At 41.5% G+C, this 72,089-nt stretch overlaps 2 protein-coding genes and 4 pseudogenes across 3 annotated transcripts; 4 read left to right on the forward strand and 2 right to left on the reverse strand.

Annotated features, from left to right (window-relative positions):
- Positions 1-7,445: 7,445 nt before the first annotated feature.
- LOC148717902 (uncharacterized) lies at positions 7,446-16,012 on the forward strand. The gene is made up of 3 exons (XM_088742147.1): positions 7,446-8,855; positions 8,976-14,628; positions 14,900-16,012. Exons 1-2 carry the CDS (start codon positions 7,446-7,448, stop codon positions 14,610-14,612), a joined length of 7,047 nt encoding a protein of 2,348 aa, XP_088598273.1. The 3' UTR covers positions 14,613-14,628; positions 14,900-16,012.
- Positions 16,013-25,243: 9,231 nt separating this feature from the next.
- On the forward strand, positions 25,244-26,416 carry LOC148717903 (uncharacterized; annotated as a pseudogene).
- Positions 26,417-26,925: 509 nt separating this feature from the next.
- Positions 26,926-27,879, reverse strand: LOC148717904 (uncharacterized; annotated as a pseudogene).
- Positions 27,880-39,808: 11,929 nt separating this feature from the next.
- On the forward strand, positions 39,809-41,059 carry LOC148717905 (tetratricopeptide repeat protein 28-like). The gene has a single exon (XM_088742162.1). The coding sequence runs from the start codon at positions 39,824-39,826 to the stop codon at positions 41,057-41,059; it is 1,236 nt and encodes a 411-aa protein (XP_088598288.1). The 5' UTR covers positions 39,809-39,823.
- A 21,693-nt stretch (positions 41,060-62,752) lies between these two features.
- Positions 62,753-67,004, forward strand: LOC148717906 (uncharacterized; annotated as a pseudogene).
- Positions 67,005-67,762: 758 nt separating this feature from the next.
- LOC148717907 (uncharacterized) lies at positions 67,763-69,910 on the reverse strand (annotated as a pseudogene). Its single transcript, XR_015994378.1, has 2 exons — positions 69,344-69,910; positions 67,763-68,597 (listed from the first exon to the last, which is right to left on the reverse strand). The product of XR_015994378.1 is annotated as an uncharacterized LOC148717907 (transcript).
- Positions 69,911-72,089: the final 2,179 nt, after the last annotated feature.

Raw genomic sequence — 72,089 nt, forward strand, 5'->3', positions numbered from 1 at the left:
CGGACCTCGCTGCGCTCGGTCTGTGCTTCATGACTGGAAGGCAAAAATTTTCGCGTCCGACCCGACCAAACTCAGTGAATAAGCATTATGTGATCTTACCATTAACATTCCAAAACTCAAAATCTAGGACGCAATAGATAGGTACACGAGCGCAAAAAAATTGTTTTGCATTAAATCTTTTCCTTTATATTTTCGATTTTGAGCACAGAGAGGGGGGAGGGGAGGGGAGGAGGGAATAACAATACAGCGTGACAGCGGAAGTTTCGGAAGGCTGGGAAAAGTCCTGACTGCAAATCAGTACTTTCGGTTGTTTCATTCAAGCATCAGCCAGATAGTCAACATCTTGGTAAGTGCGATTGATAATCTTTTATAGTCACTCGGTTTTAGTCAGCTGTAGTTATTGAGTAACTCTAAAGAGGTACGACTCTGGTGGGAAAGCCCAGTAAGTGTTTTTCGATCTTTGTGTGTGCACTTTGTAGTTATGTCGCGGTGTGAAAGAATCGTCACTACATGAGTGAAATACAATCGCCTTACAGCGACTTTTTTAAACCTCTGTGGCTTTATACCCCATGATTTATCCTCATTAGCTAAGATTATTGAGTATCGCTCACTTTGAGAGGCTGATGATCAAAAAACTAAAATCAGACCTGTTTATGATGTGGACTGTCCCTCGCTGATATCATAGGAAATTCGTGGTGCTTTATTTATCCAGTGGCTATAATCTGCATCGGTAATTAACTTGACCTTGTTTTGGAGGGTTCAACGAACGAATCAAAGATCTCAGTAAATACGAATTGAGTTTCCGTTTTGTACTCAAGCATTTCATAGCCGAGATACCCTTCGCTGAAATCTTTGGATTTTTGCAGTTCTACGGTACAGACTTTTCCTAAGGGCGTTATCTGTTTCTATGTTTGTTAAAGCGCCTGAATCTCGAAGAAGATAAGTCAGGCTATGGCACTGCACTGACGCTCACGAAGAGAGATGTTTTAAATTCATTTTTTCTTGGAGAAACTGAAACTTGTTGAATTCTGGCTATACAACATCATTGATTTCCCAAGATTATGAATCACTGATGAATTGCTAACGCTTCAAACGTCAGCTCTAAGGTGGATAAAACGTGAAGACATTGGTAGCTCATGTGAATTTGGGTTTTGAACTTTATGAAGTCACGTGAAAACTGGGCAGATCACATTGGTTCACGCCACGCACATGAAAAATCACTTATTAGGTAGAAAATTCGAACTTCCTTACAGTTATCTAGATCGTATTCGATAGTTGATTAGTTCCTATATTAGTGATTTTGTTAAATACTTTGAAGAATCACAAATTGCCAGCAGCAGTGTTTGTTTCCTTCCCGATTTTTAACTTTTTTTTTGAGGGTAGTGGGCGGCTGTACACAGGCTAGTATTTTTGTCTTCGATTATGCAAATTGCACCCGCTAAAAAATGAGAAGCTCACGACTGACAATGAGTTGATTATCATGCACAGATAGCTAACCGTTTCAAGAAAGAAACTTTAGTTGAGCTGTGATCGATCTTGTGATGAAAATCAAACCATTCAAAGGGCTGAACACTGAAGCCTGACGTTCCCAGTTGAAAAAGAATAACATTGATTATTTTGGTGCGTTGAAATCCATCATAAAAGTAATAAAAGTGTGACCTACAAAACCGAAATAAATTCACACTCTTGTGTAAACTACTCATTAGCTCTCCATATCTTCCTCCTCCTTCTTTCTCCCGTGGTATTCAATTTCTGTTTTGATTTTTCAAAAATGTGGAGTTTTACCCTCGCCATCTTCTGTGGAATTAGAGATATATTTTTGAGTTATAATTTTAAAAATTTTTTGAAATGCGAATCATTACTTCAAGTCTCGTACATATTGAATCACTTGGGGGGAAAAATAATCTTTTGATATTTTTCGCGATTGCATTTGATTTTTGATCAGTTCCTAGTTTCAGTGATCTTGTGAAATACTCTTGATCACAGTTTTTATTTTTCCTTCAAATAATCACAAATTGGCAGTAACAGTGTTTGATACCTGTGGGGGGGGGAGGGGGGGCATCCAACGAAGTCTTTGGAGAGATTTTACCCCCTATCTCACAATATCTAATTGTAAGGCATTCTGTATCCTCTTAAAGTCAAGCTTGACACAGTTCTGAACCTCCCACCCCTCCCGTGTGAAAAATATCCCAACACTTCAGATACTTAATGATTAGTCCGTGAGTGTGAGCTGGATACGGGATGGCTTTAAACAATCTCGTATCCAGCAAAAGTGAATGCAATAATTGTTTTATTACATTTCATTGAATCTTAAACGTTTGGATTTTTTCAGAAAAGGTTTTCAGTTTCCAACACGCATTTCAATGCATTTCCATACAAGATAAATCGAAAATGAGTATTAATGCACTTGAATAAACCAATTCGAACACTAGAAACGCAATATTCAGAACTGGTAAAGATGAAAAGAAAAGCTGTGGGGTATAAATGGTGTTACCTCCACATGATTGCAAACGATTACAACGAGAATATATATACTGCGGTGTGGGTCTTTTACTACTGATTACAGACTATTACAATGAACCCATCATTCCCAAATGCGGTTTATTTGGCTCTGGCCATGTAGTCTTGGAAGTCAAATTTCCCCGAATTCCGAGAAAAATCAGGTAATTGACATCAAATACAAAAAAAAAGAAAAAAAAAAAAAAGAAAAAAAAACAGTCGTGTTCATAGAAATCTTTCCATCTTACGTGAGGGAAACAGAAATACTAAATTAAACGGGAAGCAAGCTTTTTACCGTGTACTTCTCATGATGCTCGTTGTACTTGCCATGGCGCCAAACTAAGCTCGCACAGAGTTTTGGTCGAAGGCGCGAAGCGTTAGAAATATAAACAAACATCTAACAAGAAGACTTTTTATGGCGATTTTAAGTGAAAATCAGCGGAAAGTGGAAGGAATTATTGAGGGTAGTTATAGTGTTTTTGTATCTGGAAAAGCCGGCAGTGGAAAATCATTCTTTCTGCGATATATTATAGAGAAAATTCGACGGAAAGGACTACATTGTTTTGTAACAGCACCAACTGGCATCGCTGCACAGAACATCGGTGGTATAACCATCCATTCATTCGTATATATTGTCAACGGTAACAGTGTGATCCGACTTTTCATAAAAGTTTTCCAATATTCTGTTGAATACAAAAAAAATTAAAGTTACTATAGCTTGAAAAATTTTGGACCTCGACTTCGTCTCTTTACATAAAAATGTAAAACAAGAACTCGGCCAATATCCAGCCATCTTGACCTTACGTTCGGTTAATAACGCATATATCATATGACCACTAATTGTTGAAAATCTGAATCTTAATAGGACGCGGAAGACGGGCATACGAGCACGAAAGAAAATTCTGTAATAAAAATTTTCCTTTAATTTTTTCGATTAGCCTAGATGATGAGGGAAGGGAATAAACTAAGACACAAATGATCTGGATCCCCAAAATACTGTGGAAGGGGAAGTTTCGGAAGGTTGGAGAAAGTCCCAACTGTAATGCATTATTTTTGTTGTTTCACTTTCAAAACATCAGCCACAGTTATAGTTCTTTAGTAACTCTAGAGAGGTGAGGTGCTAATGGGAACGCCCAGTAACTGCTCTTTCGATCTTTGTGTTTGCGCTTGTTATGTCACACTGTGAAAGAATCGCCACCACACGAGTGAAATACATTCCTTCTATGGCGACATTTTAAAACCTTCGTGGCTTTATACCCTTACCACTGAAGCACACGGTGAAAACTACAACATTTAAATATTTACGCGTTACGCAACGGAATAGCTGCGAATAGTGAAAACTGTCCGTCAACGAACGAAATAAGCGGCAGAGGATAAACTAAAATTAAGCTTACGTTATAATTCCTGCTGGCTGCGTGAAGGCAAAAAAGATTTCTCCAACTCCTAAATTTCTCCGTAGAAGCGACGAACGCGTGTATCTTAAAGCTTCCTAAGGTCGTTCCCGTTACAAAGGTCGTGAAAAGATCGGGTTACAGGGTTGCGAAAGATAGCGATGATTAACTAAATTACACAATAAAATCACGTGCGTAACGCAAGTGTGTTGCGTTGTTCGTGACAGTTTGGATATTAGCGTTGTACGGCACAGATTTTTCCAAAGAGCGTAATCTGTGTTTTTTTTGTTTGTCTGTCAAAGCACCTGAATCTCGAAAAAGAAGATAAGTCAGTATATGACACTACACGCTCACGAAGAGAGATGTTTTAATTTTCCATGACAGTCTGAGACTACTTAAATACTGGCGATCCAACTTCATCGATTTCCCACTCTAAACGTCAGCTTTACGATGGCCAATTTGCATTAACAACTTAGTTGAGAAAACCAAATTATTTTGTTTTACCCCCGTCGAAGCATGTAGGACTACAGTTCGTTTACTTACCGCCTTGATTAATGTTATTTACATATCATACATATGTTTCATATGTTTGTTGTTGAGTAATTATTTTGTTTTACCCCCATCGAAGCATGTAAGACCACTGTTTGTTTACTTACCCCCTTGATTAACCCATTAATAGCCGAAGCTGTTGTGAAAAACTGTGTTTTGAAGCTAGTAGAGCATATCTGGGGTCACTGTTGTGGTTTTAAAAGCTCAAACTTACCACAAACCCATTGACAGCCTGTACACTCGACGGCCTTTCGATCCAAATGCAAAATGGCGGCATGAAAACCTCGGGCACACGCAAAAAGCAAAATTTCGAGTTTTTGGGTTGAAAAGTAATGCCCCACTTACGACTTTTACTTTTCTCTCTTTCAAAAATATCAAAAGGGTTGCATATGGCATTTAAAGAAAAGATTTTCGTAAAAAAATAACAACCAATATTGAGGCGGTACAATGTCTTTAACATTTATCAATTCTATGTTCAACTTGACCTACTTTGAGTAAATTTCAGTGTGGGAAATAGCTGTATGATAACTTTGAGGTCGAATTTCTTCTAAATGAAGGTGTCAGCACGTGGGGTTACATATGGATTGTTTTCTTAAAAAGTATAAGGGGCTCATGCAACATATGAAGGAAATGCGATGTCTGGAAATAGTATCAAATCTAGCATTTCTGGAACATATATTTTCTCTCTTCAATTCCTCCCCGTCCTAAGGGCCTTTGGGAGTTGAACGGATTTATTTTGAACTTCGCGCGTGCATATTAAAAACTCTAAGCTCCGCCTTCATGAACAATTGAGCAATTATGAACAACGGCAATGTTTTGCCTCATTTATATCTATATACGAAATCAGTAATAGCTGTGGAATGGCGGTAAATATTTGAAATTTAAAACATGATAAGCACTTTTCGATCAAGTTAAGAGCAAAAGGACAACGAAAAATATACGTAGGCACGCACGCATAAAGTACGGGTTAAACGACTATAGAAAGTTAACGGACAATGAAATTTCACGTCCGTTCACTTAGCGTATCAGAGACTGCGACAAACGGAGGCTAACATTTTGTGGTCCAGCGAGTTTCGATTTAAAAGTATTAAATTGAAAGTAATAAGCGACGTCATTACTTGCATAAATTTCGCAACTGTAGTCCGTTGAGACCAGTCAACTTAACCATCTTCATTTACAAAGCATTCAAAAGAAGTCCAACAACAGTCTCTTCGCTGCTAAGTAAATCAACATGTGTTCCGTTCAAGAATTGCAGCGAGTTGATCGGGAGCTCTTTTCAGAGCTCATAGAAACCCCGATCAACCCTGCACTCTTCCACATGTCTACTCCGTTTGTTTACGGCTACAACCCGATATTTTACCTGCAAATCAACGGAGAGGGGCTGTGGCAGTTGCGAGAGTACGTCAGCAGAAACATGGACGCCTTATGTGCAGTTCTTCAAGAGAAACTGTCTAAAACTGGATACCAGTTAACGCAGTCATCTTTTCTTCGAGTCGGAAACGTTGTGAAGAACAGAACACAATACATCGTCAACAAAACAAGGAACACGAGTAATGGCAGCGTCAGAAAAGCCATGTGATCCACATTTTGATGTAAAGTTGCAATGAACGGAAAAAGTGTATAGTGAACTCACTCTTCATGTCTGTTTTTAAAAAAATTAACATCGATCGGCTATTTGTGCTTGTCTATTCCAACATTTTCCTAAGTAACGGCTAAAAAAAAAACCTCCCATGCTCTTCTCTAAAATACTTCTAATTGAAAACTGTCAACAAAATAATTTGCTTGCCATGCACTTACAATGAATAGAGCGGACAACTCTTTAATCATTAGTGTTATTGTTCCCTTATGACACCTTGAAAATTTACTCTGCTCATCTTGAGGTTTGATTGACAGTTGCGGAATTCGGCGAAGAGACTCTAGTATTCCCTGAACTTTATCAGTTGACCAATGGTATCCTAGCAGTGCTGGATGTGCATTTCTTTATGCCGGACTTACTACGTATTTCGCACTGCAAGTAAATGTCACTGAAAACAATAGCATTCTGCGCGATGGTCACAAGGCGTAGAAAAGGTGTGGGTCCACTTGGGCGCTTACGGGCGCACTGGACGTCAATAGGTTAATGTTGTTTACAGTAATTACACGTGGTGGACATTCTCATAGAAAAAGCAATAACAAATGCTGTTTCACTTTTAAATCACGTGATAAGATGAAAGAACGACAAAGCTAGATCCAATAACAAATGGTAAACACCACAGCGTACACTATTGAGTCATAGATGCACGCGGGAGGTTGCTAAGCAGGAAGGAAGCGTAAGAGTCGCGCGAGCCGATAGCCGAGAGCGACTCTAGCTTCTTGAGTGCTTAGCATACCTCCCACGTGCATCCATAACTTAATAGTGTACACTGTGGCGTTTACCATTTGTTTTATAACATAATATTGATACATTGCAGCAAAAGAGATTTCTTTTATTAAACAATTCCTACGTGACTAAAAACAAGCGCGCGCGGAAAACTAGTCTTTGCATTTGCTCACGTCAGCAGCGTATACGTTTACCCATGGGCAAATGGTGGACGCTGAATTAACCAATCAGAGCACGCGCTTTACTTTGGTTATGCTATGAAATCACTTGGATAACAGTTTACTTTCACAGCGTAACAGCCACACAGTCCGTTTTCAAAAAATCTGTGGTGAAGGTTATTTTATAAGTTTCACCTAATTTACTCGATTGATTTCTTCAGCTTTACCAATCCAAGTTCATTTTCCATTTATTTCTTATTCTAAGTCGATATTGTGAACTCTATACTTGTTAGGTCTTTCAGCTCAATACTGAAAAAAATGGACCCTATTTTTTTTAAAGTTCAGATATAGCTTCCTTTTCGTTGTGACTCATAGTAAATCCAGACTATCTAGTCATTGGTTGACTTGTGTAACTAAAAATTAAATGTTTCCCTAATTTGAATCAAATAACAGGAAAGGATAGCAATGGGAAACCTAACGATAGAAACCATGATAACTTCCTTGAGCATAGCCATCCCTATTGCCGTGTTCCTGCTAAACTCAGATCGTGTTCAGAAGGCTATTGAAATATTCAGCGAATGCTTGATTTTGCTAAATAACTCCAAACAGAACAGCAAAGACCAATTTATTTCACCATGGTACAGCACCATCTACAAACTTCTCTTTTGCGCTTATCTTCGTATCTCCGACCACATAAATGCAGAAACATACGGTAGGAAACTTCTTGTCCTATGCAACGAGTCTGGTGCCTTAGTAGAAGAAGGAGATATAAGCATGGCCCTAGCAGGGATAGTTAAGAGTCAAAAGAAGTTTATAGAAGCCAAACAACTTTATGAAAAAACGGTAAATATAAAGAGACAAACTGGCGATAAAATTGGAGAAGGAAACGCCTGTGAAAGACTCGGATATATCTTTTATAAACTTGGCGAAAACGTAAGAGCGAAAAAGTATTTTGAGAGAGCCCTTGCCATAAGAACCAAAATTGGCGACACAAAGGGAGAAGCATCGTGTTACGGAAACCTAGGAGCATTGCTTAATTCGCTCGGGGAATACAACAAGGCTATCGAGCATCTCAAAAAAGCGCTTGTCATCAGAACTGAAATTGGCGACAGGGAAGGAGAGGCAGCCGCCTACGGAAACCTTGGTACTGTGTTTCAGTCGCTCGGGCAATACGACAAGGCTAAAGAGTATTACGAAAAAGCGCTTGTCATCAGCACTGAAATTGGCGACAGGAAAGGAGAGGCAGCCGACTACGGTAACCTTGGTACTGTGTTTCAGTCACTCGGGCAATACGACAAGGCTAAAGAGTATCTGAAAAGAGCGCTTGTCATCAAAAGTGAAATTGGCGACAAAGAAGGAGAGGCAGCAGCTTACAGAAACATAGGTACTGTGTTTTATTTGGTCGGGCAATACGACAAGGCTAAAGAGCATTACGAAAAAGCGCTTGTCATCAGAACTGAAATTGGCGACAGGAAAGGAGAGGCAGCCGCCTACGGTAACCTTGGTACTGTGTTTCATTCGCTCGGGAAATACGACATGGCTAAAGAGTATATCGAAATACCGCTTGTCATCAGAACTGAAATTGGCGACAAAGAAGGAGAGGCAGCCGACTACGGAAACCTAGGTACTGTGTTTCAGTCACTTGGGCAATACGACAAGGCTAAAGAGTATTACGAAAAAGCGCTTGTCATCAGAACTGAAATTGGCGACAGGAAAGGAGAGGCAGCCGACTACGGAAACCTAGGTACTGTGTTTAAATCACTCGGGCAATACGACAAGGCTAAAGAGTATTACGAAAAGGCGCTTGCCATCAGAACTGAAATTGGCGACAGGAAAGGAGAGGCAGCCAACTACGGAAACCTAGGTACTATGTTTCATTCGCTCGGGAAATACGACAAGGCTGAAGAGTATCTCAAAAGAGCGCTTGTCATCAACACTGAAATTGGCGACAAAGAAGGAGAGGCAGCAGCTTACGGAAACATAGGTACTGTGTTTTATTCGGTCGGGCAATACGACAAGGCTAAAGAGTATTATGAAAAAGCGCTTGTCATCACAACTGAAATTGGCGACAGGAAAGGAGAGGCAGCCGCCTACGGTAACCTTGGTGCTCTGTTTCATTCGCTGGGGAAATACGACGTGGCTAAAGAGTATATCGAAATAGCGCTTGTCATCAGAACTGAAATTGGAGACAAAGAAGGAGAGGCAGCCGACTACGGAAACCTAGGTACTGTGTTTCAGTCACTCCGGCAATACGACAAGGCTAAAGAGTATTACGAAAAAGCGCTTGTCATCAGAACTAAAATTGGCGACAGGAAAGGAGAGGCAGCCGACTACGGAAACGTAGGTACTCTGTTTTATTCGCTCGGAAAATACGACAAGGCTAAAGAGTATCTGAAAAGAGCGCTTGTCATCAAGACTGAAATTGGCGACAAAAAAGGAGAGGCAGCAGCTTACAGAAACATAGGTACTGTGTTTCGGTCGCTCGGACAATATGACATGGCTAAAGAGTATTACGAAAAAGCGCTTGTCATGAGAACTGAAATTGGCGACAGGAAAGGAGAGGCAGCCGACTACGGAAACCTAGGTACTATGTTTCATTCGCTCGGGAAATACGACAAAGCTAAAGAGTATCTCGAAAGAGCGCTTGTCATCAACACTGAAATTGGCGACAAAGAAGGAGAGGCAGCAGCTTACGGAAACATAGGTACTGTGTTTGATTCGGTCGGGCAATACGACAAGGCTAAAGAGTATTACGAAAAAGCGCTTGTCATCAGAACTGAAATTGGCGACAGGAAAGGAGAGGCAGTCGCCTACGGTAACCTTGGTACTGTGTTTTATTCGCTCGGAAATTACGACATGGCTAAAGAGTATCTCGAAATAGCGCTTGTCATCAGAACTGAAATTGGCGACAAAGAAGGAGAGGCAGCCGCCTACGGAAACCTAGGTACTGTGTTTCGGTCACTCGGGCAATACGACAAGGCTAAAGAGTATTACGAAAAGGCACTGGTCATCAGAACTAAAATTGGCGACAGGAAAGGAGAGGCAGCCGACTACGGAAACCTAGGTACTCTGTTTCGTTCGCTCGGGAAATACGACAAGGCGAAAGAGTATCTGAAAAGAGCGCTTGTCATCAAGACTGAAATTGGCGACAAAAAAGGAGAGGCAGCAGATTACGGAAACATAGGTACTGTGTTTCAGTCGCTCGGACAATACGACAAGGCTAAAGAGTATTACGAAAAAGCGCTTGCCATCAGAACTGAAATTGGCGACAGGAAAGGAGAGGCAGCCGACTACGGTAACCTAGGTACTGTGTTTGAGTTACTTGGGAAATACGACAAGGCTAAAGAGTATCTCAAAAAAGCGCTTGTCATCAGAACTGAAATCGGCGACAAAGGAGGAGAGGCAGCAGCTTACGGAAACCTAGGTTCTGTGTTTCAGTCGCTTGGACAATACAAGAAGGCTAAAGAGTATTACGAAAAAGCGCTTGTCATCAGAACTGAAGTTGGCGACAGGAAAGGAGAGGCAGCTGACTACGGAAACCTTGGTACTGTGTTTCAGTCGCTCGGACAATACGACAAGGCTAAAGAGTATTACGGAAAGGCGCTTCTCATCAGAACTGAAGCTGGCGACAGGGAAGGAGAGGCAGCTGACTACGGAAACCTTGGTACTTTGTTTCAGTCGCTCGGACAATACGACATAGCTAAAGAGTATTACGAAAAAGCGCTTGTCATCACAACTGAAATTGGCGACAGGAAAGGAGAGGCAGCCGACTACGGAAACCTAGGTACTATGTTTGATTCGCTCGGGAAATACGACATGGCTAAAGAGTATCTGAAAAGAGCGCTTGTCATCAACACTGAAATTGGCCACAAAGAAGGAGAGGGAGCAGCTTACGGAAACATAGGTACTGTGTTTAAGTCACTCGGGCAATACGACATGGCTAAAGAGTATTATGAAAAAGCGCTTGTCATCAGAACTGAAATTGGCGACAGGAAAGGAGAGGCAGCCGATTACGGAAACCTAGGTACTGTGTTTCAGTCACTTGGGCAATACGACAAGGCTAAAGAGTATTACGAAAAAGCGCTTGTCATCAGAACTGAAATTGGCGACAGGAAAGGAGAGGCAGCCGACTACGGAAACCTAGGTACTGTGTTTAAATCACTCGGGCAATTCAACAAGGCTAAAGAGTATTACGAAAAAGCGCTTGTCATCACAACTGAAATTGGCGACAGGAAAGGAGAGGCAGTCGACTACGGAAACGTAGGTATTATGTTTCATTCGCTCGGGAAATACGACAAGGCTAAAGAGTATTACGAAAAAGCGCTTGTCATCAGAACTGAAATTGGCGACAGGAAAGGAGAGGCAGCCGACTACGGAAACCTAGGTACTGTGTTTCAGTCACTCGGGCAATACGACAAGGCTAAAGAGTATTACGAAAAAGCACTTGTCATCAGAACTAAAATTGGCGACAGGAAAGGAGAGGCAGCCGACTACGGAAACCTAGGTACTATGTTTCATTCGCTCGGGAAATACGATAAGGCTAAAGAGTATCTGAAAAGGGCGCTTGTCATCAACACTGAAATTGGCCACAAAGAAGGAGAGGGAGCAGCTTACGGAAACATAGGTGCTGTGTTTCAGTCGCTCGGACAATACGAGAAGGCTAAAGAGTATTACGAAAAAGCGCTTGCCATCAGAACTGAAATTGGCGACAGGAAAGGAGAGGCAGCAGATTACGGAAACATAGGTACTGTGTTTCAGTCGCTCGGGCAATACGACAAGGCTAAAGAGTATTACGAAAAAGCGCTTGTCATTAGAACTGAAATTGGCGACAGGAAAGGAGAGGCAACCGACTATGGAAACCTAGGTACTGCGTTTAAGTCACTCGGGCAATACGACAAGGCTAAAGAGTATTACGAAAAAGCGCTTGTCATCAGAACTGAAATTGGCGACAGGAAAGGAGAGGCAGCCGACTACGGAAACGTAGGTACTGTGTTTCAGTCACTCGGGCAATACAACAAGGCTAAAGAGTATTACGAAAAAGCGCTTGTTATCAGAACTGAAATTGGCGACAGGAAAGGAGAGGCAACCGACTACGGAAACCTAGGTACTATGTTTCATTCGCTCGGGAAATACGACAAGGCTAAAGAATATCTGAAAAGAGCGCTTGTCATCAACACTGAAATTGGCGACAAAGAAGGAGAGGCAGCAGCTTACGGAAACATAGGTACTGTGTTTCATTCGCTCGGACAATACGACAAGGCTAAAGAGTATTACGAAAAAGCGCTTGCCATCAGAACTGAAATTGGCGACAGGAAAGGAGAGGCAGCAGATTACGGAAACATAGGTACTGTGTTTCAGTCGCTCGGACAATACGAGAAGGCTAAAGAGTATTACGAAAAAGCGCTTGTCATCAGAACTGAAATTGGCGACAAAGAAGGAGAGGCAGCAGCTTACGGAAACCTAGGTATTGTGTTTCAGTCGCTCGGACAATACGAGAAGGCTAAAGAGTATTGCGAAAAAGCGCTTGCCATCAGAACTGAAATTGGCGACAGGAAAGGAGAGGCAGCCGACTACGGAAACCTAGGTAGTGTGTTTCAGTCACTCGGGCAATACGACAAGGCTCATGAGTATTACGAAAAAGCGCTTGCCATCATAACTGAAATTGGTGACAGGCATGGAGAGGCAGCCGACTATGGAAACCTAGGTACTTTGTTTCAGTTACTTGGGCAATACGACAAGGCTAAAGAGTATTACGAAAAAGCGCTTGTCATCAGCACTGAAATTGGTGACAGGCAAGGAGAGGCAGCCGAGTACGGAAACCTAGGTACTGTGTTTCAGTCGCTCGGGAAATTTGACAAGGCTAAAGAGTATGTGAAAAGAGCGCTTGTCATAAAAACTGAAATTGGCGACAAAGAAGGAGAGGCAGGAGCTTACGGAAACCTAGGTAGTGTGTTTCAGTCGCTCGGGCAATACGACAAGGCTAAAGAGTATTACGAAAAGGCGCTTGTCATCAGTACTGAAATTGGTGATAAGAAAGGGGAGGCAGCAGGACTTACAATGCTTGGAACATTGTATAGAATTCTCGGAGATTATGAAGGTTCGGAAGTACGCTTGGCGAAAGCATTATCCATATCCAGAAGTACTGGAGATAGAAGAAAAGAGTTCCATATTTTGGAAGTTTACGCCGTTTTGTATTTATTAAAAAACAAAATCAAAGAGTCCCTTTCATGTCTTCATATATGTATTGAGAAGTATGAGGAGATGAGGTATTTCTTGGGCGGCTCTGATGAGTTCAAAACATCATTTCTGGAAGACTCAGGAATTTTTCCCTACAAGCTGCTAAGTACTTTGCTTTGTGTCACCGGAAATGTTCGTGATGCTCTTTATGTTGAAGAGTTAAGTCGAGCGAGATGCCTATCAGACTTAATGGCAGAGAAGTACTCGGTTGAAACGCACATCTCTGCTAACACACAATCTTGGCTTGGCATTGAAAATATTTTGAGAGGGGAAAATAATTGTACTTGTCTTTACATTTCTTATTTTCAAAATGACGTGCATTTGTGGATCTTAAAAGCAAGTGGAGCCATTCATTTTAAACGAATATCACAAGAAGAGAATCTCGTTCAGGCTGGGTTGTCCAGAGACTTGAGTGAATGTTTGGCTGATAACTTCCGGAGTCTTGGTATTTTTCCCACTGAAGACTGTGAAGATCGGTCTTTAAATATGATTGAGTCGCAACCTCTTACCGCCGAGAAAAAAAGCTTAGCAAGGGTGCGACTGGTGGAGAAGGACGAGGAAGTTATTTCAAGTCTATCGTTGTGTTACAAAATCTTTATTGCCCCAGTTTATGATTTGCTTGAGGAGCTTGAAGTTATTATTGTTCCGCACAGTACTTTGTACAAAGTTCCCTTTGCCGCCCTGAGTGAAAAAGAGGGGGCCAAATACCTCTCGGAGACGCATAGGATCCGGCTCATTCCTTCTTTGACGACACTCAAGATCACTCAAGACAGTCCAGAGGACTATCACAGCAACACTGGTGCCTTGATAATAGGCAATCCCAAGGTTGATTGGCTGCCGCCATTGCCAGGTGCTAGAAAGGAAGCGGAGATGGTCGGACGACTTGTGGGCGTTCCGCCCCTGGTAGAAGATCAAGCAACGAAGCAGGCAGTACTTGAAAGGATACGTTCAGTCAGCCTGATACATTTTGCTGCCCACGGCAACGCGGAAAGAGGAGAAATTGCTCTCGCCCCCATTCCTCCTTTCAACAGTCGAGATGTTATCCCACCAAAGGAGGCTTACATGTTAACGATGGCTGATGTCTCACGAGTGAAAGTCAGAGCTAAACTGGTGGTACTTAGCTGCTGTCACAGTGGAAGTGGACAGATAAGAGCTGAGGGAGTTATTGGAATTGCCCGTGCATTCTTAGGATCTGGTGCTCGCTCGGTGTTAGTTGCACTTTGGGCCATTCCAGACTCAGCAACAGAGCAGCTGATGAGACAATTCTATGAACATCTCGTTGAAGGAGAAAGTGCCAGTGAATCTCTTCATCAGGCCATGAAGTGGATGAGAAATAACGGCTTTACCAAAGTGTCTGAGTGGGCTTCGTTTACGCTGATTGGAGATGATGTGAGACTCGATTTTGACAAAGAGACGTAAGATTCACTCATAAAAGGTAATAGAAAGTGGCTATAGCTTACCAGTCGCTAATGATTAGAGCCAACCATCGGTGACCTTGAATATAAAGGCTAGTTTGATATTTACTTGGTTTTGGAGAGTAACAATTGACGCTCTCTGTTTGGTGTTAAATATAGGTTCTTGAAAGTGCCTCACCATCAATCAGATATACATGTAAAAGGAAACCATACGTTTTCCTACGTTTTGCTATTGTGCTTGTTATGATTGTATTTTGTTTTACAATTTGTTCTTATTTTCATTCGTTGCAGGAAAAAAGACCTTGACAGTTAAATGACGACTGATGAATGTAGGGAGACAGAGCTAAGAGACTTATGGATGTATGAATTAAATAGAATAAGTAGAGAACAGACTTTAAATAATATTTTATTGTGTAATTCAAGAAAAAGAATATTTTAAAATATTTTATTACTGCGTATTCGACATCTTGAAATATCAATCCGGAGATCAATTTTTATATTTTGTGTTTTCTTTTGCAATGTCCCTCCAAAGGATGTATTATTTAGGCACTCAGGCAATGTTTTATTCTCTACAAAAATTACAATCACAAATTATGTTGTGGTTCATTAGTCTCGGCCATTAAATTTCTCAAAACGAAAACAAGGCCGTCTCCAGCATTGTCGCCGTGATCTATTTAACAATTTTCAAATGGTGAAACAAAAATGTGTATACAGCGCCAGCAACTTAACAACTCAATTTAACAAGTGAAATCTCCCGGCATACCCGAGTAGTCTGGGAGTCACACAACGCGTGACAGAAAAGAAATTATGGTTCTATTTGCGCGGAGTATTATTGGCATGATGCCCTTTTGTAAAGTACAATCATTACAATTCAAGTATTAAGCGAGCCACTTAAGTGCTGAAGGGTTTTCCTCAGAGCCACTTCTTGGGATTAGTTAATAGAACCTTAAGTATTTGGAGAATGATTTTGATGGAGCGTCTTTACAGAAACCCTTTCTTTTGGTCACCTGCTTGAAAGATCGAGAAAAGAAAATATATGAACCTCAAAATAGGAACGGGACAAATGTCTGTTGTGTGATTTTTATGAGGTGGAAAAATTATGGCAGCAAGATTTTGAATCTTGTTCAATAAGTCACTTGCAGATTGTAATTGAGGAGATGATGCTTGTTTGCATGTTCATATTAACCATTACCTTTAATCGCTTCCAAGTTAGCTTATTAGACTTTTTTTATGGCCATCAGCAGTTTTTTCTTGTTTCCACATATTTTCGGATCATTCCACGGAAAATATATACACTGCCCTTTTTCGGATGTAGTCAGTGTAACTTTCTTAAAGGAAAGTAGTTCAGCAACTGATTCTGTAACCATTCCAAAGAGTAAAAATAAATGGTAGCGTTAGATAGATCTCAGAAAAACTCTCGAACGTTTATCTTTGGCAGATGTTCCAAGTTTCTCCATTGTTAAAGGCGGCAAGGAAGCGGGATAAGGGATACAATTGGCGGGACTCGGGACCATAAATAAAGGGTTTCCATGATGTCCACTGACGCTTTCCGCGCTGAAATAGAAAATCGCGATAAGTTTCGTCCCTACTCATGTTACTTGATACTCGTTTTCTAGCGCCAAATTTGTGATAAAAAAGCGAGTGACTCATATGAGAATGACGATACCGTACTTTGTGAGTCAAACAAAATTTTCATCTCGAAAATTATTTAAAGGATTAAGATTTTTTAAGGTTAGGAAATCATGCTGATTAATCCAAATATGATAGCTGAACTATGAGTATCGGTGCTTGATAGATCAACTACTTCATAATTATGAAGAACTGATTGACTGAAACTCTTACTCGTTTAGAGGAGCTGAAAGTCTTAATTTCCTTACGGCCTTTGGAGTGCGGAAAGGACAGGGAGAGTCACCGCTCCCACTTTTCGTGTCACGTTCTCCCGCTTCCTGTGCTTTAGCGGCCCTTTGTCCCCCGACTCCCGCCCTTCATTGTACCACTCCCATCCTCGGGTTAATAAAAAGGATCAGAAACCTTGGTTTACTGGCTACAGCAAAACGTATGATTCTTGAACTTCTCAGGCCCTATAAATTTTTTGGAAGGGAGGGAGGGTAGGTAATTTTATTTATATGAACAATATTACAGGCCAGTTTACACGAGCCTGGTTATTACAGTTTGACCCATCGCTTCTCGCATCGACAGGGAAACTCTTTATTCGCACTATTTCAAGAGGGTACTACAGATTATAAAAGTCAGAATATATAAAAAACAGTAAATGACATTAATAATCAAAAGTAAAATCTGCACAGTGACTAAAGTAGCATAGCTTTCGAGTTGGCCACTGTCACGTATAATTAACTGCTGTATCTTAACATTTGCACAAGACTTACTTTATTTTAATTCTAAATTTACACTAACCAAGGTATTTATACACAATTAGTATTATAAACAAAGAGAATAGAGAAGTAAATAAGTAAATAAATAAATAAAAATTTAATTAAGTTAAAAGAAGGAGAATTAATTTTTTTTTATATTGAATCAAAAGAACAAAGACTAAGAACAAAGAAACTAAAGTAAACTCATCTAAAGTAAAGACATCTCACTATAGAGGCCGTCTAATTCTGCTGTACAATATTACAGCTATTGCAGTTTCAAATACGTATTTACATTTATTGAAGAATCCAGAAATTACCGGCATCATGCCATTTAGCAATGAAATGAAATAGCTAAACGTAGCATTTAGAATTCGGTACCCTCTGTCTAATTTGGCTCTGCTTCTATTAATTTCAACTGATTGCATATCCATCGTCTTTGATTTTTGCTCTGATTCGGAAGTGGCTATGGTCATGTGCTATAGAAAAGCTGGCTTCAACGAATGATTCATATCACTACACAGGAATTGATGTTGAACCGTTTTTATTTGCATTTTTTGAGCGTTCAATTTAAGTGCTGGTAAAGTATTATTGCACATTCTTGTTCGGCTGGTTATCACATTTTAAAACTATTCTGATTTCTTGAGTAAGTCGAAATCTTCTTTAAACCTCTGCAGAATGGTTTAGAAGTTGTACATATGATTCAGTATGACTCAGTATGATTCATTGATTTATATGATTCATATGATTCAGTATGATTCAGCCATGTGACTGGATGATTAAAAAAAAAAAAAAACCAGACATTTTCAGAAACGAGGTCTTCTATGGACTGATTTTTCGTCGCAACATCGAAAAATACTGAGGCTGATCAAAATAACCTTGGACGACATACAATTGACCTGACTCGTTTTGTTCCCCGGAGAAGTTCGACAGCTGACACTGTGTGCATTGTTGCGTTGGCACAATAAAAACGACGCGTTTTGACATAACACTTTATTCACTTGCAAATCGCGAAAGTAGTCATAAAAGAGTGAAAACTAACAGAAAATGGATAAATAACAATTAACAATTAAACATAAGTGAAAACTAAAAGGAGAAATTAGTAGGAAAGTTTCATTAACATTCTGTGCCATACGATGTCGAAGAAGACGCTTACTACGGTGGCCCATGAGTGTCACAGCAAAAAACAAAATCTACACCAAGACAAAGCGAACTCACGGCAAGACTACCGCAATTCACGGCAAAACTCAACGAACTCACGACAAGACAACGCCAACTCACGGCAAGACAATGCAACTCACGTCAAGACACCGCCAACCACGTAATCCGCTCGTTTTCTTTTTAAACCATTCTCCTTTTTCACATTACCCAAAATACCTTGCGCTTTGGGGGATAACTTTGGAGCCCGAGTTACAAGCAAAATTGCGGCTCCAACTAAACAAACGGATTTAAAGCTAGCAAATTGTTATAAAGATTCTTCTAAACTCACAAAACCAAAGCTTAAGGAAGTTTGTAGAGCCCTCTCTGTAGATTTTGAGAATAATATCGGGAAGAAAGCTTTCAATTCGCCGTTTTGAGGTTGGTTTTTCTGTAAAAACAAACGAATCTGTTCGTACTCGAAGCCCCTGAAGAATTGATAGCGGATGAGGCCTTCTTTGTCGTCTTCTGGTAACTCCAAGTACTCGTCTTCCAGGTCAACTTCCACAGATTCCGCCATAGTTCACAAAAACAAATTATGGCCTGTAATGGAATAGTTATCAGGTTCCATCCGCCGTGACATTTCACTTCTACCATGGCTTCTCGCTTCCGCCGTGGCTTCTCACTTCCTCCGTGAAAAATTTGCGTTGTGTTGCCGTGAGTTGGCGTTGTGTTGCAGTGAGTTCGTTTGGTTTTGCCTTGAGTTAGCGTCGAGTGTTTCCGTGAGTTGCGGTTGTCTTGCCGTGAGTTCGCTTTGTCTGTAAGTTTTGTTTGTGCCGTGACGTTTATGGGCCGCCCCAGCTTACAAAAACAATTAGTCAAGCTACAAAAACACGCGCGAGAAACCCTGGCTTTTTTTGTCATGTGACTAAGTGTAGCACTGCGTAAGTGGACAGAAGGTGTGCAAAAGAAAGAAAAGCCAAACAAGAACGAAAATGGTACATCCTAGTTTTAGATTAAACATTTCCTTGGGAAAAGCCGGTCAGCTAGTCGCCCAACGTCTCTAGTTCAGTCCAAGTTTTTTTGTTCTCAAAATGATTCTCCAAAGAGCTCAGCTTTTAAATTGAACTTATGAAGACGGAGTCTTTCGTTTTGACTTTCAACCTGCGTACCATGCCATCGGGCCCAGGCTAGACCCATCCAAGATCCCATGTTCTCTCGGTGCAGCAGGACCAGAGTTAGGCAGGGTGTTATGCTATTTCCCTCGAACTTACAGGGTTGGCAGATACTCCCGCAACCATCGGTTGCATAACGGGTCAGCAAAAAATTAGACTTGGTTCCATTTCCCTTGGTAGTGGTCAGCTTTCTCGAAACACACCCGGAGGTAGACAGATAGACCATCACATTAGAAAGTGTGCAGACGGTAAGTGACTGTAGCTCGTTTGTGTCGTCTGAGTTGGCAGTCAGCGCTTGTCCGTTTAACAATAGTTCAACTTCCTTCAAAAGGGGGAAGAGAAAATGAGAAAGCCCTGCAGAGTAAAAATAAACGCTTTTTATTAAGACACCAAAAATCTTAACAGTTATCGATTTCAGCAAAATGCGTTGTCCAGTAGATAAGTTTAGATAGAAATGCGATACAGAACCTAAAATCTTACAGAGTCCGGTTGAAATTTTGGTTTCTCCGCTATCCAGTGCACGAGACTAACTTGTGAAGTCCCAAAAAACCGTAATTTCTGAAGTTATATAAATGCTTAGTACATCCCCTAAAAATTAACCGTCTCGCAAGTCACGCTCGAACGATTTATAATTCAATGTTTATCACAATTAAGGAATCTGGCAGAAAGACGTGGAGAGAAGGATTTAATAGAATATTCGATAGCCTTCCCAAGAGAAGTATCAATTATTGAAAATTATTAAAATATCAAAATATTAAAATGGGGGGTGAGTTTCTAATTAAATTGTAGTGCTGCGTCGGTGGCGGATTGTAAACGTAAAGAATTAAAAAGCTGACGTTTCAGGCGTTAGCCCTTCATCAGAGCGAATGGAGGAATTGTGAACTGTGGGAGTGTATATATACAGAAATTGGAGTTACGCTCTTGGTGGGAAAATTAAAATAGGGATCAAGCTAGATCCTCTCCCTTTTGTCATCTGCTTGTTACCATATTAAACACGAAAAAAGTTTACCAATATACGATTCCTAAAAGATAGAACTCTGAGGGAGGAGTTTAACTGAGCTGAAAATGAATGTCACCATACTGTGGTTGATTGCCTTTGAAAGTGGCAGGGTGAACCGCTTATCGTGCCTTGTGAGGTTTTGCTGGTTATTGAAGTTTTGCTCTCCCATTCTAACAAAAAGGGAAAGGCTATCAATGCCCGTGTAAAAGTAGTTTATTACGTCGAGAATGTCTCTTGGAAAATGACATTTAATGAAAAATTTGAAAGCCAAAAGATGGTCACCCATGGGTTGTGCCATGTTTGCCTCGAGACAAACACCGATTGAATTATAGATTTGGTGTGCGTTTTCGTGAACATTTTGTTATAATGCCATGTAGAAGATGTTTGTGCAGTGCATGAAAGCGAAATTTCCTTGGAAAATGTGTGCTGCACATTTTAATACATATTTTGTTGTCTTTCCTTTTGAAATTACTTTGCGACTATTAAGAAAGGTTTTTGTTTGAAATATTTTCAAATTGTGCCGGCATATTATGTTTGCACGCTCTCATTATGACAAATGAGAGCGTGCAAACTATCTCAATTCTTTTATAACAGTCAATATTTTTTACTTTGATCCTGCAAATCATACTCTCTAGAAAATGAAAAAAAAAAAAGGAACACAATGAGTTGATTATCGCGCACAGGTAATTAACTGTTAAAAAAAAATGCTTCAGTTATAGGGTGATCGATCTTGGGACAAAAATCCAACAGTTCTAAAGGGATGAACAGTGAAGCCTGACGTTCTCTTTTCAAAAAGAATATTATTTTTCATTTTTGCATACTCATTTCCATCAGAAGTTATAAAAGTGTGACGTAAAAACGTACCTAATAGATTCATTTTAAAGTAAGCTGCTGATTAGCTCTCCATATCAGTTCATGAAGAATTTATTATCGCAGACAGATAGCTCACAGTTTAGAGAAAGAAGCTTCATTTGTACTGTCATCGATTTTATGATGAGAATCCAACTTTCCAAAGCGATGAACACTGAGGCCTGACTTTCCCTTATAAAAAAGAATAACATTAATAATTTTAGCATGGTCAAATCCACCGTTAGTAGTAACAGTGTGATGTACAAACCGGAATATATTTACTTGAGTTGGAACGTTTAAATCTTCTGAGTAAAATGCTGTATAGTTCTCCGTATCTTCCTCTCAGAGACGGAATTTCATTCATTCTCCCGCGGTATTCAATCTCCGTTTTGAATTTTGGGAAGTCGTATGAAAACTGGGGAGTTTGACCCTCGCTATCTTCTGTAAGATTAGAGATAAATTTCTAATTTGTAACGAAATTTTGTGAAATGAGAATCATTAGTTCACGGCTCGTACATAGTAAAACACTTTAAAGAAACTATATAACCTTTTGATCTTTTCTTCGAATATATTTGATAATTGAATAGTTTCTAGCATTTTCAGCGATGTTTTTATTACAGTTTTAATTTTTCCCTTTCAATAATCACAAAGTGGCAGTAACAGTGTTTGACACCTATGGAGGCATCCAAAGGAGTCATGATCAATGGAGAGATTTTACCCCCCGTCTCACCGATCATGATCATAAACATTCTGGCCCGTATGCTCTTTAATTCAAGTTTGACGCAGCTATAACCCCCTACCCTACCCCTACTATTTGAAAAATGTTCCCAACGCCTCAGATGTACACGATAACAAACAAGGCCATTTCTTCTTAAAAAATGGAATTTCCCGAATTCTGAGAAATCAGATAGTGTTGACTTCAAATACAACAAAATCCAGTCATTTTGAAAGGAATTTCTTTATCTAATGTGGGGGCAACAAAAATTCTAAAAATCATGAATTGGAAATAAGCTTGTCAAGCTTGTTTGATGAAGAAGACAAGGAAAAACCTACACTATATAGAATTCTTATCATTCGTATGAATCCTCGGTTTTAGTGCTTCCTAATTGCAAGTTTCTTGCAGTTGTCTGAGGAAAAGAGGAAACAAAAAGGTAAAACCCCCGGCAACTGCCGTAGCGAGTTTTCAGGAGAGTGTCTTTCGGGTGCACGTAACCACAACGTAAATGTGGTTCAAGTTCATTTCCCCCAACTCTCTCCCCTACCCAAAATAAGCATCAATCATTGATTATTACTGAGAGTCAAGCTAGATCATCTCACTGATGTCATCTGCTTGTTACCATATATATTTTAGTCACTGGATTAAAGCCTCCAAAGGTGAGACCAGTGATGTGGTTATTAGATCAGTTAGTATTTTGTCTCCGATGATGCTAATCACACCTGGAAGAAAATGAAACACACAGATAACTTACCGTTTTAAGACAGGAGCTTCGATGATGCAAACCACACCCGCTAGAAAAGGAAAAAATTCGTGAAGACAATGAGCAGCTTATCCGATCCCGTATTGATAACTAACCGTTCAAAGAAAGAAACTTCGATCAGTTGTACTGTGATCGATCTTGTGATCGATTTTGTGGTGCAAATCCAAACGTTCCAAAGCGTAAACTTGAACATTGAAACCTTACTTTCCCTGTTAAGAAAAATAATTTTTTTCTTGGCTTGTTCAAATCCATCATTAGTTATTAAAGTGTGACATACAAAATGCTATGTACTTATTGACTGAGTGGGAGGGCCGGACGGGAAAACATTGGTAGCGAGGTCCGTGCTTCATAACAAGGAACCGACTATTTTCGCATCCATCCCAACGTATGTAGTCCAGGTTCATATCTTGCCCCCCCCCCTCTCTCCCCTCCCCAGGAGTATCAATTGTTAATTGTGACTGAGAGTCAGGCTAGATCTTCTCTCTGATGTCATCTTCTTGTTACCATATTTTAGTCGCTCCAAAGCTAAGACAACTGATGTGGTTATTATTAAAGCAAATTACCGATCCACTCCGTCCGTTTTTCTAACCTTTACATCTGTGAGTGTTTTTGTCTTCGATCATGCAAACCATACCCGCAAAATGAATGAAAAGTTCACGAAGACAATAAGTCGATCATCACGCACAGATAGCTTACCATTTGAAGAAAGAAGCTTCAGTTGTATTGTGATCGATCTTGTGGAGCAAATCCAACCGTTCCAAAGCGATAAACACTAAAATCTAACGTTCCCTGTTAAGAGAGAATAATATTTTTCACTTCGCTCGCTCAAAATCCATCATTAGTTATAAAAGTGTAACGTTACAAAAACGATTGAAATACTATGTACCAAACTCAGTAAGTATTTTATCATATGACCACTAAGTGTTGAAAATTTCAACCTAAATAAGACGCAAAAGACGGGTACACGAGTACAAAAACAAAATTTGCAATAAAACTTTTCCTTTACTTTTGGGATTAGCCTGGAGGGGGAAGGGAGTAACATAAAACACAAATGAGCTGGATCCTCAAAACCCTCAAAACATTGTGACAGTGGAAATTTCGGAAGGTTGGAAGAAGTCCCGACTGCACTGATTTCATTGTTCTTGTTGTTTCATTTTCGAAGCATCAACTACAAAGTCAACATCTTGGTAAGTGCGATCGAAAATCATTTTTATTCACTCGGTTTTTATCAGCAATAGCTATTTAGTAACTCTATAGAAGTAGACTCTCATCGGAAGGCCCAGTGACTGCGTTTTCGATCTTTGCGTTTGCGCTTGTTCTGTCACGCTGTGAAAGAATCGCCCCCACAAGCGTGAAATACATTCGTTCTACAGTGACTTATTCGAACCTTTGTCGTTTTATACCCCATATTTTATCCTCATTAGCTAAGATTATTGAGTATCGCTCACTTAAGAGACTGATGATCAAAAAAGCTTAAATCAGACCTATTTATGATGTGGACTGTCTCTCGCTTTACATATCCAATGGCTATAATCTGCATCACTTATTAACTTGACCTTGTTTTAGGAGTGTTCAACGAACGAATCAAAGATCTCGGCAGATACAAATTAAATTTTCAGTTTCTACTTGTACGCAAGCATTTCATAGCCGAGATACCCTTCGCTGAAATCTGTGGATATTAGCGGTTCTATGGTACAGACTTTTCCAAAGAGCGTAATCTGTTTCTTTATTTAAAGCGCCTGAATCTCGCACGAGAAAACAAGTCGGTCTGTGACACTGCACTGAGAAACTGAAACTTATTGAATACTAGCGATACAACACTATTTATTTCCCAAGATTATGAACCACTCTGATGAAAGGCTAACGCTCGAAAAGATCAGCTTTACGGTGGCAAATTTACATTATCAACTCATTTCACCGACAAAACCAAATTATTTTGTAATACCCCCTACCGACGCATGCAGGACCGCATGTAGGACCGCATGCAGGACCGCATGCAGGACTGCATGCAGGACGGCATGCAGGACCGCATGCAGGACCGCATGCAGGACGGCATGCAGGACCGCATGCAGGACCGCATGCAGGACCACATGCAGGACCGCATGCAGTTTTTATAGAAACTTACCCGCTCAAGTTGACCGATGTAATTTGTAGTCATGGGCGCGACCTCCGTCACGTAACCATTGGTCAACTTTCTTTCTTGCATCATGTGATAAAATGAAAGAACGAAAAAGCTAGATCAATAATCGCTTGGATAACAGTTCACTTTCAAGGCGTAACAGTGACACAGTCCGTTTTCAAAAAATCTGTGGTAAAGGTTATTTTACAAGTTTCACGGATTGTGATCAGCTGATTTCTCCAGTTTTACCAATCCAAGCCCCTTTTCCATTTATTTCTTATTTTGAGTCAGTTTTGTGAATTCTAACACTTTCAGCTCGGTACTGAAAAATAATCGACCCAACCAGTTTTTTTTTTTCAAGTTCATATATAGCTTCCTGTTTATATTGACTCCTAATGAATCCAGATTATCAAGATATTGGTTAACCTGTGTTAGTAAAAATGATTTTTCCCTAATTTGGATCAAATAACAGGAAAGGATGGCAGTGGAAAACCTAGCGGTATAAGCCATGATAACTTCCGTGAGCATAGCCCTCCCTGTTTGCCGTGTTCCTGCTAAACTCAGATCGTGTTCAAAAGGCCATTGAGATATTCAGCGAATGCACTATTTCGTTAAATAACACCAACCAGAACAGCAAAGACCAATTTACTTCGCTTTACAGCACCATCTTTAAACTTCTCTTTTGCGCTTATCTTCGTATCTCTGACTACATGAATGCAGAAAGATACTGTAGGAAACTACTTGTCCTATATAATGATTCTGGTGCCTTAGTAGAAGAAGGACATTTATGCATGAAAAAGCAGTAAATATAAAGAGACAAACTGGTGAAAAAATCGGAGAAGCAAACGCCTGTGAAAGATTTGGAAATATCTTCTATAACCTTGGCGAAAACGAAAGAGCGAAAAAGTATATTGAGATAGCCCTTGCCATAAGAACCAAAATTGGCGACAAAAAAAGAAAAGCATTTTGTTATGGTTACCTAGGAGCGTTGCTTGGGTCACTCGGGGAATGCAATAAGGCTATCGAGTATCTCGAAAAAGCGCTTTCCATCAGAGCAAAAATTGGCGACAAAAGAGAAGCCCCAAGATATGGCAACCTAGGAACTGTGTTTCAGTCGCTCTGGAAATACGACGAGGCTGAAGAGTATTACAAAACAGCGCTCACGATCACTACTGAAATTGGCGACAGAAAAGGTGAGGCATCAAGTTACGGAAACCTAGGTAATGTCTTTCAGTCGCTCGGGAAATACGAAAAGGCTAGAGAGTATTACGAAAAAGCGCTTGCCATTACAAATGAAATTGGCGACAGAAAAGGTGAGGCATCAAGTTACGGAAATCTAGGTAACATGTTTGATTTACTCGGGAAAGATGACAAGGCTAAAGAGTACCACGAAAGAGCGCTTGTCATCAGAACTGAAATTGGCGACAACAGTGGAGACAGAAGCGCTCGTTATTGGGACTAACATCAGAGATAAGGGAGGGAAAACAGCAAATCTTGCAAACCTTGGAACTGCGTCTTTAATTCATGGAAATTATGAAGCTTCTGAAGTATGCTTAGAGAGAGCATTATCCATATCCAGAGATATTGGGGATAGAGAGCGAGAGTTTGAGTAAAGATTACGCTGTTTTGTTTCTAATTCAAAACAATATCGAAGACTCCCTTTCGTGTCTTCATCTATGCATTGAAAAGTTTTAGGAGTTGAGATATTTCTTGGGCGGTAATGATCAGTTCAAAAACATCATTTCTTGAACAATCAGGAATTTTTCCCCTACAAGCTGCTAAGTAGTTTGCTTTGTGTCAGCGGAAATGTTCGTAATGCTCTTTATGTTGAGGAGTTAAGTCGAGTGAGAGGCTTATCGAGCTTGATGGCAGAGAAGTACTCAGTTGAAACGTACATCTCTGCTAATCCCCAATCTTATTGAAAGCGGTCTAGATTTTCCCATCTAGACCGGCATCTAGACCGGTCTAGAAATAAAAGGTACAAAGAATATATGAAATTAGCATATAAGACAGCCATGTAATAAACATCTTGTTAACCGAGCTAGGTCGGTCTGTATGGGAGAATCTTGACCTCGGTCGCTGGTACAGACCTCACTGCGTTCGGTCTGATCTGTACTGGCGACCTCGGTCAAGATTCTCCCATACAGACCTCCCGCTCGGTTAATAAGAACTAAGTATTTTTGTCTTCGATCATGCAAATCACACCCGCTAGAAAATGAGTTGATGATCGCGCACAACTAACTAACCGAGGAATCGAGGGATATAAGTGATAGCAACCGACGTTTCGGTGCATCTTGCGCCAATATCAAGGTTACATAATTAATAATAAAATGCAGTTTATGAAGAGGCTAAGTTGAATCGAATTTGCATAAAAGAGTACCGAGCTAAATACATGGATACTTTAGCGCGGAGAATCCGACTGTACATAAGATCTTGAATACACAGCATTTCATTAACAAGGTAGTCAAACGTGTTCATGCATTTCTTGATGACATTGAAGCGTGCTAAGAAATTGTTCGGAATGGCAGTGTTATGTTCTTTGGAATAATGCTTGTGCATAGATGACACCTTTTCACGGTGTCTAAGCGACATAACCTGAATCGCACAGATCACACTTGAATAAGTAAACAACGCATTGTTGGGTCACGATGTTAAGCTTGGGCTCACGCAGGCTTAGATCTTGTTTAAGCTTGCGGCTAGTAAACAAAATGGTCTTTTGCACGTTGCTGCTAAGATCTCTAAGTTGTCGTTTGACAGACACTGCAGCATCCTGATCTTTATAGGGGATAACTATCCGGATGGCGTTATTGGTATGCTGTTTAGGCTGGTCCACTGCAACTCTCGAGGTGGTAAAACTGTTGATGACGGAATCAAAAAGAGGATTCGGATACCTCAGCTTACGGAAAACTTCTCTCAAGCGTTCACACTCTTCTGGAAAATGCGCCCAAGCTGGCGATAGCCGGTGCGCGCGATCAAGCATGGTGACGAGCAAGCCATGGTTGTAGCGGCTGTCCCCATGGCTATGATAGTGTAGGAGTAGCCCTGTGTTTGTCGTTTAACGTAAACCTTTGTTTCAACGCATAGCGCGCGATTTAAAAGCTGCTCCCCAAGGAAAGGGAGCATTCTATTTTTCTCTACCTCCATAGTGAAGCTCACGGCGCTATGGGCGTGGTTCAGGGTATCCAAAAATTCTGTAGCTGCTGCCAGATCCGGCATCCCGACTAGAGTGTCATCTACGTAGCGGCGGTAAACGTCTAAGAGTTTTCCTTTATTTTTTAGGAACCCTTCAATAGAGCACATGGGGCACGGACTCTTCGGCAACCCTGCCGATTTCCGGCTTCGAGCCGATTTCGGAGGGTTTTTTCGGTCCTTTCTTCGGCCTTTCTCGACCGTGGTTTCCGGGTGTTCGGCGTTTTCCGATTTTTCCGGTGTGTTTTCGGCGAAACAAAACTTTTCGGTCGCCCATCCAGTTTTGGGCTGTGTTGCGTGGGGCCGAACTCACGTTTCTTGTTGAGTTCTGGGCACTACAAAATCTTAATTATGGTTGGTTTCCAAAGAACCATTGACATACGTTGTAATTTGTTCCCTAATGGGACAAGTTCCACACAAATAATTAGTTATATAGATGCCCACTTCCAAGAGCAAACTGGGCATGTTGCTAAAGTTGTGTCTATCCAGCAGTGCCCTGGTTTTATTGCCAGGGTGACTTTTGATGATGAAAAGGGTGCGTTAGCTATGTTCCACTATCAGGAATGTGGGTCGGTGGTTCTTAATGGGGTCGAATGTCAGGTCATTTCTCCCCCCCCCACCACCCCCTCAAGTTAGTATGGTCGTCGTCCACTGGTTTCCTTATGAGGGCCCAGTGGAATCAGTTAAGAACGCGCTTTCAAGCTATGGTGAGATCAAGTCTGTCCGCCATCAAATGTGGCTTGGCAAGCCGTCAGTCTCTACTGGCTGCCGTCTTGTCAGAATGGTTGTCAAAAAAGAAATCCCTCGTTTCATTTCCATCGGGGGTATTCGCTGCAAGGTGTGGTACCGTGACCAGCCTTTGCGATGCGATATTTGTAGACAAGTTGGACACGCGGCAAAACAGTGCCCTGATAAGGGTAAGTGACGCCGCTGCCACAAGGCGGGGCATTTTGCTAGGGAGTGTACATCTGCATGGAACCTTCCCCAGGCCCCCCCGGTGGCCCCTGGGGCCCCGGTTGGTAGCGCTGGTGGGGAGGAAGGGGCTGGCGATGATGGGGGTGACATTGATGAGGGCGATGCTGCTGAGGCGGCTGGTGATATCGAGTGCGAAGACGCTGTCGATGGTGATGGTGAAGCCGAACCCTTGGCGGGTGAAGCGGCCTCCCAGGTGTCAGGCATGGAGTTGGGCACCCCTGTTTTGGACTACAGCGGCCAACTGGTGCAGGCACAGATTCCTGTCGTCCCCCCGGCTAGTGGTGACCCTGTGGCCGATGGGATAGCGGCTAGTACCCAGGCCTCGGTGTCGGGTGCTCCCCTCTTTGAGGATGAGGCTTATGCTACCCAGGCAGTCCAAATGCTGTCTGTTGCCGCTAATAGTTTCATTAGACAACTTGCTGATAGTGCCCCACAAGAGGTTGAGCTCGCTGAGTATCTAGCCAATGCCAGCGCTAATACTGATCTTTCTCCTCGGACTGGGTCAGAGAGTAAAGTCAGTAATTGTAAAGGAAATAGTGAGGCTCCGAATGATGATCAAACTAGAGGGGCAGACGCCTCGGGTAAGACCCCTTCTGGGTCAACTGAAAATAATGATAGAGAACTAGTGTCTAGTAATGAAGTAAATGGTGGTACCGACAGTGCCCCTAATTCAATTAGTGTAGTTAACGTTAATCACTGTAGCGCTACTGATAATTTATCTAGCAAAGGGGAAACTGCAAGTGTGGTCCCTGCTAAAGTAAATAGTAAAGAGGATAAGAATGCCAAAAAAGGCTCTTCTAGTGGTAATGGTACCAGTAAGAATAATGTTAGCTCTTTGGCCCTGGCCGACGAGCTTTCCGAAATGGATACAGCTCCGGCCATGGCTGCTCGTAAGAGGCCTGCATCGGACGCTGGTTCTGAGTCAACCCCTCAAGACCCGGATCCAGAACCTCCGGCTACGTCGGCTTTGTCCCGGCGTAAGAAGCTTGCAAAACCATCTGCAGCAGCATTGGGTAAGGCTGGCAAGAGATCCGCGGACAGTAAGAAAAAGACCTAAGCATGATGGCTTCCCTTTTGTGCTCAGTGATGGCTCTTTCCATCGTTACCTTAAACTGTAATGGTCTGCAGGACCAGTCTAAAAGGTTTGGCTTTCTGCAGTGGTTGCGTTCCCTCCCTGTGAAGGTTGATGTTGTCTGCCTGCAAGAAACTCATTGTGTCACTCTGGCTGAGTGTTCTTTGTGGTTTTCATCGTCCGGCTTTTCGTCTGTGTTGGCTCCTGGTTCTGTTCACTCGTGTGGTTGTGTTATTCTCTATCGTTCTTCTTTATCTCTTCTAAACTCCTGGTCTGCCGATGGTCGTTATCTGCAATGTGAATTCTCTCTCTTTGGCAAAGTCTTCCGTGTGGTCTGTGTCTATGCCCCTAACTGCAACACTGCGTGGAATAAATTCCTTGATGACCTCCATTCGAAAGTCGATCCATCTGTCCCTACTGTGCTTACTGGGGACTTCAACGCCGTCTTTGACCGAGCCCTTGACCGGCGTGGTTCTGAACCTGCAAGTTCATACAGAGACAGTTCCTCTTCGCTGGCCCAGCTTTTCGAGGCATGTTGTGTTATGGATGTGTGGCCTTACCTCCATCCCTCCTCCTCGGGTTTCACCTGAACCAGGTGGGATGGCAGTTTTGGCGTCGCGCATTGATCTGTTTGGGGTGCCCTTTGCCTGGCTCCCATCGGTGTCCTCTTGCGCTATGTACTGCTGCCCCTTTTCGGACCACAGTGCAGTAGTGCTGTCTGTCTCTGTTCCCGACGTCGTCCCACCTGGGCCAGGCTACTGGAAATTGAACACATCCATGTTAGATGACCCGGAATATTGCCAGCTCGTTAGGGAAGAGTGGATTTCGTGGCGTCGTACCCTTCCTGGCTTCCCCTCTCTCGCCAAATGGTGGGACCGCGGGAAAGGTCGGATAAAAGGCCTTACCATCAGGTACTGTCGCAAAAAGTCATCTCAAACAACTGCATCGAGGGCTGCCCTCGTTCGCTTGATCGATCATCTTCGGGCCAAGCTGGATGCTGGCATGACCTCCTGCGCGGGCCCTTACCGATCTGCGCTGGCGGATCTGGCAGCTATGGACACCTACGTTGCCAAGGGTGCTCAAGTGCGATCAAGAGTTAAGTGGGTTGAGGAGGGAGAGTCCTCCTCGGCCTATTTCTTCCGCCTGGAAAAGAAGCGGTCTGCCGACCGCCGCATCTCTGCGCTGAGAGAGCCCGGTGGCTCTATTGTTTCTTCTTCTGTTGCTTTGTGTGCCACTCTCGGCTCTTTCTATTCCGACTTATATACGGCTTCTCCTACTGACACTTTGATCCAATCTTCTCTTTTGGGTAATCTGTCTTCTGTCCTTCCGCGAGATCGGGCTGATAGTTGTGAGGGCCTCCTCACCCCCCTCGAGGTCTATGAGGCTCTCAAGGGCATGAAGCGGAACAAGGCTCCTGGACTGGATGGCCTTCCAGCGGAGTTCTATCTTAGTTTCTGGGACGTAGTCGGTGCTGATCTCGTAGCTGTTCTTAACGACTGTTTTTCCTCCGGTTCTTTGTCTCTCTCTCAGCGTAGAGGTGTGATCTCGTTGTCTTTTAAAAAGGGGGATCGTCTTGATCCAAAGAATTGGCGTCCCATTTCGCTGTTGAATGTCGACTATAAACTGACATCACGAACCATTGCTGGCCGGCTCCTCCGTGTCATTCACCTGGTCGTGCACCGGGACCAGACGTGTGGAGTGCCGGGTCGGTTCATAGGGGAGAATGTCACCTTTCTCCGTGATGTTGTGAGTTATGCTGAGTCTGCAGGCACCGCGGTTGCAATCTTATCCCTCGACCAAGAAAAGGCCTTCGACCGGGTGGATTGGGGCTTTTTGCGATCTACCCTTGTCACCATGGGTTTCGGCCCCCAATTCATTGCTTGGGTAGACTTGTTCTACAGGCAGGTCCAAAGTGCCATTAATGTAAATGGTCATCTGACACCGTTTTTCGGTCTCTCGCGAGGTGTCCGGCAGGGGTGTCCCCTGTCTCCTCTGCTGTACGTTTTGGTTTCGGAGGTCCTTGCCTGTGGTATTCGCTCCAACCCCCGTATCGTTGGCCTTTCCCTCCCGGGGTGTCCCCCACTATCCCCCATATCTCAGTATGCTGACGACACGTCGTTAATTTTAACATCCGACGATGGGATCAAAGCTGCTCTGGAAGTTTATCATCAGTATGAGCGGGCGTCCGGGTCAAAGATCAATTTCGGAAAGTCCAAGGGCCTTTGGTTGGGCGGCTGGCGGGCCCGTACGGACTCCCCCGTCCCTTTCGATTGGACACCTTCGAAACTCAAGGTCCTTGGAGTGTTTATCGGTCCTGGTAACCTGGAAGAGGATAATTGGCGTCCGCGCATTTCTGCGGTGGACCATGTTCTCAAATCCTGGCGTTCACGTGTTCTGACCTTTCGCGGCAAGGCTCTCGTTATTAATGCTCTCGCCCTCTCCCGGGTCTGGTATGTGGCGTCACTCATCCACATGCCGGCTTGGGTGGAGACGGAGCTTACTCGACTTGTGTTTTCATTCTTTTGGTCTGGCAAGCGGGAGCTCGTCGCCCGCGCTGCAGTAGTGCAGCCAGCTCTTTTTGGTGGTTTTTCAGTGGTCAGTGTTCGCTTCAAGGTGTGGGCTCTTCTGGGTCAATGGGTGAGGAGGTTTGCCTCCTCTCCCTCCAGTTGGGTCTCACTGATGTCGTTTTGGTTTCAGTCTGTCCTTGGTGTCTCTCCTCTCGTTGCGTTTTCCCGCCCTTTTTCTGTTGACTCTAGAGCCTTGCCACCATTCTACCAGTCTCTGATCCTAGCGTGGCGGAAACTTGATGGGTATTTTGCCACGTCCAGGGATTGCCTTGTTTATGCTTCTTCGTCTCCTTTGGTCTGTTCCCCTGTTGTCAGCATGTCTTCTAAGTCATGCTTTTTTGTATCTCCTTTCCGAGAACATGGTCCAGCCTCATTGTGTGTACAAGTATGAACTTCAATTCCCTAATCTTGATTGGCCTGCCACGTGGCGTACCCTGTCAATGTTCGACCTGGATCGTCGTGTCACCGACCTTAACTGGAAGATTGCGCATGGCGTTCTGTACACCGCTCGGCGTCTCTCTCTTTTTGGTTTGTCGGTTTCTCCGTTCTGTTTTTGCGGTCCCCAGGTTGAGTCACTTGAGCATCTGTTTTACTATTGTCCGCTTGCTCAGAGTGTTCTCTCCTGGGTCCAGTCTTTGTTGTTCGTTTTCTCTCCTATGAGTCCTGTCATTCTTTTACGTCTTGTTCTTTTCGGGTTTAAGACGAGTGAATTGATTTCTGTCCCTTGGGGTTTCGTCTACCTTCTTAATGTTTCTAAGTACTGTATTTGGTTGTGTAGGAACGATTACCGGTTCCGTAATGTTCGTCCTGGTGCCGTTGCGGTGATTGCGTCCATTAAAGCCCGCTTGAAGTTTTATCTACCTCTAGCCTTCAGGCGGTGCAAATCTAGCAGACGTCGTCGCTTCTTCCACAGACAGTGGTGCGCTCGTGGCGTTATTGCTTCTGTCTCAGGCAACTCTCTGGTCTTCAATCTTTAGTTCTCCCCCTTCTCCCCCGTGTGTTCCTGTGTCCGTCATGTTGCCTTTTGTGCTGGGTCTCCTTCATTGGTGTACTGCACAGGGGTTTTGTTCCGTCTCAGTCCTGTTGTGTCTGTCATGTAGCCACTTGTGCTGGGTCTCCTTCATTGGTGTACTGCACAGTGGTTCCGTTCTATTCATGTTTTGTCCATGTTTTTGTTTGCTTTTGTCCCTACTGTGGTAGGTAAGTGTGTCAGCGGGTATGCGTGAGTGTGGTATTTTGGTGCTTTGACTAACCATTATCACTAATCTGAGCATGTGAGTTTAATCTTTGAAAGTGTGTGATTAACCTGGGAGGTGGGGCTCGATCCCCCAGCGAGTTTGGCGTCCTGGTGGGCCCTCCGTTTATGGCGGTCCCAACCCTCAAGCCCTTGCACTCTGGCGGCGGGTTTGGATTAGACATTTAGGTCGGCAGGCATTGCACTGCCCTCACGGGAGCCTGGCCGTCCGCCTTAAACATAAAAAAAAACTGCACTGATGAGGCCCAGAAGGCCGAAACAGTTCTGTCTGCAGTTATATATATATATATATACACTGTGGTTTGGGTCTTTAGTACCGATTACAGACACCATGTACTTACAATGAACCCATCATTCCCAAATTCCGTTTATTTGGCTTTGGCCTTGTAGTCTTGGAAAGTGAAATTTCCCCGAATTCCGAGAAATCAGGTAATTTTGAAATCAAATACCTAAAAAAAAACAGTCGTGTACATAGCCTGAATTTCTTTATCTTACCTCAGTGTTAGTGCTCTCTATTGAATTAAAAGTTTGTGCAAGTTTCTGAGGGAGAGGAAACAAAAAGGTAAAACCCGCGGGAATTGCCTTTGCGAGTTTCAGGAGTCTTCCGGGTGCACGGATCCTACAACGTAAATGTGGTCCCGGCTCATATCCCTCCTCCCCTCTCTCTCCTCCTCGAAAGTATCAATTGTTAATTGTGACTGAGAGTCAGGCTAGATCTTCTCTCTGATGTCATCTTCTTGTTAGCACATTGTAGTCACTGGATTAACACCTCCAAAGCTAAGACAACTGATGTGGTTATTTTAAAGCAAATTACCGATCCACTCCGTCCGTTTTTCTAACTATTGCATCAGTGAGTCTTTTTATCTTCGATCATGAAAATCCCACCCGCGAAAAAAATGAAAAGTCCACGGAAACAATGAGTCGATCATCACGCACAGATAGTTTACCATTTAAAGAAAGAAGCTTCAGTCGTACTGTGATCGATCTTGTGAAGCAAAACCGTTTCAAAGCGATAAACACTTAAGTCTAACGTTCCCTGTTAAGAAAGAATAACATTTTTCACTTTTGCTTGCTCAAATCCATCATTAGTTATAAATGTGTGACGCTACAAGAATGATTGAAATACTATGTAGCGAACTCAGTCAATAAGTATTTTATCTTATGACCACAAGTGTTGAAAATTTCAACTTAAAAAAGGACGCGAAAGACTGGTACACGAGCAGAAAGGAATATTCTGCAATAAGAAACTTTTTCTTTATTTTTTGGATTAGCTTGGAGGGGGAAAGGGAGTAACCTAAAACACAAATGATCTGGATCCCCTAAACATTGTGACAGCGGAAATTTCGGCGGAAGGTTGGAAGAGGTCCCGACTGTGCTTCATTATATTTGTCGTTTCCGGTTTGCGAAGCATCAACCACAAAGTCAACATCTTGGTAAGTGCGACTGAAAATCTCTTATATCCACTCGGTTTTTATCAGTAATAGCTATTTAGTAACTTTAGAGAGGTAAAGACTCTCATCGGAAGGCCCAGTGACTGCTTTTTCGATGTTTGTGTTTGCGCTTGTTATGTTAGGCTGTGAAAGAATCGCAACTACACGAGTGAAATACATTCGTTCTACAGAGACTTTTTCGAACCTTTGTGGCTTTATACACCATAATTTATCCTCACGAGCTAATATTATTGAGTTTCATTCATTTTGAGAGACTGATGATCAAAAAGCTAAAATCAGACCTATTTATGATACGGACTGTCCCTCGCGATATCATAGGAAATTCGTGGTGCTTTACATATCCAGTGGCTATAATCTGCATCACTTGTTAACTTCACCTTGTTTTAGGAGGGTTCAACGAGCGAATCAAAGATCTCGGTAGATGCAAATTAAAATTTCAGTTTCTACCTGTACACAAGCATTTCATAGCCGCGATACCCTTCGCTGAAATCTTTGGATATTAGTGGTTCTACGGTGCAGACTTTACCAAAGGGCGTTATCTGTTTCTATATCTCTTAAATCGCCTGAATCTCGCACAAGAAAAAAAGTCGGTCTGCGACACTGCACTCACGAAGAGAGATGTTTTAATTTATTTTTTCTTCGAGAAACTGAAACTTATTTAATACTGGCGGTACAACATCATTGATTTCCCAAGTTTATGAACCACTCTGATAAAGGGCTAACGCTCGGATAGATCAGCTTTACGGTGGCCAATTTGCATTATCAACTCATTTCACCGACAAAACCAAATTATTCTGTAATGCCCCCTACCTAATCAAGATTTTCTAGACATTGGTTAACTTGTGTCACTGTAATTTATTTTTCCCTAATTTGGATCAAATAACAGGAAAGGATGAATATGGAAACCCTAACAGTAGAAGCCATGATAACCTACGTGAGCATAGCCATCCCTGTTGCCGTGTTCTTGCTAAACTCAGATCGTGTTCAGAAGGCCATTGAGATATTCAGCGAATGCTTGATTTTGTTAAATAGCACCAACCAGAACAGCGAAGACCAATTTATTTCACTTCGTTACAGCACCATCTATAAACTTCTCTTTTGCGCTAATCTTCGTATCTCTGACTTCATAAATGAAGAAAGATACGGCAGGAAACTACTTGTCCTATACAACGAGTCTGGCGCTTTAGTAGAAGAAGGAGATATTAGCATGGCTCTGGCAGTGATAGTTGAGAGTCAAAACAGGTTTACAGAAGCCAGACAACTTAACGAAAAAGCAGCAAATATAAAGAGACAAACTGGTGAAAGAATCGGAGAAGCAAACGGCTGTGAAAGCCTCGGAATTATCTTCTATAAACTTGGCGAAAGCGTAAGAGCGAAAAAGTATATTGAGAAAGCCCTTGCCATAAGAACCAAAATTGGTGACAAAAAAGGAGAAGCATTCTGTTACGGAAACCTAGGAGCGTTGCTTCAGCCGCTCGGGGAATACAACAAGGCTATCGAGTATCTCGATAAAGCACTTGTCATCCATACTGAAATTGGCGAAAGAGAAGGAGAGGCAGCCGACTACGGAAACCTAGGTACTGTGTTTCACTCGCTCGGGAAATACGGAAAGGCTAAAAAGTACCTTGAAAAAGCACTGGTCATCAGAACTCAAATTGGCGACAGAGAAGGAGAGGCAGCAGCTTACGGAGACCTATGTTCTGTGTTTCAGTCGCTCGGGCAATACGTCAAGGCTAAAGATTATCTCGAAAAAGCGCTTGTCATCAGAACTGACCTTGGCGACAAAAGAGGAGAAGCCTCAAGCTACGGAAACCTAGGAACTGTGTTTCACTCGCTCAGAAAACACGAGAAGGCTAAAGAGTATTACGAAAAAGCGCTTGTCATCACAACTGAAATTGGTGATAGAAGAGGAGAAGCCTCAAGTTACGGAAACCTAGGTACTGTTTTTCAGTCGCTCGGGAATTACGTGAAGGCTAAAGAGTATCACGAAAAAGCGCTTGTCATCAGAACCGAAATTGGCGATAAAGTAGGAGAGGCAACCAACTACGGAAACTTAGGCATTGTCTTTCAGTCGCTCGGGAAATACGACAAAGCTAAAGAGTATCTCGAAAAAGAACTTGTCATCACAACTGAAATTGGCGACAGAAGAGGAGAAGCATTCTGTTACGGAAGTCTAGGTACTGTGTTTCAGTCGCTCGGAAAGTACGAAAAGGCTGAAGAGTATTACGAAAAAGCGCTCGTCATCGCAACTGAAATTGGCGACAGAGAAGGAGAGGCAGCCAACTACGGAAACCTAGGTACTGTGCTTCAGTCGCTCGGAAAATACGACAAGGCGAAAGAGTATTACGAAAAAGCGCTTGCCATCAAAACTGAAATTGGCGACACAGAAGGTGCGGCAACCGACCACGGAAACCTAGGTACTGTGTTGCAGTTGCTCGGAAAATACGACAAGGCTAAAGAGTATTATGAAAAAGCGCTTGTCGTACACACTGAAACTGGCGACAGAAAAGGAGATGCAACCGACTACGGAAACCTAGGTACTGTGTTTCAGTTGCTCGGAAAATACGGAAAGGCTAAAGAGTATCTTGAAAAAGCACTTGTCATCAAAACTGAAATTGGCGACAGAGGAGGAGAGGCAGTAGCTTACGTAAATCTAGGTAATGTGTTAAATTCGCTCGGGAAATACGAGAAGGCTAAAGAGTGTCTCGAAAAAGCGCTTCTCATCACAACTGAAATTGGCGACAGAAGAGGAGAAGCCTCAAGTTACGGAAACCTAGGTACTGTGTTTCAGTCGCTCGGAAAATATGAAAAGGCTAAAGAGTATCACGAAAAAGCGCTTGTCATTAGAACTGAAATTGGTGACAAAAGAGGAGAAGCCTCAAGTTACGAAAACCTAAGTACTGTTTTTCAGTCGCTCGGGAAACATCAGAAGGCTAAAGAGTATAACAAAAAAGCGCTTGTCATCAGAACCGAAATTGGCGACAGAGAAGGAGAGGCAATCAACTACGGAAACTTAGGCAATTTGTTTCACTCGCTAGGGAAATACGATAAAGCTTATGAGTCTCTCGAAAAAGCGCTTGTCATCAGAATTGAAATTGGCGACAGAAGAGGAGAGGCAGCCGACTACGGAAACCTAGGAGCGTTGCTTCAGTCACTCGGGGAATACAAAAAGGCTATCGAGTATCTCGAAAAAGCGCTTGCCATCAGAACTGAAATTGGCGACAGAGAAGGAGAGGCAGCCGACTACGGAAACTTAGGCACTGTGTTTCACTCGCTAGGGAAATACCACAAAGCTTATGAGTATCTCGAAAAAGCGCTTGTCATCAGAACTGAAATTGGCGACAGAGAAGGAGAGGCAGCCGACTACGGAAACCTAGGTACTGTGTTTCAGTCGCTCGATAAATACGACAAGGCTAAAGAGTATTACGAAAAAGCGCTTGTCATCGCAACTGAAATTGGCGACAGAAGAGGAGAAGCCACAAGTTACGCAAACCTAGGTACTGTGTTTAAGTCGCTCGGGAAATACGACAAAGCTAAAGAGTATCTCGAAAAAGCGCTTTTCATCACAACTGAAATTGGTGACAAAAGAGGAGAAGCCTCAAGTTACGGAAACCTAGGTACTGTGTTTTAGTCGCTCGGGAAGTACGACAAGGCTAAAGAGTATTACGAAAAAGCGCTCGTCATCAGAACTGAAATTGGCAACAGAAAAGGAGAGGCAGCCGACTACGGAACCCTAGGTGATGTGTTTCAGTCGCTCGGGAAATACGACAAAGCTAAAGAGTATTACGAAAAAGCGCTTGTCATTAAAATTGAAATTGGTGACAGAAATGGAGAGGCAGCAGTCTACGGAAGCCTAGGTAACTTGTTTAAGTCGCTCGGGATATACGACAAGGCTAAAGAGTATTACGAAAAAGCGCTCGTCATCAGAACTGAAATCGGCGACAGAAAAGGAGAAGCGTCAAGTTACGGAAACCTAGGTACTGTGTTTCAGTCGCTCGGAAATTGCGACAAGGCTAAAGAGTATCTCGAAAAAGCGCTCGTCATTGAAACTGAAATTGGCGACAGAAGAAGAGAAGCCTCAAGTTACGGAAACCTAGGTAATGTATCTAAGTCGCTCGGAAAATACGAGAAGGCTGAAGTGTATTACAAAAAAGCGCTTGTTATTAAAACTGAAATTGGTGATAAAGAAGGGGAAGCAGCAGATCTTGCAAACCTTGGAGATGCGTATTTAATTCATGGAGATTATGAAGTTTCTGAAGTATGCTTGCAGAGAGCATTACTTATATCCAGAGATATTGGAGATAGAAAGAAAGAGTTTGAGATCCTTGCAAATTACGCCGTTTTGTTTTTATTTCAAAACAAAATCGAAGGCGCTCTTTTATGTCTTCATCTATGCATTGTAAAGTATGAGGATTTGAGATATTTCTTGGGCGTCAATGATGAGTTCAAAACATCATTTCTGGAAAACTCAGGAATTTTTCCCTACAAGCTGCTAAGTAGTTTACTTTGTGTCACCGGAAATGTTCGCGAAGCTCTTTATGTTGAGGAGTTAAGTCGAGCGAGAGGCCTATCAGACTTAATGGCAGAGAAGTACTTGGTTGAAATGCACATCTCTTCTAATCCACAATCTTGGTTTGGCATTGAAAATATTTTGAGAAAGGAAAACAACTGTAGTTGTCTTTACATTTCTTATTATCGGAATCGCGTGCATTTGTGGATCTTGAAAAGAAGTGGAACCATTCATTTTAAATCAATATCACTAGAAGAGAATCTCGTTCAGGCTGGGTTGGCCAAAGATTTGCCTCTGAGTACATTTTTGGCTGATAACTTCCGGAGTCTTGGTATTTTACCCATTGAAGATTGTGAAGATCGGTCTTTAAATATGCTTGAATCACAACGAATTCTCCCTGAGAAAAAGAGCTCAGCAAGGGTGCGACTGGTGGAGGAGGACGAGGAAGTTAAATCAAGTCTATCTCTGTGTTACTTAATTTTTATTGCCCCAGTTTATGATTTGCTCGAGGAGCCTGAAGTCATGATTGTTCCTGACCGCACTTTGTACAAAGTTCCCTTTGCTGCCTTGAGTGAAAAGGAGGGAGCCAAATACCTCTCGGAGACGCATATCATCCGGGTCATTCCTTCTTTGATGACACTCAAGATCACTCAAGACATTTCAGAGGACTACCACAGCAACACTGGTGCCTTGATAATAGGCAATCCCAAGGTTGATTGGCTGCTGCCATTACCAGGTGCTAGAAAGGAAGCGGAGATGGTCGGACGATTGGTGGGCGTTCCGCCCCTGGTAGAAGAGAAAGCAACGAAGCAGGTCGTACTTGAAAGGATAAGCTCAGTGAGCCTGATACATTTTGCTGCCCATGGTAACGCTGAAAGAGGAGAAATTGCCCTCTCCCCCACTCCCACTCCCAACAGTCCAAACACTATCCCACCAAAGGAAGCTTATATGTTGACGATGGCTGATGTCTCACGAGTAAAAGTCAGAGCTAAACTGGTGGTACTTAGCTGCTGTCACAGTGGAAGTGGACAGATAACAGCCGAGGGAGTTATAGGAATTGCCCGTGCGTTCTTAGGATCTGGTGCTCGCTCGGTGTTGGTAGCACTTTGGGCCATTCCAGACTCAGCTACACAGCAGCTGATGAGTCGATTCTACGAACACCTTGTTGATGGAAAAAGTGCCAGTGAATCTCTTCATCATGCCATGAAGTGGATGAGAAATAACGGCTTTACCAAAGTGTCTGAATGGGCTTCGTTTACGCTGATTGGAGATGATGTGAGGCTCGATTTTGGCAGGCAGAGGTAAGATTCATCGATAAAAGGTTTTAGTTATATTACTTTTCAAGGTGGCTATGACTTACCTGTCGCTGATGACTAGAGGTGGCCATCCGTGACCTTGAATATAAAGACTAGTTCGATATTTACTTGGATTTGGAGAGTAACAATTGACGCTCTCTCTTTGGTGTAAAATCTAGAATTTCGAAAGTGCCTCTCTATCAATGAGATATACATGTAAGCGGAAACCATACGTTTTCCTTCGTTTTGCTATTGCGCCTGGTATGATTGTAATTTGTTTTACAATTTGTTGTTATTAACATTCGTCACAGGAAAAAAGACCCTGACGGTTAAAGTGACGAGAATGACTTCAAAGAAACAGAGTTAAAAGACTTTTGGATGGAACAGACCCTAAATATTTTTTAATTGTTTAGCTCAAGAAAAAGGGAATCTTTAAGATATTTCATTACTGGGTATTTTGCATAGCGAAATGTCTTGGTTAGGCTCTCAGGCAAAGGTTTATTCTATATAAAAGTTACAATAACAAGTTATGTTCAGACAGATGAGTATCGTCCGTTAAATTTTTCAAAAAAAAAACGAGGCCATCTCCAGTAGTGTTACCGTGATTTCAAAATTTTCAAGTAATGAAACAAAAATGTGTTTACAGCGCCAGCTACTTGACAACTCAGTGTAACAACTAAAACTACCCGGCATACCCGAGTAGCCAGGGAGTCACACATAATTTGACAGAACAAATTACATTGTACCATTTGCACGGAGCTTTGTTGGCATGATGCCCTTTTGTAAAGTACATTTATTATGATTTAAGTATTAAACGAGCCACCTAAGTCTGGAAGGGTTTTTCCCAAAGCCAATTTTTTAGGATTAGTTAACAGAACCTTAAGTATTTGAAGAAGGATTTTGATGTAGCATCTTTAGAGAAACTTGGTTTTGGTCACCTGCTTGAAATTAAAGATCGAGAAAAGAAAATGCATGGATCTCAAAATAGGACTGGAACAAATGTCTACTGTGTGATTTTTTATGAGGTGAAAAAAATAATGGCAGCAAGATTTTGTTTCTTGTTCAATAGGTAACTTTTAGATTGTGATTAAGGAGATGATGTTTGTTTGCATGTTCATATTAACCATTATCTTTAATCGTTTCCAAGTTAGCTTATTAGACTTTTGTTGTGGAAGTCAGCAGTTTTTTCTTGTTTCCTCGTATTTTCTGATCATTCCAAGGAAAATATATACACTGCCCTTTTTTGGATGTGGCCAATGTAACTTTCTTAATTTCTAGCAACTGATTCAGTGACCATTCCAAAGAGTAAAAATAAATAGTAGCTTAAGATAGATCTTAGAAAAACTCTTCGACGTTTGTCTTCGGCAGATGTTCCAAGTTTATCCATTGTTAAAGGCGGCAAGGAAGCGGGATAAGGGATACAACTGGCGGGACTCGGGACTATAAATAAACGGTCTCCATGCTGTCCACTGACGCTCTACGCGCTGTAATAGAAGATCGCGATAAGTTTCGTCTCTACTCATGTTACTTGATACTCATTTTCCAGCGCCAAATTTGTGATATAAAAGTGAGGGACTCATATGAGAATGACGATACCGTACTATGTGAGCCAAACAGATTTTTCATCTCGAAAATTATTTAAAGGATTAAGATTTTTTAAGGTCAGGAAATCATGCTGATTGATCAAAGATGATAGTTGAACTATGAGTATCGATGTTCGATAGATCAAGTACTTCATTATCATGAAGAGCTGATTGACTTAAACTAACACCCGTTTAGAAGAGCGGAAAGTATAAATTTCCTTACGGCCTTTGGAGAGCGGAAAGGACAGGGAGAGTCACTGCACCCACTTTTCGTTTCACGTTCTCCCGCTTCCTGTACTTTAGCGGCCCTTTGTCCCCCGACTCCCGCCCTTCATTGTCTTACTCCCATCTTCGGGTTAATAGAAGTGATAAGAAACCTGGGTTTAACTTGCAAACTGTGGAAAAACGTTTCATTCTTAAACTTTCTGAACATTATTACAGGCCAGTTTACATTAACCTGGTTATCACAGTTTGGTCATCGCTTCTTGCATCAATATCTCACTATAGAGACCGTCCTAGTCTGCTGTACAATATAATAGCTACTGCAGTTTCAAATTTGTATTTACTGATTCATTGAACGGTCCAGAAATTACTCGCATCATGCCATTTAGAAATGAAATCAAAGAGCCAAAACGCATACTTCCTTCCCCCCCCCTCCCCCCCCGCCATACTCAAAACAGACTGAAACTCTGGACTCATATAAGTTAAGGTTATCATATTTACCTTCAATTGCTATATGCATCGGAGTCGTTCGCCTTCCGTTTTACGCAACACAGAAGAGCCATAAGCTTTTGACTTCTCTTGAATACTGGAATTAATCTAATCTTTATGAAATTACGGTGTTTAGACAATGAAAAGTTGTACAACAACTTGGAACTGTGATAACTTTCTCTAGCGTAGTCTTTTTGATACGCGAGTCGAGTGAATCATGACCTATTGTAAACCTGTTCGGTGTCGCCAAATCGATACCGGGACTGAAAACGAAACGTTTTCGTTTTTTCGAAAGCAAATAATTTTTTAAGGAAAAAACCGCACAGCAATTGTCTACTTTCTTAAGGCTACTTGTATGTAAAAGAACAGCGAATTTTAGTTTTTGACTTTGCCATGCAATGTTTGATTTTTACACGGATTTGCTCATAACACGTCGTAGAAGTCACTCACAAAAACAAAACACGTGCGAGAAACTCTGTTTTTTTTTTTTTGGGTAATGTGACTAAGTGTGGCACTGCTAAAGGGGATACAAGGTGTCTAAAAGAAAGAAATGCCAACGACGAAAATTTCTCATCTTAGTTTTTGACTAAACATTTTGCCCGCCTTAGGACGAGCTACTCGGCCGCTCATCCAACGTCTTTAATTTAGTTCAGTCCAAGTTAAGCCATTCTCCAAAAGACACAGCTTTTGAATAGGATTTTCAACGTTCTGATTTTCACCGTGCGTATCATGGCATCAGGCCTAGGCTATGTCTGCAAGACCCGTCTAAGAGTCTTATGTCCGACTGATGCATTTTCGTGGCAACCAGCAGGACTAGAGCATTGGTTTTAGGTTAGGCAGAGCGTTGCTCCATTCCCTCGAACTTTCAGGGTTGGTAGATACTCTCGCAATCAGAATAGGTCAGCAAAGAATTGGACTTGTTTCCATTTCCTTCTGTACTGGCCAGCTTTCTCGAACACACCTGGAGGTAGACAGAAAGTGTGCAAGTATATATAAGTGGCTGTAAAGGGGGTAAGTTTCTGAAGAAACTGTGGCACTGCGTCGGTGGGGATAACAAGGTAATTTGGATTTATCAACTAAGTTGAAATTGTAAATTGGCCACCGTAAAGAGTTAAAAAGCTGACGCTTCGAGTGTTAGCCCTTCCTCAGAGCGAATGGGGGAATTGTGGGTTGTGCGTGTGCGTTTATATGCAGAAGTGGAGCTACGCTATTGGTGGGAACATGTTGATGAGAAAAACAGGAATAAATTAGTAGAATAAAAAGCGTTCGTTGATACCTATGGGATTAAGAGTGCCGATTTGAAAGATGAAAATTTGTTCGAGAGTTTTACGGCTTTCCGAGCTACCTAAATTTAAGGAAGGACCACAGACTGCCATATGCTGTTTTGAATGATTAGGTAGATTAAATTGTCTAGCGACTGGTTTTGATGCGTCCTTGTCATTCCTATCTACGCCGCGAAGGTGTTCTCGGAATCGGTCACCTAGTCGTCTTCCTGTTTCGCCGATGTATATCTTTTTGCAATAAGTGCAAGTTATGCAGTAAGGGCTAACGCTCAAGATATCAACTTTTTAAGAGGCCGTGACTGTAAATATCGAGAATTGCTGGCCAGGCTAAAAAAATCGAAAATTCTGATAATTTGCCTGGAAAACTCCTTTAGGGAGATATATTCAAAAAAATTATTTCAAAGTTTGAAAAATAAAATGTGTCCGAGGAAATGGGGAAAAACGAAAATTCGGGTTTTTACCTAATTAATTATGCAAAAAATACAATAAAATTGAGCAACTTTAGCGTGCTAGTACTAAAGGAGGATGTTTCGTAAGAAATCGGGAGTGTTTTTACTTCAAAGTATAATTAATGTGACTTTTATATGTGGCATTTTAAGGAGCTTTGGTTTAATTTTAAAATTTACATGATTTTTTAACTAAGTGCTGTCAATGCTTGTTGCAAGAAGCGTAAAATCGACCAGCTTCAAACCTTCAAATCGTGTCTTGGTATGTGTGGCATCATGTCAAACTACACGCTGGCACAAAGTTTGTTCCTTATACTAAAATAATATGTAATAAAAAATTTGGGTAATTCAGAAACGTGCCGGCAAAACATAAAGCTTTGCGACACGCTGTGGCCAGAGGTCACGAATTTGCATGATACAAATCAGTTGTAGAAATCGTACCGCCTAACGGTTCTGGTGTAGGAAGGTCTCTTTTGACGGCTTCAACATAAAATGTACAAGAATAATGACCAGTATTAATTCTTTTTCAAGCCAATGAGGTTTTTGTTTTTTACCTCGATACTGTCTCGAGGAAAAGCAAAATGTTTCAATTGCGTGACAATTGTCACGTTGGATCAAAGGTGAAGTTGCCGAGTAAAGCGGACATGATCCTTTATTTCGTCAAAACTCCATTCTAAAGCATCCAGTCCTATATATCTCGTTTTAAATTATTTGTATAAACTCTTTAATGAGTCTTTATCGAACAACATCTCGCCGGCCTGACCCTGTTTGACTTCAGGCTGACTGCCAAGTGCGGTTCGGAGGGACTTTTTCATTTCCGGTTTGCGCCTTTAATACGGGGACCGCGGAGCTATGGGGTTGAGTGGGCTGTAGCCCCACCAAGAACAATTAATTATTATCATTATCATTTATTTGAATCTTTGCAACTAAAAAAAAGTTGACAAATTTTTCCTTGGACAGAAGCGCGTTTCCGGCGATTTCAGAAGCTCTAGATTTCAAAAATTGCGGGGGGGGAACATATCCCAGGACACCCTGTCTAGCAGTCTTTCTGAACCAAGAAAGGCGTAGTAAGAAACAGACAAAAGGAGGCTCTCCTCGGAGGGGAGGCCCCAGGACCCTCATTGATAAGTTGGTGTCAATGAGCACACACTACGCGTGAACTAAAATAGCTCCTCCGATCTAAAATATGCTCCATGGCCCCCATTTTATATCAACGTTCATATAAAACTCAATTTTTTTGATGCAGCCTTTTGCCATTTGCCTGTTAAACTGCACTGCATGAGCAGCATTTAACAAGGTCTTCGAGCAGAGCGATGTAAGATGTCTTTTTTCTCTGATCAACCCCAGGTTACATTTTAATTTAACTGCTCAAAAATAGACTCTTTAGCATTTGACAAATTAAACTCTTCTTCCATAGCAACCAGATCTTCCTCAGTTACAGCTTGTGCGCAGAGGGCTGTCTGCTGTTTCACTTTTGATGCCATTCTGGAAAAACTGAAGCTACTTGCTGAGTCGCCAAAAACTCCGAGACACTGAACAAGCGCTTCCCTTTCGATCCCTTTGCTCTTCTCATTTCCGTTGCAACCATTTCCGCGTCGACCTTTTTGCCACTTTCTTGTTCCATGGTAAATCTAACAGTCAGATATTCTTGTTGCTTTTCGTTAAACCGATAAGCTTTGTTAACTTGTTTGAAAACGAAGCCTTCAGTGCTACGAGGACAGGTTTCAGGAGGTAGAGGAATAGTTGGCACGGAACTTGAACCTTCCTCGAGCCTTGCGGCATATTCAACCTTCGCTTTATCAAGAAATGTCTCCCTTTCAACCGTCTTTGTGCATGTTCCGAACGCGAGATGCTTTTCCCAGAGAAGAATGCCTTTGGAAACTACGCGTGCCGCCCTCTTTTGGACGTGGAAACACTTGAACATCGCCTTTCGCTTCACGGCCAGTAGGCTTCACTTAGTAGGCTCTTTAAGTTTTCTCCTTGGGGCGATCTCTTTAAATTCGCCGAGGGAATATTTTGGTAATGGCGTTCTGTGGAAAATAATAGCATGAAAAATGATTAACGACAAAATCAAACACAGCTAAAAATTGTCCAGAGCGAGATTTGGTGCGTTTCCCACAGCGAAAATAGCGTTAGGTACAGCTTGTGCACTGCTACCTAAATGAAGCAAAAGTTTCTTTTCCCAGTATAGCGTTCGAAATAAAAAAAACTTGAAGTTTTATAACAAAAACTGGCGCCAGGTTTGATGTTTTCAAGTGATCTTGATTTCAAGCTTTCCCTCGCTGAATTTTACTAAAGAGAGATCATGCTACATTATAGCTAGAAACTGGAAAGAGAATATAACGTAAAGTTTACCATTTGTTCCTTCCAAAGAGATGCATTTGCCAGGGCCTTTATCAAATGTCTGCCACACCCTCATTCCACCAGGATAAAATCTGAAGTTGTTCAGTAAACTGATGTCATTAATCTTCTTTTGCGTGGGGGAACAGTTTCGCGTTCCCCGAGACTGTCTAACACTAGTCACTACACGAATCCCAGAACTTGCACCACAAGCCCCCCCCCTCCCCCCCAAGAAGAGAAGCAAAGCTACAGAATGAAATCGTTTTCCTTTTAGGCTCTGTGAAAAACCTCGCACGTGTTTACCTTTAAGAAAAAGACCGTGATTACATCATAGAGAATTATCGCCCAGACTGCAACACAGTATAATTGTTACCGTGACATAAGTCCTTTTTATCAATTTTTGTGACAGAAATGTGGCCCTTTTTCCGAAAAAGATAAGAGTAAATAGCATAAAAAATAGTTGGGCTGTTATCTTAGGTGAAACACTACACAGCAGAAGCTTGTGGTGTTGCGTGACTTTGTTTACTCCCACAACATTTTTCAAGATATGCAAGATATTTCAAAACAAATATTATCGCAGTTGGAGAAAACGTAGCTATTCAACTAAGAATAATGTCGATAATAAAAACCTAGTCAACAAAAATGGTGAAATATACAGCGGCCCTTATCTATAGTTAGGTGTAGGTAGCGCTGTTGAAATAGCGAGTCAACAATAACAAAGTCTTCTGCAATTCAAATTAACAGAAAATTTCGTATCTACACATCAATTTACAGCCCTCTTCAGCAATGTCTATGGATTTTTTATTGGAAAATTTCATACCATTTCCGTATCAAATAATTGTTTTAACCATCTTTGACTATCTTGTTTACTTCGTAGCTCTCAAGTACGATTTCTAGAACTGATTTGTATCATGCAAATTCATGACCTTGGCCACATTGCGTCGTAAACTCTTGTATTTTGCCGGCACTTTTCTAAATTACCCAAATCTTTTATTTCATATTATTTTAGTATAAGGACCAAACCTTGTGCCAGCATGCATTTTGACATGATTTCTCACATACCAAGACGCGTTTTGAAGGCTTGAAGTTGCTCGAATTTTCGCTTTTTGCAACAAGTGTTTGAGAGTACCTTGTTAAAAAATCTTGTAATTTTTAAAATTAAACCAAAGCTCCTAAAAGTGCCATAAATAAAAATCAAATGAATTATATTTTAAAGTAAAAACATCCCCGATTTCTTACGAAACATCCTCTTTCAGTACTAGCACACTAAAGTTGCTCAATTTTACTGTATTTTTCGCATAATTAATTAGGTAAAAACCCGAATTTTCGTTTTTCCCCATTTTCTCGGAAACATTTGATTTTTCAGACTTTGAAATATTTTTTTTCTAATATATCTCCCTAAAAGGGTTTTCAGGAAAACTATCAGAATTTTCGATTTTTCAGCTTGGCCAGCGATTCTCGATATTTACAGTCATGGGCTCTTAATTACTCACGGTGGCCAAGTTACAATTTCAACTTAGTTGATAAAACCAAATTAAAAGTGATTGTAGCTCGTTTGGGTCGCCTGGGTTAGTAGTAACTGCTCGTCCGTTCAACACTCGTTCAAAAGGGGGAAGAGAAAATGAGAATGCCTTGACTATGATAAACGCTTTTTATTCAATTCAGATACCAAAGATCTGGACAATTATCGATCTCAGCAAAATACGTCGTCCAGTAGAAAATTTTAGACAGAACTGAGATACAGAACCTAAAATCTTACAGAGTCCGGTTGAAATTTTGGTTTCTCTGCTATCTATTGCACGAAACCAACTTTTTAAGTCCCAAAATACCGTATTTTTTGAAATTATATAAATGCATGCTCCGTCTCCTGAAAACTGGTTGTAACGCAAGTCACACAAGTCACGCTCGAACGTTTCAGGCTAAGTCAATGTTTTATCATAATTAAGGAATCTGGCAGAAGGATGTGGAGAAAACGATGTGCGATTTAACAGAATATTCCATACCCTTCCCAAGAGAAGAATCAATTATTGATTATTTTAATAATTATTAAAATATTAAAACATTAAAATATTAATATCAAAATATTAAAGGAAAACTGAAACAGGGAGTAAGTTCTACAGAAATTGTGGTGCTGCGTCGGTGAGGGTAACAAAGTAATTTGGTTTCATCAACTAAGTTTAAATTGTAAATTGGCCATCGTAAAGAGTTAAAAAGCTGACGTTTCGAGCGTTAGCCCTTCGTCAGAGCGAATGGAGGATTTGTGGGTTGTGTGTGTGTTTACATGCAGAAAGTGGAACTACGCTGTCGTCGACACATTAAAATAGAGGTCAATCTAGATCTGCTCTCTTTTGTAATCAACTTGTTACTTTATTGAACACGAAACAATTTTTCTACTATTATACGATTCCTAAAGGAAAGAACTCCAACTGGAGGATTTTAACTGAGCTGAAAATGAATGTCACCATACTGTGTTTGATCGATTTTAAAAGTGACAAGGTGAATTGCTTATCGTGCCTTGTGAGGTTTTGCTGGTTATTGAAGTTTTGCTGTCCTATTCTAATAAATAAGGAAACGCTATCAATGCCGGTGTAAAAGAAGTTTATTACGTCGAGAACGTCTCTTGGAAAATGCATTTTAATAAAAAATTTGAAAGCCAAAAGATGGCCACCCATGGGCTGAGTTATGTTTGCCTTGAGACAAGCACAGCTTGAATTACAGACTCCGTGTCTGTTTTCGTGAGTATTTTGTTATAATGTCATGTAGAGGATGTTATTGCAGTGCTTAAAAGCATACACTTCTTTTTCCTCAGGGGGAAAGAGAAAGTTAAACCTCCGATCAAAATTTGACAATTTTTTTCTCTAAGTCTGATATTTGTTATTTGAACTCGAAATTGCTTTGCGAGTATTGTGAAGGTTTTGAGTTTAAAATATTTTCAAATTGTGCTAGCAAATTATGTTTGCACGCTGTCATTTTGACAAATGAGAGCATGCAAACTATCTTAGTGTTTTATAACCGTTCATTTTTGTCTTCGATCCTGCAAATCACACCCGCTAGGTAATCAAAAAAATACAAAGACAATGAGTTGATTATAGCGCACATTTAACGAACCGTTTAATGGAAAAAGCTTCAGTCATAGAGTGATCGATCTTGTGATAAAATTCGAACCGTTTTAAAGGGACAAATGACAGCGAGGCCTGACTTTCACTGTTCAAAGAGAGTATTATTTTTCATTTTTGCATGCTCAATTCCATCAGAAGTTATAAAAGTGTGACGCAAGGTAAACTGCTGATTAGCACTCCATATCAGTTCATGACGAATTTATTATCGCGCACAGATAGCTTACAGTTCAAAGAAATAGGCTTCAGCCGTACCCAGATCGATTTTGTGGGGAGAATCCAACTTTCCAAAGCACTGAACACTGAGGCCTGACGTTCCCTAATAAAAGAATAACATCAATAGTTTAAGTGGGGTCAAATCCACCATTAGTTATGATAGGGTGACTGTTGCAGAGTTCTCCACATCTTCCTCTCAGAGATAGAATTTCATTCATTCTCCCGTGGTATTCAATTTCTGTTTTGAATTTTAGGAAGTCGTATGAAAACTGGGAGTTTAATCCTCGCTATCTTCTGTACGATTAGAGATAAATTTCTTATTTTTATTGAATTTTGTAAGTAAAGTTTTCTTATATATAGCTCTTTGGCATACAAAGCTTTGCTTTCATGTCCAAATTGAGCACTCTAACTAGGATGAGTCATTGCTCTGCAATTGCGCATGCTCGCTAGTGTACTCTAGTTTGAGCACTCTGGCATGGCTTAGACGATACCACAAAGGTTGGATCGTTTGGGGTGACCATATTGGTTCTCCTCCGTCCTAGCATTAGCACTGCACTGATGAGGCCCAGAAGGCCGAAACAGTACTGTCTGCAGTTAGTTATATATATATATATATATATATATATATAGGTAATAATATATATAGATATATATATATATATAAGAAGTAGTGTGCACACGAGGACGGACAACTTCGAGCGAAGGAAGACATATACTCAATAAAATCTAAAAGTTTAATTAAAAAACGTCTCGGTCCGAGACCTTCATCAGTTGTAATACAATAACTTACAAAACTCCTTAAATATATCTAAAAAGAGGGCGTGATGACACATTAACAAAAACAGTAGTTACTACGCGAAAAATTATCACAATCTACAAGAAACACAAACATAGAAAATAAAAAATTGTCGAATCCACTGAAAGTGTTAAGGAACCAACGTTGAAAAAAGGCGAGAATTGTACCAAAATTCCCAATTATATTACACAAACTCCGTTCGAAATATATGAGAAAACATCAGGTAGAATTCCGCTTATTTGTGCTTCGAACCACTTTTTAACGTGTATTAAAGACTGTCCCCACCCAGGGACAGGTCAAAAGGTGACGCAACCCCATAGTGCCCCTGAACAAGCACATGGCCTCATGATCCTTTGCATCTTTTTCTGCTGTGCTTCGATCCACACAGGTAAGTGAGATTTTAGCGTAAAATTTGTCGCTTTATTTTTCCCTTTCAGCTCTATCTACACCTCCTCGGTAACGAGGAAAAATTTTGAAGATATTTTCTTCAAATTGACTTGGCTTTCTCAATCGTAGAATACGATGTCACGTAGAAAACGATCTCATCGTTCTCTTTCGCCACACGGCCGTTATTACGACCGCCGATCGCCGACTCGGAGTGAGGCTTAAATACCCAAACCTCCCGAGAATCCGCCCGCAACGGGCGAAAATACGCTGGATTCTATCCTGCAGACCTTATAGCAAATTCAGTCTGACATGGCGAAGAAGAACGATCGGGTATCCGCAATGGAAACTCTGCAACAACAACCTCCAGGTTTCGCGCCATCGCTTCCCACATGCGACGACGAGATTTCTCTCATGGCGCTCGCAAATAACGAGTTAGAGGATGGCCTCTCTCAGGCAACAGAGCCGCAGCAACAGGCTGTTAAAGCAAAACCGCCTCCCGGTTAGCTCAATAGGATAGAGCGCTGGACTGTTGTGCGGGAGGTCGAGGGTTCGAGCCCCGGCCGGACCAACACTCAGGGTCTTAAAATAATTGAGAAGAATTTGCTGCCTTTCTATAACATCAAGAAATGGTTAGATATTCTAGTCTTCTCGGATAGGGACGAATAAATGGAGGTCCCGTCTCCTGCAGGGTTGGGGTAGGAGACGTTAATTTCCCACACACGAGATTACTGTGTGATGGATGTCCTCCCCTGGGGTGGGATGGGTGGGAGGGTGGACTAGCACGAATGGTTCCTATGTTCCTTTCTAGTCCTTCCCCACTGCAAAATTAATGCAGTGAAAATGGACTAAATTAAATTAAATTAAATTAAATTAAAATTAAATTAAACACAAGGCTAGTAAGCCATCACACGAGGCCACTAGGCCATCAAACGAGACTTGTGTGTCCCATACAGTGGAGAAAACTCCACCGAAGGAAATGGCCTCTGACAACTCTTCACAGTCATTATATGACCCTGACTCAGCCCTCTATTCATGGCCCCTCAGAAGGATTTCTCTTCCTTCTTAGAGAAACAGTTTCGTAGGAAACTCACCTATGACCAGGTATGTGAAATTCTCGACAATTATAATATTCCAGCCGTCGACTGTTTATTTACGCCTTCCCTGGACCCTTCTGTCGCAAATCAAATAAGCCCTCCGCAGACAAAGAAGTACGTACAGGATCGCGATTAGGAGATGAATACGGTCCAAAGGGCCTACTTTAACACAACAAGGCCTCTCTTCTCTCTTCATGATGCGCTTACCTCTGGAACTCAGGTTCACATAGAGGACATTAAAAGCATAGTTGAGCAAACATTGTGTCTCCTTGGTTCAGCAAACCATCAAATGTCAGTGTTACGTAGAAAAAAAGTTCTAGCAAATATCAATAAAGATAAAATAAGTCCGGCTGATCAGCCACTTCCTAATGCCAAACGTTTCCTGTTTGGAGAGGATTTCCCTGCGGTTGCTTCAAAACAAGCAGAACTCTCTTGTGGCCTAGCCAAGAACTTATCGCATGCCCAAAAGCCCAAACAATCCTTCCAAAAATCTGGGAACGCAAAGGACAGGCAACGCCCCAGGACCCCGGGCACTTTCTCTAAGTACCAAGCAAACCGACCAAAAAACTATCGGTGCTTTCGTCCCAACAAGGGTTCCTCAAACCAAGACTCAACAACTTCCAAGATCAGTGGAAGGAAATCACCTCAGATCCAGAAATCTTAAACGTTGTGTTGGGATATCAAATCCCCTTTCACTCTGTTCCTGTTCAGTTACACGTTCCAGTTACATGTTCAGATTCGACAGCTTCCCTAGTAGATGCAGAGGTGAGCAAACTTCTCTTAATGGGGGCAGCAAAAGAGATCTCATCCTCCACAGAGAATTTCTACAGCAGAATCTTTCTGGTTCCAAAAAATAGGGAACATTTCGCCCTGCAATCGACCTGAGTCGTCTCAACAAGTTTGTGGAAAACTTCCATTTTCAAATGTAAAATATCTCCTGTCTCAAAACTCTCTTAAAAAGGGAGACTTTATGGCATGCATAGACTTAAAGGATGCATATCTCTCCGTCCACGTACACAAATCCTCACAAAGGTACCTTTGCTTTCAGTGGAGAAACAAAACATTTGCCTTTCAAGGTCTGCCATTTGGGCTAAATACAGCCCCTAGAATGTTTACAAAGCTAATAAAACCCATAGCTGCTAATCTACGGAAGAGAGGTATTCGATTAAGCGTCTACCTAGACGACTTCCTAATCCTAGGCTCCTCCTTAGAAGAGTCAACAACAAACACCTGGCAAACACTGACCCTTCTGCAGCAGCTGGGCTTCACCATAAATTGGGAGGAGTCTATCCTGGAGCCCACCCAGTCATTAACATTTCTGGGCCTTTCTATAGACTCGCAGACAATGTCACTCAGCCTTCCAGAGGGAAAGATCCTGAATATACAGAACAAATGTCAACACCTTCTCCTCAACCCAACCCCTTCTGCTCGCGAAGTTGCAAGCCTGATAGGGACATTGGAGGCTGCTCGCCCTGCCATTTGGCAAGCCCCCCTCCATTACAGATATCTACAAATACAGCTCATAAAGTCCCTGAAGATGTCTCAAGACAATTACGAGACACTCATGTCCTTGAACAGCAACGCTCAAGCAGAACTACTGTGGTGGCACCAGAATGTTGTAACCGTAAACGGCAGTGCGATCAATCCTCCTAACCCAGACCTCTACATAACATCAGACGCCTTCAAAACGAGCTGGGGTGCTTGGTGCGGGAACTTGACCGCAAACGGCCGTTGGTTGCCTCTGGAAGCCAAACAACACATAAATGTCCTCGAACTGAAAGCGGCCTATCTTGCCGTCAAAACCTTCCTCAAGGACAGGACCAACATTGTGGCATGTCTCCGAATGGACAACACTACAGCTGTAGCCCACGTAAACAACAAAGGGAAAACACGTTCCCCACAACATGTCAGCTTAACGCTGAAACTATGGCAGTGGTGTCTTCAGAAGTCAAACCTGATCACTGCTCAACACTTACCAGGCAAGCTCAACAGTGTAGCAGACAGAGAGTCCAGGGGGTTTTACGACTCCAGCGAATGGCAAATAGACCCACAGGTAATCCAACCCTTCATAACAGGGTGCCATGTAGACCTCTTTGCCTCTCGCTTAACAGCTCTCCTCCCAACATACGCCAGTTGGGAACCAGACCCATGGGCTTCTTACACGGTTGCAATGACCCTAGACTGGGCCCCTCTCAAAGGCTACGTCTCTCCAACATTCGGCCTGATAGCGCCAGTCCTGAAAAAGGTCTCGTAGGACAAGGCGGATCTGGTCCTGCTGGCTCCAGTCTGGCAGGCGCAACCTTGGGGTCAGTTCTCCTGAACCTTCTCACTAAAAAACCAGTCATGATCCCGAACTCCAAATACCTGCTGAGGGACCCTGCATCCCCCTCAGAATCCATCCAATGTATCCCAGGCTCCATCTAGCCGTCTTTCATGTATCAGAGAACAACATCAAGCAGAAGGTTTTTCAGAGGACATTACCGAAATACTCCTCTCAGCCACTCATACCTCCACACATAAGACATACCAGTCAACCTGGGGGCAATGGAACAGCTGGTCTGGTAAACAGAAAGTTAATCAAGTTTCAGCAACACTAAATGATGTCCTTCTCTTTTTGAGTGATCGCTTTAAAAGCGGCGCTGCGTATTGGTCAGTCAATGTAGCACGTTCAGCTATCTCCTCTTGTCACCCAAAAATTGACGGCTACCCCGTGGGCCAACATCCCCTTGTTGTTCAACTCTTAAAAGGAATGCAAAACATGCGTCCTCCACAACCCAGATACACACACACGTGAGATGTGCAACTTGTAACTAAGTACTTGGATTCTCTTGGGAAAACTAAACTTTTTCCCTTAAAGCTCATCTCTATCAAGCTGGCAGTACTTTTTGCCCTTACGTGTCCATAGCGAGCTTCGTCCCTTGCTAAATTGGACCTCCGTTACTGCGGTGTAGCCCTCGAGGGAGTTTCCTTCACACTCACACTTCCGAGGAAGCGAGGTTCAACCGATCAGTTACCTCAAGCATTTTTTGCGTCCTTTCCGCACAACAAGAGACTCTTCCCTGTTGACACGCTCCGTGTTTACCTTACGGCTACACGTCACTTGCGTCCAGTCGTCCCATCGTCAAAGCCAGATTCCCTTGTTTGTCTCCTATGTTAAACCTCATAACCCGATCACGACCCCAACACAGTCGATGGCTTCGTGCAGCCATAAAGAATGCTGGAATTGACACTGAGTTGTTTAAGGCTCGTTCGGTTCGCGGAGCCTCGACCACAGTAGCAGCGCACAGTAACGTTCCACTTGACGATGTTATGAAAATGGCAGGTTGGTCGAGTCTCAGTACCTTTCAAGAGTTTTATTTCAAACCTGTTTTCAAGACCAGTTATGGTCTCTCAGTACTTCAATAAAAAATTTGTCGGTACATTTCTATGGTCATTATGTAATAAACTGTTTATTGAAGTTACTTGTGTCTGTCAAGTTGCTTTTTATCTTGGCCATACCCTGCCCCTCTTCTGCACACTACATACATGTCAGGACGATGAATTCTACCTGATGTTTTCTCATATATTTCGAACGGAGTTTGTGTAATATAATTAACAATTATTCCACGAGCGCGCGTTGGATATGAGATGATAGATAGCCAACGAGGCGCGTAGCGCCGAGTTGGCTATAATCATCTCATATCCAACAAGCGCGAGTGGAATAATTGTTTTATTAAAAACGCCCCCAAGAAATTATTATTTTGTAAGAGGAAACTGGACTTTTTAGCTCCCTTTTGATTTTAAGCTGACACGTACGCTTACCATATTTGTAAATTATGGTATATTGGCTGATATACCATAATGGCTAAGCCAATAAAAAGTCTTGAATTGCATTATCCAATGATCCAGTTTTTAATAAAATGGAATTATTAAAAACTAGATCATTGGATAATGCAATTCACGACTTTTTATTGGCTTAGCCATTGTGGCATATCAGCCAATATACCATAATCTACAAATATGGCAAGCGTACGTGTCAGCTTAAAATTAAAAGGGAGCTAAAAATTTAATAAAATTTAATTTAATTTAACGTTTTTAATAAAACAATTATTCCACTCGCGCTTGTTGGATATGAGATGATTATAGCCAACTCGGCGCTACGCGCCTCGTTGGCTATCTATCATCTCATATTCAACGCGCCCTCGTGGAATAATTGTTAATTATATAAACAAACGAAGTGAGAAATACATGAGAAAACATCAGGTAGAATTCCGCTTATTTGTGCTTCGAACCACTTTTTAACGCGTATTAAAGCCTGTCCCCACCCAGGGACGGGTCAAAAGATGACACAATCCCATAGTGCCCCTGAACAAACATATGGTCCCATGATCCTTTGCATCTCTTTAACCCTGTGTGAGAATATCAGATACAAGGTTTGAGGGGTGGGACTCATATATTTCTCACTTCGTTTGTTTATATAATTCCAATTATACCGGCAGGCTGCTTCGCGGCCCTGGTATGATTGGGATTATTAAAAACTGGATCATTGGGTAATCCAATTCAAGACTTTTTATTGGCTTAGCCATAATGGTATCTGAAAAAATATACCATAATCTAATATCTGTACATTGTAACATCCGGTTTCTTCTTACAAAATAAAGTCGAGAAGATTTGTCTAATATCTTGGGGGCTTTTTTTTTTTTTAAATAAAACAATTATTCCACTCGCGTTTGTTGGATATGAGATGATTAGAGCCAACCCGGCGCTACGTGCCTCGTTGGCTATCTATCATCTCATATCCAACGCGCCCTCGTGGAATAATTGTTAATTATACCGGCAGGCCGCTTCGAAGCCCTGTTATAATTGGGATTAAAGCCGAGACCGGGACCTTTGATGGCCGCCTAATTTGAAAAAATTCTCCACATTAATCATAGTTTATTCTTTTTATGGAGTGAAATTCCTGGCGCTTATTCAAGCCGAAGGGTGCCAGAGAGAACAACTGTGCGCTCCAATACTTTTCTTTAGTAATTAAAAGTTTCTCGATGTTACCTGAATTGTTTACGGTCGCCTGCACTTGATCAATGCATTGGAATGAGGAATCTCTCAAATCATGTGGTGTTTTGTTAAAATGTACCGCTACTTCACAGTTATTTTTCTTAGTGACCATAGCAGACTTATGGTTGCGAAATCTAACTCTAAAGTCATTTCTTGTGGAACCAATGTATTGTAGGCGACATTTATTGCACGAAGCCAAATAAATGATGCTCTAGATCTTAGAATCACAGGAAATTTTCGACCGTATCTTAAAACTCTTGCCTATTTGAAAACTTAAAAAGGAATTAGATTCAACCAAGAAGTTGCGACAAAGATCGCATCTTGTTCTGTTAGATTTAAAACATCCCTTAACCTCAGCAGCCCCTTCGCATTCGATGTTAGGGCCATAACGGGATGGCGCCAACAATTCTTTAAGGTTTTTAGATCTGCGAAAGGATGCTATGATGGAATTTGAAGGAAAATGCTCTTTTAACTTGGATTTGGATTCCAAAGTACCCAGATGTTCTCTAATGATGCGACATACATCAGGTAAATTTTGATTAAATGCCACGGGTCACAAATGGGAATAATTTCCTCTTAGATCCGGCATGAGTCCTAAGTAGATCACTTCTAAGTATGGTAGAGGCCTTACGAAACTGATCATCGACTAATTTAGAAGGGTAACCCCGATTAACCAGATAACCCTTGTATTCAATTATTCTCTGGGCAAGAGAAGCTTGTTCAGAGCAATTTCTTTGTAACCTTGTCGCCACGCTGTAACGAATAGCTTTGAAGACGTGTTTAGGGCGAGCACTTGATGGTGGGAGGTATAGATGACTATCATTTGGCTTTGAATAAACGTCTGTCCTGATAAAACCCTCGATGAGATGTAGAGTTAAATCTAGCACATGGAGCTCTCGTTCAGATAAAACTAACTCGAATATGATAGTGGGGTATAAAGAGTTAACAGATTCAGTAAATACGATGAATATATGAAGTTCATATATTTTGAACTGCGGTTATAGATACGTATGATGCACGATCCTCGCAGTAGAGAGCGCTATCTATGCAATAACGAAAATCCTGATTTTTTTCAGGTCTGATTTCACTATTGCATAAATAGCGCTCTCTACTGCGAGGATCGTGCATCATACGTATCTAAAACCGCAGTTCAAAATATATGAACTTCGTATATTCATCGTATCTGACTTATCATCACTGGTTTATTACGAATCAACTTAACGGCCTGCTCCCAGTTGGCTTGTTAGCTCAATTGGTAGGGCGCTGCACTAGTATCGCAGAGGTCAGTGGTTCGAATCCCGTACAGGCCTGATTTTTTTCAGGTCTGATTTTCGCTATTGCATAAATAGCGCTCTCTACTGCGAGGATCGTGTATCATACGTATTTAGTTGTACTGTGATCGATCTCGTGAAGCAAATCCAACCGTTACAAAGCGCGATAAACGCTAAAGCCTTGCGTTGCCTGCTCGAATCCATCATTAGTTATAAAAGCGGAACGTACAAAACCGAAATACTATGTATCAAACTCAGTCGATAAGTTTTTATCATATGACCACCAAGTGTTGAAAATTTCAACCTATATAGGACACGAAAGACGGGCACACTAGCATAAATGAAAATTCTGCAATAAGAACTTTTCCTTTAGTTTTTCGACTAGCCCAAAGTGGTGGATAAATAATAGCCTAAGATAACAAATGATCTTGATCCCAAAACACTTTTACATTTTCAAAGCATCAGCCACAACGCCAACATCTTTCGGTTTTCATTAGCTATACGTATTTAGTCACTCTAGAGGGATAAGTCTCTCACGGAAAAGCCTATGAGTAACTACTTTTTCGATCTTTGTGTCTGCGCTTGTTAGGTCACGCCGTGAAAATATCGCAACCACACGAGTGAAATACATTTGTTTTACAGCGATTTTTTCCAACGCATATGGCTTTATAGCCTACAATTTATCCTTACTATCTAAGATAATTGAGTCTTGTTCACTTTGAGAAACTGATGAACCAAAAACTTAACTTAGACCCATTTATGTTGTGAACTGTCCCTCGCTGATATCATAGGAAATTAGTTTGATGCTTTATTTCGTGGTTTTCCAGTGACTATGATCTCCATCAGTTGTTAACTGAACCTTGCTTTAGGAGGGCTCAACGAATGATTTAAATAGCTCAGTAGATACGAATTGAATTTCCGTTTCCTCAAAGTACACAGTCGTTTCATAGCAGAGTACAGATTTTTCCAAAGGGCGTAATCTGTTTGTTTGCGCGTCGGTCAAAAAGCATGAATCTCGCATAAGAAGATAAGTCAGTCTACAACACTTGTGTTTAATTTTCCTTTAGAAACTGAAACCTATCAATTACTAGCGATACAAAATTACTGATTTCCCAAGATTATGAACTACTCTGACGAAGGGCTAACGTTCGAAACGTCAGCTTTACGATGGCCAATTTACGTTATCAACTCAGTTCTCCCACAAAACCAAGTTATTTTGATTTCGTAATCCCCTGACCAACGCCTGCTGGATCACAGTTTGTCTAAAAACATACCCCCTTGATTAATGTTATTAAGAGTAACTACGCATGGCTAACCTTCTCATAGAAAAAGCTACAACTAATGCTGTCAGTTTCAGTTTTACATCTCGTGATAAGATCATAAAAAGAACAAAAAAGCTAGATAAAAAACCACTTAGACAACAATTCACTTTCACAGCGTAACAGTCACACGGTCCGTTTTCAAAAAAATCTGTGGTCAAGGTTACTTTACAAGTTTCACCGAATGTGTTCGCTCGATTTCTCCAGTTTTACCAATCCAAGCCCCTTTCCATTTATTCTTATTTTAAGTCCATATTATGAACTCTATTCTTGGGTTTCACCCACGTGACTAATTTGCTTTACATCATACGTGACTAATTTGCTTGAAAACGGTTGTTATCCGCCATGTTAGTGTCGTAGAATTGTAAGGAATATACTTGTGGTTATGGTTCATTGTAGAGTTTTCGGCTGTTCTAGTAATAGTTGCAAAGAAAAAGGCATAGGGTAATATCGTTTACCAACAGTCGTAACTAGAGAGGGGGAACTTTCAGAAGAATTAAGCAGAAAACGGCGGGAACGTTGGATTTTAGCGATAAGCCGCGATGACCTGAGGTGGAAGAACGTCATTGAAAGCGAGAGAGTCTGTGGTCGTCACTTTGTTTCTGGAAAACCAGCACAAAGCTGGGATAAACACAACATCGACTGGGTGTCCACGTTAAATTTAGGTAAAAGAGAGTACAAAACAGTTGACCACAAGGCTGTAGAGGCGAGGGTTTTGCGAACAAAGGAGCGGGCGGAGAAGCGAAAACAACAACTACAGTTACAAGAACTCGAAAGGGAAATCACCGCGAAGCGAAGGCAAATAAATGAATCTGAGCTTGAAATTAATGTCTCTTACTCTATCGTAATTCACTTCATTGACAAAGGTGGGTAGAAGCCACGTGCACTTTACCTGGGTACATGCGAGTTCACCATTGATTCGCGTCCATGCTTCGATATAAAACAACACACTCACTATGTATGAACATGTTTCCGCGAGTCTAGCCTTACATTCCATACAATAGGCACACAAAATAGTCCCCTCCTCTTCGGTAATTAGCCAAATTGGTATCAGTGGATCGTTCATTTATTGCGAGTGTCTTACCTTCACAATAACTACTACTTTTCCTGAGACATGCAGACCTTTTACCGACGTTACGATCCCAGAAACCAGTTGATTATAAGCTTATAAACTCTTGTAGGCTTTGAATTGCTGCATAGTATAATAGCTTGTTTCCAGAACTAGGTAGCTTACTAAATCTGTAGCTTCAATTGATAGAATTACCTCTGCGCTAAACTGCTCACTTGGGATAGTTTGCGGGTCAACGCCGACTACAGATATCTTCTTCAAATATCGAATTTTGACGTGTTTTTCTAAATCTTTTGCGTATTCTGATAGCACTGGAATATTCTTTGAAAGATTTGCGATGATTTCATCAGGATTCTCGCTGGATATGTCCATAGTTCTGTGACGAAAGACTACTTGCACTACATAGCTATGGTATAAACTTAGCATGTATTTGTCGATGAATAAAGGCTGATAGTTTCGAAAGAAACTGTTTAGGGCTGCCTCGGTGGGAGTAACGAAATAATTTGGATATATCAAAAAAGTTGAAATGGTAAATTGGCCACCGTAACGGTTACAAAAGCTGACGTTTCGAGCGTTAGCCCTTCGTCGGAGCGAAGGGTTACAAAAGCTGACGTTTACGGTTAAACGGTTACAAAAGCTGACGTTTCGACCGTCAGCCCTTCGCTCCGACGAAGGGCTAACGTTCGAAACGTCAGCTTTTGTAACCGTTACGGTGGCCAATTTACCATTTCAACTTTGTTGATATATCCAAAATATATTTGTCACCTTTGCGGTACCAATATGGCCGATGGTTAATTTGCATAATGATGTGACGTTACGTGAAACCCAAGAATACTAACACTCTCACCCCGGTAGCGAAAAAAATCGACCCCGGCCAGCCAGTTTTTTCAAGTTCACATATAGCTTCCTGTTCGTTGTGACTCTTAATGAACCTAAATTATCTAGTCATTGATTAACTTGTGTTACAAAAAACGATGTTTCCCTAATTTGGATTAATATCAGGAAAGGATGACAGTCGAAAACCCCACGGTAGAAGCCATGATAACTTCCGTGAGCATAGCCTTCTTAGTTGCCTTGTTCCTGCTAAACTCAGATCGCGTCCAGAAAGCCATTGAGATATTCAGCGAATGCTTGATTTTGCTAAATAACACCAACCAGTACAGTAAATACCAATTTATTTCAATACTTTACAGCACCATCTGTAAACTCCTCTTTTGCGCTTATCGCCGTATCTCTGACTACATAAGTGCGGAAAGATACGGAAAAAAAACTACTTGTCCTGTGCAATGAGTCTGGTGACTTAGTAGAAAAAGGAGATACAAGCATGGCTTTAGCAGAGATACTTGAGAGTCAAAATAGGTTTACAGAGGCCAAACAGTAGATATAAAGAGACAAACTGGTGAAAAAATTGGAGAAGCAAACGCTTGTGAAAGAGTAGGAATTGTTTCATAAACTTTCTGAAAACTTAAAAGCCAAAGAGTGTATTGAGAGAGCCCCCGCCATAAGAATCAAAATAGGCGACAAAAATGGAGAGGCATCTTGTTACGGAAACCTAGGAGCGTTGCTTAAGTTGCTCAGGGAATACGACAAGGCTAAAGAGTATCTCGAAAAAGCGCTTGTCATCACAACTGAAATTGGCGACAGAAGAGGAGAAGTTACAAGTTACGGAAACCTAGGTACTGTGCTTCAGTCGCTCGGGCAATACAACAAGGCTGTAGAGTATCTCGAAAAAGCGCTTGTTATCACAACTGAAATTGGCGACACAAGAGGAGAAGTAACAAGTTACGGAAACCTAGGTACTGTGTTTCAATTGCTCGGGAAATACAACAAGGCTATCGAGTGTTACGGAAAAGCACTTGTCATCAGAACTGAAATTGGCCACAGAGAAGGAGATGCAGCCGACTACGGAAACATAGGTACTGTGTTTCAGTCGCTTGGAAAATACGACAAGGCCAGAGTACCTTGAAAAAGCGCTAGTCATTAGAACTGAAATTGGCGACAGGATAGGAGATGCATTAGACTACGGAAACCTAGGTACTGTGTTTCAGTCGCTTGGGCAGTACGACAAGGCTAAAGATTGCTATGAAAAAGCGCTTGCCTTCAGATCTAAAATTGGCAACAGAGAAGGAGAGGCAGCCGATTACGGAAACTTAGGTACTATGTTTCATTCGCTCGGGCAATACGACAAGGCTAAAGAGTATCTCGAAAAAGCACTTTTGGTCAATACTGAAATTGACCACAGAAGAGGAGAAGCTTCAAATTACAGAAACCTAGGTATTCTGTTTCAGTCGCTCGGGAAATACGAAAGGGCTATCGAGTATCTCGAGAAAGCACTCGTCATCAGTACTGAAGTTGGCAACAGAGAAGAAGAGGCAGCTGACTACGGAAGCCTAGGTCATATGGTAAAGTCGATTGGGAAATATGACAAGGCTAAAGAGTATTGCGAAAAAGCGCTTGTCATTAATTAGAACAGAAATTGGCGACAGGAAAGGAGGGGCGGTCGAATACGAAAACCTATGTACTGTGTTTCAAGGGCTCAGAAAATACGACAAGGCTAAAGAGTATCTCGAGAAAAAGCTTGTCATCTGTACTGAAATTGAAGAAAGAGAAGGAGAGGCAGCCGCCTACGGAAACCTAGGTTGTGTGTTAAAGTCGCTCGGGAAATACGACAAAGCTAAAGAGTATCTTGAAAAAGCGCTTGTCATCAAAACTGAAATTGGCGACAGGAATGGAGAGGCAGCCAACTACAGAAACCTAGGTACTGTGTTTTAGTCGCTCGGGAAATACGACAAGGCTAAAGAGTATCATGAAAAAGCGCTAGTCATAAGAAATGAAAATGGCGACAGAGAAGGAGAGGCAGCCGACTTCGCAAACCTAGGTACTGTATTTAAGTCGCTTGGGAAATACGATACGGCTAAAGGGTACCTCCAAAAAGCGCTTGTCATTGTTATTGAAATTGGAGACAGAAGAGGAGAAGCTTTATGTTATGGAAACCTAGGTTCTGTGTTTCAGTCGCTTGGGAAATTCGACAAAGCTAAAGAGTATCTCGAAAAAGCACTTGTCATCAGAACTGAAATTGGCGACAGAGAAGGAGAGGCAGCCGACTTCGGAGACCTAGGTAATGTTTTTCAGTCGCTCGGGAAATATGACAAGGCTATCGAGTATTACGAAAAAGCGCTGGTCATCAATAATGAAACTGGCGACAGAGAAGGAGAGGCTAGCGACTACACAAACCTGGGTGCTGTCTTTCAGTTGCTCGGGCAGTACGACAAGGCTAAAGAGTCTCTCGAAAAAGCGCTTGTCATCAAAACTGAAACTGGCGACAGAAGAGGAGAAGCTTCAAGTTACGGAAACCTAGGTATTGTGTTTCACTCGCCCGGGAAACACGACAAGGCTATCAAGTGTCACGAAAAAGCGCTTGTCATTAATACTGAAATTGGCGACAGAAGAGGGAAAGCTTCAAGTTACGGAAGCCTAGGAATTGTGTTTCAGTCGCTCGGGAAATACGACAAGGCTAAAGAGTATCTCAAAAAAGAGCTCGTTATTAGAACTGAAATTGGTGATAGGAGAGGGGAAGCAGCAAATCTTGGATACCTAGGAGTTACGTCTCTAATTCTCGGAGATTATGAAGCTTCTGAAGTACTCTTAGAGAGAGCATTATCCATATCCAGAGATATTGGAGATAAAAGGATAGAGTTCGAGATCCTTCAAGATTACGTCGTTTTGTTTTTGTATCAAATCAAAATCAAAGACTCCCTTTCGTGTCTTCACCTGTGCATTGAAAAGTATGAGGAGTTGAGGAATTTCTTGGGCGTCAATGATCAGTTGAAAACATCATTTCTGGAAAGCTCAGGAATTTTTCCCTACAAGGTGCTAAGCATTCTGCTTTGTGTCAGCGGAAATGTTCGTAATGCTCTTTATGTTGAGGAGTTAAGTCGAGCGAGAGGCTTATCAGACTTGATGGTAGAGAAGTACTCGGTTGAAACGCACATCTCTGCTAACACACAATCTTGGTTTGGCATTGAAAAAATTTTGAGAAAGGAAAAGAACTGTACTTGTCTTTACATTTCAAATCATGAAATTGAAGTGCATTTGTGGATCTTGAAAACAGATGGAGCCATTCACTTTAAACGAATATCCCTAGAAGAGAGTCTCGTTCAGGCTGGGTTTCCCAAAGATTTGCTTTTGAGTACATTTTTGGCTGATAACCTCCAGAGTCTGGGTATTTTGCCCATTGGAGATTGTGAAGATCGGTCTTTAAATATGATTGAATCGCAACCTCTTATCCCCAAGCAAAAGAGCTCAGGAAGGGTTCGACTTGTGGAGGAGGAAAAGGATATCATTTCAAGTCTGTCGTTGTGTTACAAAATCTTTATTGCCCCAGTTTATGATTTACTCGAAGAGCCAGAAGTCATTAGTGTTCCTGACCGCATCTTGTACAAAGTCCCCTTTGCTGCCCTGAGTGAAAACCAGGGAGCCGAGTACCTCTCTGAGACTCGTAGGATCCGTGTCATTCCTTCTTTGACGACACTCAAGATCATTCAAGACAGTCCAGAGGACTATCACATCAACATTGGTGCTTTGATAATAGGCAACCCCAAGGTTGATTGGCTGCCGCCATTGCCAGGTGCTAAAAAGGAAGCGGAGATGGTCGGACGACTGGTTGGCGTTCCGCCCCTGGTAGAAGAGAAAGCAACGAAGCAGGCGGTACTTGATAGGATAAGTTCAGTGAGCTTGATACATTTTGCTGTCCATGGTAACGCCGAAAGAGGAGAAATTGCTCTCGCCCCCACTCCTACTCCCAACAGTCCAAACACTATCCTACCAAAGGAAGCTTATATGTTGACGATGGCTGATGTCTCACGCGTGAAAGTCAGAGCTAAACTGGTGGTACTTAGTTGCTGTCACAGTGGAAGTGGACAGGTAACAGCCGAGGGAGTTATAGGAATTGCCCGTTCGTTCTTAGGATCTGGTGCTCGCTCGGTGTTGATAGCACTTTGGGCCATTCCAGACTCAGCCACGCAGCGGCTGATGAGTCGGTTCTACGAACACCTTGTTGATGGAAAAAGTGCCAGTGAATCTCTTCATCATGCCATGAAGTGGATGAGAAATAACGGCTTTACAAAAAGTGTCTGAGAGGGCTTCGTTCACGCTGATTGGAGATGACGTGAGGTTTGAGTTTGGCAACAGAGGTAAGACTAGGTCAGACAAGATATTTCATTATAGTAAAATTACATATGAAGGTGGCTGCGCTAACTGGTCGCTGACTATCGGAGGGGGGCCTTTGTGACCTGGAATATCATAGTTAGTTATATATATATACTAATTGTGAATTATAGCCAGCACTGTTAAAAAGGGCTCGATACACATTTGTGTAGAGCGGTATATAACATTAGAGAGCTTTAGATTCGAGTACGAGAACGAGTACGAGTACGAGTTTACTAGCGTGCTCACATTGCGCATGCGTAGCTCTGCGTGACACTGTTTCGGAAGCGGGAAACTCGTCGTCCGCCGCTCGTCGACAACGAGATTTTGACCAGAAGTCGTCCTCTAGAGAACGAATTTCGAAAGGTGAGTATTTTGTATTTTAAACTTACCCTAGTCTTTTTCTAAGTCAGCAAAAGCAAACTTAAAGCCGTATACAGAGGTTTTATCGAATTGAATGTTATTACAAACCCTGATTTCATTCGTATTTGATACTTTTTGGTCGACCTATTTTCACGAAATTCTGAGGTCTACACATGCAAACAACATATCGCCAGTCGAATAAATTTAAATTGAAAAATGAGAGCCTTAAAAAGCACTTTCACCCTTTGAATTTTAACCATACATGAGGGATATAAACAGTGAATTGTTGTGATGTGGTTGACACTTTCCCGACTTTCTTCAATTCGTAGCGATAGCGAAACGAGTACTTTTTATTTGGAAAGGAAACACGAAACTATGCTTCTCAGAGAAGTACTGGTTGAAGAGCCTCACAAGTACTGACCAGATTCAAAAGAGAGAGGTATATCTTGGACGAAAATCGCCGAACACTATAATAAAACCTTGAACACTGAAACATTTTATTAGCTTCTCATTAATTATTGTCATATTAAAACCATTATATTTATGAAATGAAAACTAAGGAAGAGTTTGTATGGTAAAATATCTGAATACATTATTTTTACATCTTGTTTAGTTGTATCATATAAATGTACTGTATTATTATTACAAAGTCAGTTCAGCTGTTTTGAAATTAAAAATTATACATATTTACAATTTTGATTTTCTCAGGTAAATTAATTTAGATTTGAAAATTCTCCATAAAGGAAAAAAAATTGATGGCCATGGATCCACATCCCATATTCATCAATTACTCCTTTCATTGCTAACTATACATAGAAATTTACAAGCAGAAAATATAATTACAATTATAATTTGGTTCACTTCTTCTCTTTTATCTTCTCATCACTTTGCCAAATGGCATTGCTTAAATGTAGCCATACTTGGTACTAATGATGTAGCAAATCAAGAACTTTAAACCTGAAAATAATCATCTAATGTAGGAGGTTGAACATCAAAATAGGTGCTTGTAGTTGATCCATATAAGCAGGTACGTGTATTCCGAAGCAGAGCACACACTGAATACATTACACCTACTGGACTTAATCCAATCTTTAAGTTTTTCTTAAAATCTAGGAAAGCGAAGTATGTTACTATGTTGCTAAACACCCACTCCACAGCTTCCCTGACTTTACTTCATCCTTCAAGATGAATCTGAGTGGATAGGCGAGGTCGCCATATATACACAGTGGTTGTCCACTGGTATCAAATGAATGCTGCTGAAGGTTATGAAGGAGGCCAAACATTCTTAACATACCAGCATCATGCCTTTTACCCTCTGAAATGAAAATTTATAGAGTAAACATACTTGGATTTATATCAGTAGCTAGTGTTATAACACTCTTGTAGCTGCAGGTAACTGTTGAGTTACAAATTGTGATTTAATTTTTTTTTCGATTTTCCAAGTTAATTGGTTAATAGCCATTTTGATTTAGTAGGGGCTGGGTTATAGATATTTGTGTAAGGATTCAAGAGTAGGCTACATTTAATGAAGCTCTTACCAAGGGGCTGACTACCGAAAATGTTTCCTGATAGCTTTGATCTTTCCAGCCCACTCCTCTAGGTGTAGATACCGTAGATCCTCAAATCAATTAGCGCCCAGGGAGCATAATTCAAATTTATGAGAAAATGCGCTTATTTAATTTTTCCCAAATGGTGGCCTGACATGACCATTTTTTTAATACATCATCTACACATAAACAAAATTAACTATTTATTGACGTAAAAAACTGATCCCAGAGTTTAACTCACCATTAGTGCAATGTACAAATCTAATACTACACGATGAAAACCATGCATCCTTTGCTGTCTCACTACTCATCCACAAAATGAGGGGAGGGGAGGGGGCACTTATTTGAGGGGGGTACTTATTTTAAATTTTTGGTCGATAGGAGGAGAACTTATACGAAGGGGGTGCTTATTCGAGGATTTACGGTGGTGACACTTCAATTCAGTTTCAAATTTGGGGGCTTAAATAAGGGGAGGCATTACAGCAGAACGATGCAAATAATCGTATTAGCTTACCAACTGGTCCATGCAAATTGGCTATTAAACCATTTGGCGCAACAAATGATTGAAACCTTAGGGCATGTACCCTTTTGTGCCCACTGGGTACACGCTGGTTCTCTCCTGGGCGACAAATTGGGCGAACTGTCAGGTCTACAAACCCCTAGCAATTCTCAAGAGCTGTTCCCTTTCCATGGACAGCAAGAGCAAAGTCTTCCAGATGTTGGCTACTCAGCCAGGGTTGATCGAGATCTCTGAGCAAGTATCCATGGTTTGTGTAAGTAAAGCTGATCACCTCGTTGAAGATTAAGCTCAGCTCGGGCACTGAACAAAGCGAGGAATCATATCCGAGAGACGACATGGGTAAGAAGAAAATTTCAATAAAATCAACAGCCCTTTCGTTCCTGAACATACCGTGCCATTGGCACAAGTAAACATTTCTGGAATTGCTAATGCCTGAAGAAGGAGAGGCAATCCTGTGATGACAAACCTGAGCTCGGCTGCAAACTCTTCAAGAGAAATGGCGTCAAAAACATCGTCAATCCTTTCATACTGCTTGTAAGGATGTTGCCTCCCATCGTTGTGATTTCATAAATCGCAAAGGAGGTAAACGGATGCTAATAGGATAGTTTTTTTGGCTAAACATGGCGAGATTGTTACAGTAAAACCCTCGCACTCGGATCGATACATTTGTTTAGAATCTAAAGTTACAATTTTCGTCAGCACGACTACGAGTACGAGGTACTAGTGCCAGATCTCGCGCGGTTAAAACTCGTACTCGTACTCGTTCTCGCACTCGAATCTAAAGCTCTCTAATAAGTGACCAGAAGGAAACACACACGATTCGCTGCAACTCTGAGTTTCGTGCGTTAAGCACTCATCAGGCAGATTTAATGAAGAAGCAACCCTATCTGCAAGTATATATTATATTTACAATAAGTGGTAAAAACAATAGGTAATTATGGCGCGATATTTACAATAGGTGAGAGAGGCGTAACAATATTTAGGTGAGAAGGCTGTGATTACAACAATGGGGCATGGGATAATAGTAATACAAAGACTATTGTAGTAGGAGAGTGTCAATTGTTCCTTAGATAAAATTTGTTTTCATGTCGGCACTTGGATATGAGTTTAGAACGTTTGTTTAAGAGATTGCAGTTGCTGTGTTTGATTATCATAAGCTTTTCAGTCAAGCAAAGGTCGCTTCGTTTGCTGGAATTGTTGTAGGGGCTAGCTCTTGCGAGGATAGACCATTGAATATTAATTATAGGAAAATTGATTACCTGACTCGTGAATTCCACGTTAAATTGCACTTGAAAACCGATATCGCACGATTCGCTTCGCTAACGTGGAATTCACGAGTCAGGTAATGAATTTTTATTGAATAAAAATAGGAAAACAAGAAAACAGCAATAAAATTGTTTGTTTCATCCTGAGCGCGCGGCCCAGAAAGCCATTTTGAAGTCAACTTGTCAGAACTGTCATCGCGTTAGCGAATAGGAAGCCAGGTCAGTCGCGCACGTTAGACCTTCGACATCTTTTATTTGAACCTCGTTTTTACATTCGGTTTCAAACTTTTTAAACAAGCTTCACACTATTTAAGGATAATGGTGGTATTTCACTGAATTTAAAAGCCCTTTTTTTTAACATCTTTTTCTCAAATTTCCACCGAATTTGCTTGAGAAGGAAAATAATTTACACCTTTTATCTCTTTGGTGGCAAAACGGAAAGAAATGAAGTGTGCAAGCGAAAGCACTGAAAGTTTAACATTGCGATTAATAAAAGGTAAGTACCTTGAAGTGTAAATACGTGTATTGATATTTTATTCCTTTAAAAGGAAAGAAGTGTTTCATGAAAAGTCCAAAACTTTGATCTTTTTATTTGTAGAAATTAACTACAGGCAACTGCCATTAGCTGAATCGTTGGGATGAGCATTCAACTGAAAGTTGATGCAAATGTTCACTGGAGAGTTGTTGAACGATGCATTGGTGAACAGTCCACCTAGAACTGTTGCTGTTAGACCATCACTACCGTTATTCATTGTTGTTGTGTTATTACCGACTACTGATGCAAGTGCAAGGCTGTTGACAATAATTTCTCGCAAAGCTTCCGTGGGTGGACCGCCGCTGGCGTTGGCAGCTGTGACAGTCGTAGTAGTACGACTGAAAACCCAACCAACTTGCTCGACATCCTTCGTTGTTTTTCTAAAAGATTACGGCTGTAGGTGGATATTGAACCCGGGTTGGCGTGACCTGTTAGTTCGGGAATTGTTTTTTCTGGGCCGTGTTTACAGGATTTTCTCGCTTTCGCGTTGTCGCAAGCGAAAGAGGTTTTTCATGCCTCTCCAAGAGTTTATAGTTCAGTTCAAAACAAGGAAGAACCTCAGGCTCACTTTGAGAAATGCTTTTCTGTTTCTGGTTCTTTAAAAGGTGACAATGATTTTAGAAACATTTTAAATTGGCTCAGAAACCAAACTTTGTAACGATTTGACGATAGTTGTTATGCTTACGTAGATGCGAAACAATTTCACTCAGCCTCGTTTTCAACTCGCAAATCCACCCTAAATACCTCGCTTCATTAACCAAACAGAGTGCGAGATTGTATTCAATGATGCGATTCTAAAGTTAATCGTGTTGTCCTTGAGATGCCAGACGTGTTTCGAGAAAGTTTCGAGAGTTCAGTACTGCTAGAGTATTTTCTGTGGTTGAATGTTGCCTTGTGCTGTGTATATCTCTGTTTAAAAGTTCCTTCAGTCAGGTCGATG

Source organism: Stylophora pistillata, chromosome 13 (assembly GCF_964205215.1).
Source record: "Stylophora pistillata chromosome 13, jaStyPist1.2, whole genome shotgun sequence".
In the NCBI taxonomy this organism is placed as follows: domain Eukaryota; kingdom Metazoa; phylum Cnidaria; class Anthozoa; order Scleractinia; family Pocilloporidae; genus Stylophora; species Stylophora pistillata.

Bases quoted from the DNA above. Each gene is read 5' to 3' on its own strand.
- LOC148717902 (XM_088742147.1), top strand. From the start codon at position 7,446: ATGATAACTTCCTTGAGCATAGCCATCCCTATTGCCGTGTTCCTGCTA. The intron at 8,856-8,975 runs GCTGAAGAGTAT...CAATACGACAAG, and splicing joins CGCTCGGGAAATACGACAAG to GCTAAAGAGTATTATGAAAA.
- LOC148717905 (XM_088742162.1), top strand. From the start codon at position 39,824: ATGGCAGAGAAGTACTTGGTTGAAATGCACATCTCTTCTAATCCACAA.